The following is a 72,089-nucleotide window of genomic DNA, read 5'->3' as shown; positions in this document are numbered from 1 at the left end:
CTCCTTGCTGGAATTGTGGAGAGAGCCTTCAAGAGAGACTGCAGGAATGAAAGAAGTAGGAGGAGAACCAGGAATGGATGGAGTTTGAAAAGCCCAGGAAAGACACGATGTTGAATAACTTACCAGCTGCTAAGTTTATCATTTGCATATTGATGCAATTCTGCATAAGGAAGCAAAATTAAATCGCCATTCGTTGCTGTTGTGCATATGTTTGTTTTAAAGCTAAGTCTGCTAACATTATTAATGCTGCACAGCAGTGGTAAATCATTTCATTTTCCGATGGCAGATTTAAAAAGCAAACTTTCTATACATCTGTTGTTAAAGCTCAATTATGATCCACAACATGTTTTATATGATAGTTATGGGATTCTCCTGTGTAAAGACTGAGGGTCATATCCTTAGCTGGTGTAAATTATCTCCACTGAGGAGCACTGACACCAGCTGAGCATCTTGCTCTGAAAACTGTTAGTAGCTTAATATTTGCCAATGTTCTATGGTGACAGGATGAAACCACTAAATGTATTTTGCTTGTGACCTGTAACTCTTTAGAACACTACACCCTCACCCCCCTCCACACTACAATACTGAATCACATGCATCCTTGTGGTAAATTAATTTGAGCCAGTGGTGAATTTAGTCCCTTGGAACAAATTCAGTTCTCATTCACACCCATTGAACCCCATTTATTAATGGCAGATTTTGGCCCGTGAAAAGCATTCAATAAATCAAGCACCTTTGGACTAGTTAAAAAAAACCCTTATTTTTTAAAAGTTAAAAAGAAACATGGCTGGGGGTGGGGGTGGGGGTGGGCAGTTAACTTTTATTGCTAATGAATAACGCTGTTAGATATCACTAATGAGTGCCTCATTCCTATGGTGTTTGTTGTGATAGTTTGAACTGACTCCATTTAGAGAACATTGTTCAGGTAACACTCGTACAAAGTAGAGAACACTGGATCATTGAATGAAAGGGTGCAATGGAGAACCCTAAAATATATTACCCAGGGAGGAGAATAACTGAAGGCAATAAAAAATGTTCCCTTTGGCAGTCATGCTTTTCCATTCTGACCAAGAAACATGAGAACTTTTATTATACAAAACTGAGCTTTTTTGTGAACTTTTCCTTTAGGCTCGCCAATGGTAGATGATTTAATTTTTTCCAGATATGCACTTGGTTTAATACACATTTCTTTCATGTGGAGCAGAATAGGATAAATGGGCATTGGTCCTGAAATGTTTATTCCTTTTTACAACTCCTTAAGACTAAATTCAATAGAATTGCAACACATTTTTGGCACTCTATTCTTGCACTAAATTTTGTGGCATGTGATTGTAAAAGCACCTTATTTCAAATCATAATGCATTTGTTCTATATCCTTACATTTTCTCTTTGTTTTAATAGACAGTCATGTGCACTTGAATTCAAAATGCTGTTTCAAAGAGACTTGTTTGAATAACAAACCCTCCACCCCTAGCTCAAGTTTTTAGACACAGCTGTTACTATTGCAAACACAGAAGCTTTGATGTGCCCCATTCTCATTTCATTTCTGTTGGATTCTTTCCGGAGTAGCTTGTAGCATTGATTGTGGCTAAAAGATTCATTATTCTGTGAGTAAAACCAGTTCAAATGGGGCGGGGGGGAGGGGAAGTGCCTTTGTTTCATAATAGTTTGTATTCACTATTATGCCACTTCCCTCATCCCTCTGGCTTTTCAACTCCCTTTTTGCTGGATTTCCTCCAGTGCTGTTAGGAGAGATACTACAGTTCTGGTTGAAGAAGAATGCTAATTCTAACCCTTTCTTTTCAGAAACACATTTTCAACCAGTGTTAAAACTATCTTTTTGCAATGACATATTTTATGTTTGCTTTTGCTCCCTTTTATTGAAGGTGCTCCTTTTAAATGTTGAGATCTTGGGAACATTTTGGTCACCCATTTTGACTTACCTGAGTTTGAGGAAAAAGTGAGCAGCAGGTCTCCTTGCCAGTGCATGCTTCTATCACAGACATGCCTGTACACAGAACACACTTCTTCACCAATGCTGATCCTAGTCTCCCATGGCAGTCTATGATCCCTAGGCAGAAATTCCATGGGCCATTTCACACAGGACTGTCCCCTTTTTAATTGCTCTCAGACATGTAAAAATTGTCATGTTTACTAGGTTTCAGAGTAGCAGCCGTGTTAGTCTGTATCCGCAAAAAGAAAAGGAGTACTTGTGGCACCTTAGAGACCAACAAATTTATTTGAGCATAAGCTTTCGTGAGCTACAGCTCACTTTGTTGGATGCATGCAGTGGAAAATATCATGTTTACTAGGCATCCTAGGATACTTCATCATCCCTTGCCCACTGGGCTATTACACTTTAGCTAAAGAAAATTGTTCAGACTTTTTTCTCCCATGGGGTAACTTAAAATCAGTTTAATTTTCTGTGTCAAACCTGATTATATATATATATATATATATATAGATAACCACATGTATATAGTCCTTGTGAAAAAGGCATACTTTATTGGCTGAGAATTAAAGAGTGTATAATCACATGTAAATAGCCTATCAGTACTATGCATGGGTAGTATGTTCTTTTCATGCATCACACATGCACATAATTGGATGGTGGTACATTGAAATAAACACACACAGGGCCTTATCTCATACTATCTACACAAGGAAGAATCCTAGTGAATGTTAAGGGCATGAATGCCTTCAAATCTGCTTTTGTTTTGTTTTGTTTTTTGGCTAGTGTAAGGAGCATGCGATCTTCTGCAACGTGCAATACAATAGTTTTTTTCTTTTCTAAACTATACCACACATTGGAATAAACACAAAATGGTATTGTGATCATATTGAAGGAGATAGTATTGTAGGCACTGGAGCTCAGCACAAGAGCTTCTTCACTCCCATTCTTCTTAACATCTCTCCTAACATCACGAAACCATCTGTCTATCATTCTCACCTGCCGTTGAACCTTCAGGCCCTAAATACCATCTCTGGTACCACTTCCCCAGGTATTGTTACTCCAGAAGGGGAGAGGAAAATATTATCCATATTTCCCACAATTTTCTTCTTTCTTCATTTCTGGATAGGAGCCCACATATGTCACAGGGTTTGAGATGAAATCCAGACCAGTGAGGGGTTGTCACTATTTGTCCTGTAACCCTGGGTGCCCTGCAATGAATGCTTTGCTGCTGGTACTCCTAGCCTGGGATGTTCACAAGCATGCAAGTATACCTTGGTGTGTGTGTGAGTGCCCACACATGTGCTAGACAGTCCCGGCTTAGGAGCTCTGACCAAAGCAACTTGTGTACAGCTCTACTCTGGCTTCCACCAGCCTGGGTTACAATCAACAAGGTGACCCCAACACACTCCCAATCCCAAATTTCCCTAAAAGCATGTGCTCTGCAAAGTCCAGCCCTCTCCTGGACAGTTGAGAGAGAAAATAAGGTTTATTTTGCTCCTCTAAAGTCACAAGAGCACCACAGTTTATTAACTTAACTGGGGGTTAATACAACCTTCCATTTAAACACAGCACTGAATTGGTTTACTAGTAAAGAAATTATTAACAATATGACATAGGTTAAGTGATATCAAGTAAAAGGAATAAAGTTAGAAAGGGATACAAGCAAATAAAAGTGAAAACATGCATCTAAAAGTCTAAAACTTAATCTAGCAAGGTACAGACTTTGTTCCAGATGGTTTCCTCTCAGTCACTCTTCTTCCCAACCATGGCTGATTTTTCCTCAGTCAGGACCTTCTACAGAAGTACAAGATGCTGGCTTCCCTTGTCTTCCTCAGTGGAAGATCTTTGATTAAGTGGGGGTTTCACCTATATTCAGTTTTCAGAGTCTTTAACCCGTGGTTGAAGGACTCATCTTTCTCAGCTTGCAAGAGCTCTGGCCTCTTGTCTACTGATGGAAGCCAAATATGACTTCTGTTTTTGCTTATATCTTCCAAAGTTCAATGACTTTATTTCAAGAGGCAGGATGACCTCATGATGTTTTTTCTCTTCAAGTGGTCTTCTCATCCTCTGCTGATTTCTAGGTGACAGTTGTCCAATAATGAATTTATGATGCAAATGAGATCACCTGATCTCACCCAAGATATCGAAGACAGAAGTAATACACACCAATGTGTCTTAAAGACCCAAATTTATGTTTGCCCTCCCTAAATGAAATGGATTTGATGGGACATCCCATATGTGAGACCTGCAGGGTCATGAGGATTAAGGTTACCCATTTGTTGGACTGCACCATAGAGGTCTATACTGAGGACTCAATCTGAAAATATTCTTTCTGTAGCCACCCAACTTAGACTTTCAGCTAGGACACTGACACCCTTTTCTCTTCTGCCAGTCTTAAAAATAAAGACTTTTCATTTTCAGTTGTTAACTGGACACCCTCAAAAACCAAAAGTCAACAGGGCCTGGAACTTAAAGTACCTACAGTGCTTGCTTCTGAGCTTGTGGGTATGCCTGTCTCATGACCAGGCATCTGCAAGGATCTGATGTACCACATTACTCCATGACAAACTCCAAGTGAGAGTGTCACTCAAAGATAATGGATTGGATCACTTGATGATTACCTGTTCTGTTCATTCCTTCTGAAGCACCTGGCATTGGCCACTGTCGGAAGACAGGATACTGGGCTAGATGGACCTTTGGTCTGACCCAGTATGGCCATTCTTATGTTCTTTTGTTCTTATAACAGGCCACTGACCTTAGATCATCCACTGTCCAATGTCTCTGCCAATAAAATTAAGTACACAGCAGATTGCTTAGTTTTACAAGATGCACGTTAAGAGTCAGAGCATTACAGAGCTGATTTGCAAACTGACATTGCCTTCTCATGTGGTTTCTAACAAATTATTAATAAAATTAATTACTGTGACCCATTACTAAATTCTTCCTGGAACTTATTCTGAAAGGCTATTCCACATCATCATGCAATAGTGCACAGAAAATAGTAATGAATGATTTGAAGAATGCTCAGTGGTGGTATTTTCACATGGGCACAGATCCTGCATGCTTTACCATGCCAAACTGTTGGATTACATATTAATCACAATATCACTAAACCATATTCCAGACAATAGATAATGTTCCCGACTATGATCACTCCCCTGCCAGTTCCCAAGCAAGTAATACTAGACTAGTTTGAGGTGTTGTGAATTTCTGGTTTTGTAAAAGAACATGACCTACTACAGGAGGCAGTTTAGAGTCATGGTTCCCAACCTTCTGGACTTGCAGACCTTTATTAACAAAAGAGCTTCACCTGAGGTACTCATGCTCCCAGCTCCCCCTACTTTCTTTCTCACCCCAAGCTCCTCTTTGTCCCACTTTCACAAAGTTCTCTCTTCCAGATCAACCTCAGTCTCTTTGCTTCCATTCTCTTTTCCTCTTCCTTGTTGTCTTTTTCCAGTTCCTCATTAACCCATGCCTTGTCACTTCCAGGGTTTAGCTCTCCTATTTCTCTTCCTCTCTTGCCCCAATGTGTAGCTGGAAATTTGAAAAAAAAAATAGCCCTTCTGCTAGGTACTGTCAGCAGCAATAAGGGCTGGGTTCAAAGAGCCAGTTTGTTAAAACTAACAAACACCACCAGCTCAAGTCCCCTCCCAGTACTTCTGGGATCATTAACTACATTTCCTGGAAGCCCTTCAAGGGCAATATTTCCCCGACTCACAAACACTGAGACTGTAAAAAACAAGGGCCATTTTTGTAGGGGTAAAAAGCATCAGACTGGGAAAATGCATTAACAATATATTTACATGACTGATAATAAAGCACGGCCCCATTATAACATTGACAGTAGTCTGTTAACTCAGTTCTCCACCCACTGGTGTGAACATCCAGTAAGCAAACATACCTTTATCATACCACTTCTCCCCGCCCCATGAGTGAAAATATTTCAACAGTTAACCAAACTGTCTGACAATTATATAGTTTAGGCTGTGCAATAGCCTTATAATCTCCATTGCTTGACACATCTAAAACTAATGTATGTTGCACTACAAAATATACTTTAGGGAACAATCAAACCTGACAGAAGGGCAAAGACAAGTATGTCTTTTCCATCTCTAAATCCTATGGTTTACTGCATGGGTCCAACATGCCAGCCAGTCTCTCCTGGACTGTGGCTGCGTGGCGCGGTTTACAGACTCCACACTAAACCAAAGCAAGGCCTGGAGCAGTACTGGGTCAGGGAGGCCCCACTCCTCAACAGCTGTAGGGCATGTTCCAGGTGGAGGGACAATTTAAAAAGGGAAGCCCACAGTTTGCACCAGGAAATGAGGCTGATCTCTGGAGCAGTGGGTGGAGAGACTGCAGCCTTGGTATGGCCATTTTGGGAGCCATGATCCATATTTCCCTCTGGTAAGGAGCGGAGAACCTATGGGGGCCCTAAATAATGGGATATTGAGCCCCCAGCAGACAAAGCAGACACGACTAAGTCTGTGACATGCCCCAAACAGAGGAGTCACAGCCTGGCAGGAAGTGATCTGGGGTGAGTGTAACTTGGGGTGGACCAATGAGTAGTCTAGACACTGCAACAATCCTGTAGGGCTCTGGGTTGGAACCAGATCATCCCTCCACAGGCCCAGATCATCCCTCCCCCACACTTCTCCTACTGTCCTTCATGACTGAACCCCAAGGTGGGAAGAGGAGGCGTACAGGCGAGACTGAGACCTGCTGTATATGACCTGTCAGGGCCCCCTCCAGGACAGGCAGACTGAAACGAACTGTGAAGCCACTGCCTGACCACTAAGCCAGCTGGCTATCGGACTGACCAACTACCCGCTCCCATTTGGACATACAGATAGTGAAATCAATGATAATTGTAGTGAGATGGTTTAGATAATACCTAATGCACACTTCTTGCAAAGCACTGCTGGTTAGGAAGTTTAATTAGTAATTGACAGTTACTGCTGGATGCCCTGGAGATGTCCCCACACTCCTCCAGAAAACTGCTGAGAACTGCTTTGTCCGCAAGTTCTCAGACTCCTCATAAATATACTTACTTTTGCAGTGGCACTGGAACAATTTGTGTAGTGGGTGTGCTGAAAGCCATTGAACCAAACTGTAAACCCCGTATATGATGGAAACCACTTCAAGCCAGGGGGTGCAGAAGCACCCCTAGTTCCAGCACCTAAATATTTTTGTGACAATATGTAATATTTACGGCTAAGATTTTGTCATGGTTGTTTTGAGTAAAAGTTATGGACAGGTCACGAACAATAACCAAAAATTCATGGAAGCCTGTGACCTGTCCCTGACTTTTATTAAAAATAACTATGACAAAATGGGGAAGGAGGAAGGTCCAGCACACACTGCTGCTGGGGCTCCAAGATTCCCCCCCACCCACAGTGGCTGAGAGTATGGACTTCTCCCTTACCCCCAGCAGCAGCTTAGAGCTGTGGGGTCTGCCTGTGGCAGATAGGAGCTCCAGGGTCTCCCCCGCACCCCGCAGGACTGGGAACTGCGGGGGTCCCCCCAACACCTGCGGTGGTGGCTTGGGGTTGTGGGGGGTCCCCCTGATGCCCGTGGTGGCTCAGCATTGTGGGGGTCTCCTGGACACCCACGGCAGCAGCTTGGGGCTGCGGGGTCCCATGACACCCACGGAGGTGGATTGGGACTGCAGGATCTCACAGCTGGGAGTTGTAGGGGGGGTCCTGCTGACTGAAAGCTCCAACTGCACTGCCCTACGTCTGAAGCAAAAATGTCATGGAGGTTTCTGAAAGTCATGGATTCCGTGACTTCCATGATCTCCATGATAAAATCTTAGCCTCAGTAATATTCCAATCAGAGCAGTTTGAGAAGACCAGAAATAATCATGTAAAATAGATGTCAAGTCTCCCTGGGGAGGAAATGAGAGCTGTTGAACTGATGCCATGGACAGCAGGCTGGATGAGCGCACACACACCTCAGGGACAATTCCAGGCCTGTCATATAATAATGTTGTCACTCTGTCCTCCCTGAAGCATTCCTTAGCAAGCTAGCCTTTCCTCACATGTAGAGTCAGACAGATGTGGAATCTGACTCTCCAGGGAGTGCTGCATGTGAGTACCATTGCACTGACACCATATGCTGGCAGCTGTTGAAACAGGCTTTGGGGGCATTCAAAGTTCTATTCCTCCCTGGCTTGTAGTAGAGTATTGTGGGGGGACTACATTTTTTTTCTGGACCACAACATGTCTATGAGGGGACTGTGAATAGCCTGTTACCTTTTTGGGGACCTTTTCAGCTTGGAAAAGAGATGACTAAGTGCTGGGGGGGCTTATGATAGAGGTCTATAAAATCATGGCTGGTGTAGAGAAAGTAAATAAGGAAGTGTTGTTTACTTCTTCTCATAACACAAGAACTAGGGGTCACTAAATGAAATTAATAGGCAGCAGGTTTGAAACAAACAAAAGGAAGTATTTTTTCACACAACGCACAGTCAACCTGTGGAACTCCTTGCCAGAGGATATTATGAAGGCCAAGACTATAACAGGGTTAACTAGATAAGTTCATGGAGGATAGGCCCATCAATGGCTATTAGCCCAGATGGGCAGGGATGGTGTCCCTAGCCTCTGTTTGCCAGAAGCTGGAAATGGGCAACAGGGAATGGAACACTTGATGATTACCTGTTCTGTTCATTCCCTCTGGGGCACCTGGCACTGGCCACTGTCAGAAGACAGGATACTGGGCTAGATGGACCTTTGGTCTCACCCAGTATGGCTATTCTTATGTTCTTATATGTTCTTTACGAAGAATCACTTGCAACCTTTTAACCTTAGTTATGATTTTGGACTGTTTTAGAGGCCATCTTTGCAATAAAAAAAGCTAAAACGTTACTTTTATTTTTTAAATTAAAGATTAGATTCTCCTCTATATTGGCTAGCCTGACTAACTGAGTGAATGGTTTGTGCTTTGAGAGCCTGCAAAGGTTAGTAATATACAATCTCCTTCTCAGCAGTTATCTCATCCATGATTTCAGATATTCCAAGCCTGAATGTAGTTCTATAACTCTGAAGGCAGATGGAGTTTGTTCTGCTAACTACAGGTTGGAAGAAAATTCCTTGCTTTCGCTGATTTATTCAGAACATCAATGGTTTTGTAAATAGAGATGGGAGAACAGGATTGTTTACAATAGGGCCCATCCCCAAGTTAGAACTGAACCAGTCTCTCAGGTTTAAATGCTGTGACAAAACGATTTTCCATCATATGCCTCTGCTTTTCCTGGTTCTAGCCTGGGTTAGAATCAGAATGGAGCAAAATATCCTAAGAGGCTGTTTCAAGGAGCCCAGCTGTTCATTCAGCTGCTCTGCCTGCTATGCTCCTTTGGCATAATGGTTCTCTCAGTTGTCTGTGCGGGAGACAGAATATTCTCAGGGGCTTGTGTAAGACTGTAGAATTAATTCCCCCAGCAATGAAAGGCCATCACAAATCTTCTCCAATTGCAAGGTGCATTTCTCTGACTTTGCCTTGTCTAACATAAACACATAGCAAAAAAAACCTAACCAAAACAAGACACTCCACTGAACGCACTCCTCCCCTTGGGGAGAGGATGAGAAAACACATGTGACAGATGTATAGTCATGTTGCTTAATGTGCTACAGGAAGGTGTTCTGATACAAAGGTGATGACTGAGGTATAAGAAACTATACAGAATAGAATGGAAGCCAGATTGTGTGCTTTGGGGATGTGGAACACAGAAAGGACAGCAACAGTAACTCCTTGAGGCCCAGGAAGGAAATGTGCACCATGGAACCTTCTTCATGGATGTACCATGGTCCTTCTGCCTTTATAGAATGGAAGGGGACAAGGCCAAGAATGGCCACTGTCCATAGGATCAGCCAATGAAGGTTATGCAATAAATGCTGACTCCAGAAGCATTATTTTATGTAGTCACCCCCCTCACCCACACAATTAAACCTCCTTAGTTGGGGCTTTGGAAAAGTCATCGATGATAACCACATGGGTGGAAATCAAGTGATAAGACTAATGCCATTTGAAAATTTACAGTGCTGTTATAAATACAGTCATGTTCCCTCACAATCTAGGATCCCTATGTATTTTATCTATTTATTGTTCTCTGTCATATACTAGATAGACCCTGCCTCTGAAAGGCAACAATCTTTTTGTTATGTGCCTACCACAGTGGGGTCTCAGTCCTTGACTGGGCTTCTAGATACTACTGAAATACAAATATTTACCACTACTGATAGGGTGGATGGGTGCACACTATATGTATGTATATAGATATAGATATAGATAATTTGTCTTCTAAAGCAATTAAGAATTATTTTCCAAATAAAGCCACATAATCATATCTTAATTTAATTCGTATTAATATCATAATAGCTTTTGTAAAAAATAAATTACTATACGCTACCATTAGTAAAGTTAAGAACATAATTAAACATGCATATGTACCGTATAGCTACTTTTTTTTAAGCCTCTGTGTTTGTTTTTTCTCCCTATTTGTGAACACCTAAGTCCAGAAAATATTTAGTTATAAAGGCAGGATAATATCCAACCAGTGCATTGGATTAACCATGAAAGCAAAATCTTTTGCAGTAGGGTTTATGAAAGAACTAATTGCATTATGGTGAAGTTTTAAGTTAAAAACTGATTTCTGCTATATACAGTGTTTATTTGGCAAGCTGAAGTGAATTCAGACATTGACCACGGTTTCAATTCCAACTTGCTGGTTGAAAAATAATACATTTTAGGCAAAATTGCAACTGGAAAAGTCAATATGGTATCTCGTTACATCAACATACCATCAGTATCATTACCAGTATGTTAGAGCAGAATAAAAACTTTACAGGCCTGATTTTTGGAAATATTGAGAACCTGCAACTTAAGAGTTTCACATTCTCAGCCCTTCTAAAACAGTTAAGAAAATGTTTCATTTTGAAGGGGAAAATTAGAATTTACGTACATCATGCATAGTCCTTATATACTTGTCATTGAGGTCAATCTTAAGATATCAGAATTAGATGCAGGCCATCAAACATCAACTATTTGCTTCTACTTAAGATAAAAAGAGACTAAAACAATGTGATTGGTGGGTAATTAATACAAAATATCAGGAATAACTAAAATCTTCATATTTTCCCCCAGTGACCAGTTCGCTCTAATATTCAGGTTGTGTACTGAACCTCTGCTATTGACATAACTTACTATAAAAAAAGGAAAGAAAGACTTTATAGAAAGATATCCCAATAGTACTGCCATTACTAATGGATTTTGTATGTGCCATGTTTAAGTACCTGGACTTCGCTAAAATCCAGTCTCTTTGCATGGGTCAGTAGAATATTAAATATTGCACTGAGCTGATTACATTTGCCTTAAAAATTACATTTCTTTCAATGAAAACGTTTGCATATTTTGACACATCCTTGTCATGTATCTGCAGGACATATTTTGGGGCTTTTGTGTGCTATCATATTTTTTCGGACATTAACTATTTCCCCACAACATTCCTGTGAAGTTGGTAAACAGTATTATCCCCATTTTACCTATATGGAAACTAAAACACATTAGTTAAATGACTTACTCAAGGCCACAGAAGGAAACAGAATTAGAACATTGGGGATGGAATCCTAGCTCTACTGAAGTCAATGGCAAAAGGTTCAATGGAGTCAGGGATTTCAGCCTGGATTTCCTTATCCATGGTTTTGAGTTCAGAACACTGCATTTCACATCTCATATTTTTGTAGTCCAGTTCTACATATGCATAGTTCAATGTATGTGGTATCCCTAGAAGTGCTATGGTACCCAGAGTCTAATAAATGTCATACCTATGTAGCTAAGGAAGTATCACTAGAAGACTTCAATCTGTAAAGAAAACAAACAAAAAAGAAATTGGTGTAGTTTATTCATACTATGAAAGGCTGTTCACTGTCACTTACAGCAGTGCCAATTTTAAGAAAGGAGAGTGTAAGGTATGATAACTAATAGCAGTATAGTACCTGATTATTTTATAATACAAATCAGACCAAGTGTACCTGAATTAATAAATCTGTGCATTATAATAGAGTGTAAGGAAACTATAATTTGACCTAAAAATGCCCTTAGTGGAATTCATACTTAATGTAGAATTTAACAAGATAGGCGAAGAGTAGACGAACTTGCACTGGGACTGTAGGAACATTAAAAATACATTATTTGCATTAGGAATTTTAAAAAAACACATTGCATATAGATTTGGGAACCTCTTTTCTGAAGGAAGAGAAATATTTGCAAATATAAAATGATACAAGCAAGTAGGAATTTAGAGTAAAAAGAAAAATTATTGATTGACTTATGAATTAGAACAAGTTTTATGCCAGCAAAACTTGCATCTTAAACTCTCAAAATCCAAATGCGATAGTGAGATATTTTCAAATAACAACAGCTTGAAGAAGCCGGAAACATGTCATGATGTCCAATGGGATAGGAGGCTGAATTTCATTTCCGTCCAGGCGGAGATAACGGAGATGTGGCATATTGCCATAGGAACTGTGATCTTCTATGGCAATGGAGGTGGGACACATAAGAGTGACATTGACACCTATAAATACAAATAAACTGTGTTATTTAATTTGTATGAAAAAGGTGCAAGGAGATTAACTTTTTAAAGTGCATTTTAACAATATTTATACAGTGTTTAGCTGTTCTTTTCAATACTGTAAAGTATTGAATTAGTCATAATTTCAGTTCAAAAAGAGTAAGTGTGCTAACATAGTATAATCAAATTCATTCTGTAAATGACTTGTCATGATTACTATCAATCTACCTTCTAGAGAGGTACCAGAATGTATGAATATATTTTGGACAGCTGGAAGAGTAAGACATTTAACTGCTAAAGTGAAATTTTCAAAAATACTCAGTGTTGGCCTAACTTTGCTCGCATAGGACTTCAATGAGCGCAGAGTTAGGCTAATACTGAGCGCCGCTGAAAATCCCAATTTGAGTGTCTGCACATTAGCAGCAGTAAAAAAAAGCATTGTCCAATTATTGCTATTTGACATTCAAAGGCTAAGAATATTGATCAGAGGAACTCCTTTTACAAGTGTCCTTTCTAGAATGTTACTATATAAGTTCCCCAGTTCTCCTATCCTGCTGAACAATGACTTCATCAAATTTCACATCACTGATGCACTGGGGTGCTACCATTCCTATTTTACATGGAATAACTGCAGTTATATATAAGCAATAGATACAGTATCTCATTTTATTTCAGACAAAGATTTGAAATTGTGGCTCAAATCACATTATTTTCATTAAAATTAGGGGTGTTATCTTCTTTAAATCTTCCCTGTTAAATTCTCATTGGGCCAAATTGTGGCAGTCAGTTACTAGCCTGAGTACCTGAGGCTGCTGCTGGCTACTGTACGCCCCTCAAAAAGAGCTTGAGGAAGCCTCTTGTAGCAGGGAAATACGTACACTCTCTAAGTAGCCCAGGGCAACATTTTTCTGTTTAAATCTTTTTTTAAAGTTTCTGATTTTTGGCAACAAAAAACCTGAAATATTTTTGATTTGAGGCATTTCTGATTTTTGATGAAAGCCTCAAAATTGTCAATGAAATTTTTTATGAAAATAAGTTTTGATGAAAACAACTTTAGTTTTTGTCAGTATTTTTAAAGGGGAAAAAATGATTTCCTGAACAGCTGTATCCAAAATGCCATCTGTAACATCAGCTGGTATTCGGACTTTATCTTCACAACACAAAGGGCCAGAAACCTTTTTTTTTTATGAAGGTTTTTATCTTGAAGAATATGAATCTCTCATTAGAGCTAGATAAATACATTAAGTTGGCCAAGATCTGATTCCTTTACTATATACACCAATACCGGCCTACCTCATAGGAATGTTATGAAGTTTCTTTAATGCCCATAAAGCTCTCAGTATTCATGGAAGAAAAGTGCTACAGATGTGAAAAATCTATTCATATTTATTTATTTACAATTATATTCAGAAAAGTGGGTATTGAAAGCCAACCCTTACCTATAAGAATTATATATGATAATATATATTATTGCTCTGTGTATGTCTTGCAATCAATTTACTTCATTTGTATAAAAAGCTGTTGACTTTCTATAAAGCTTATTTATGTGTCAGGCTAAGAAACTGGAAGACCTAGAGTGATATTTCATTATGAAAGCCTTTACTAAGAGGCGTGATGTTGAATGAGCTCTGTCAAGCAGAAAATATCTGTCCTTTCAGGCCAGTGACACAGGGCAGTCTAGATATAAGACAGAGTGGTTGCAAAATAAGAAACAAAAAATGCTCCACCATGCCTTCAAAGTTTATCTTTCTTCATTGAGCTTCAAAGACCATATTAACTACTCAAACCCTAGGACACGGCAACAAAAGAACAAAAAATGCCAGACTACAGACCACGTAAAAAGAACTGATTGCTGCATGGTTTGAGGGCATCTTTCATACCTCCCCTACTAGGATCTCCGAGTCCCATCTCTAATCCACCTGCCCCTGGATACCAATAAGGTGAAGATGTCTTCCCACTTTCCCTCATGCTGTTGTAGGGACTCCCATCCTCACTGAGTTTTTGGAGTGGGATAAAAGAGTGAAATCTTTATGCTCATATACCCCTTCCTCTTTCCTGGCAGAGCTCTGGAATAAAGTTTTCAGCCCAGGAGAAGCAACATCAATGAGTTTGAAAAGTAATGTCTTCAGTCTACTTGACCCCTTTAAAATTCTGACCTTGCTGAAGAATTCTTAAGGAAAAGCCAGTCCCTGGTGCTCGTATTGACATTTTCCTGATTGTCATACATGGCCATCTGCCTATGTGGATGGTAGCCTTGAGAAACTGTGTAATGTCTAAACTGGGAATATGGAGCCAGTACCCTGGGAGAAGTGTTCCCTTGGAATAGGAAATAGCCTCCACTGATGCATAAAACGGCCGGCCTGCTGAACACTCATAGGCCAGCAGCTGCAGAGGATCTTGTTTTTGTTTTTTGTGAGAGAGATTTTCCCTCACCTCTCCAAGCACTCTTCCTGGCCACTGTCATTCTCTTCTGTGTTTCTATCCCTCGACCCCCCTCCTCTCTTATTCCAATACTGACTTCTCCAATTTAACCCCAATTTAACCCCAATTTCACCCTATGTCATCCTGTGTTTATACAGTTCTTAGCAAATGGGCTCAGACGGTGTCTGGGGCATTTGGGTGTAACAATAAAGTAAATAAACAATAAGCAAGCAAATTCCATAAAAAGTGATATTGGAGTCTGAGCACCTACAGATCCTATTGCTTTTATTGTAAGCCATCTACCTAAGACACCTACAGTACTGGCAAGCATGTGAGGATATTCAATTATCATCTCTTGAGTAAAGAAGAGGAATAATTCTCTCCATGAAAAAGCTAACTTACTTTGGAACCTCTTGCTACAAAACTATATCCAAGCTTTAGAACTTATTTTTCTGTCAGCACCTCTTTAAACTAATCACTTATCTTCTGTAAGTGGGAAAACTGATCTGTAGCCTGATCTGATGTCAATTCCCATCACTTCTGCCAGACAAAATTACATTCTTTTGTCTTTTGACCTTTGATCCTAAAAGTCTTCTGAGATGTTAGATAGCGAACGAGTGTCTAGTGTAGTAGAATGTTTGTGTCACTTGCATCTTGAGCAGCAGTAGTAAAATGTTCACATGTTTGTCTCATGTATTAACTGCTTTTGATTGGTCTTCTGGTACTGGTCTTCTATTGTAATTAATGTTACTGTTTATAATCTTAATGGTGAAGTAACATTGGATTAGGATATATTTAACTGATTAATCTTCCAAACTTCAATAACATGAAGGTTAAGTGTAAAAATTTCAAACTGAATACAAAAATTTTATAACTGAATTAGGAGCCTGTCTCATTACAAGTTACAAGTTATTGGGATTTAGGTTCCTAAAGCCCAGATCCTCAAAGTTATTTAGGTGATTAACTCTAATGAGAGTAAGGCACCTAAATACCTTTGATCTGGGCCCTCAGGGGGTATGTCTCTTTTGTAAGTGGTTCTTAAGCTCTTAAATCACTTAGGCACTCTTGAAATTTAACCTTTTGATCTTTTTTGCTTTTAAATAAAAGATAACATGGCTGCTATTTAAAGACTTCACTGCTACCTATTACACCAGATACATAACTGCTCACATTCTACTTATTTCAATTGTGTCCATTTAAAGTGACAGCAGATAAAGTGTGCACCTGAAGTCCGGCAGTGGAAAGATTAAGATAAATCCCTTTGCAAACAGTGAGCAGTGAATCTGATTAGTAATGACACATGACATGAGCACTTAATTAAATTTCACTTTTCTTATAGTCCACTTAAATGGCATCAAACTATGCAAAACTAACACACTCATATAAAAGTTTATACATTTGACTTTGTACGTACAGGCAGTGAAATAGTATTTAATTAATCAGATTGTTAATAATCAGATTAATCTTAAGTTAAATGTGCACCGGTTACTAAATCCTCTCATTCCCAGAAATCAAGCTGTTAATTTTAATACACTTGTGAGATGTGACATCACATAGTAATAAGGACTAATTCATTTGCTATGTTAGAAAATTTCAGTGGTGACAGGAAGGTTAGAAAATGAATTGGATAATATGTCAGATCAAAGTATGAATGAGTCAACATGTGTTGGCTTTTATTTGTTTAGTTTCTTTTGTGAAGAGCTATTACTAAGTGATCACTTTTTGGTTTTCATAGCAGAAATGGTGCAAAAAAGTTAATTGCATGATATTAAGTGAGATAATTTTAGTTTTGCATGACTTTTTGGTTGGGAAACCTTGATGGCATAACTGCTCCTCAGATCCTAAGTATGTCTGAATGGATGCTGGAAGTAGGTTGTTGCAACCAGCATGATGATATGATGATAAACTTAAATTGTCTTGGGAATGAAATATGGTGTTAATTATTTATACAATATGAAAACATTAAATAGATCAAGGGAGCAAAATCCTAAAATCTTGACTCAGACAAAACTTTTGTGAAGTCAGTGGAAGTTTTTAATGAAAAAGGATGGAGTCAAGATCTCAGGATTTAGCTCACATAATCCAAAATCTGGAGAAGACCAAATCAGATTTTCAAAATTCAGCTCCTAATATGTCATTATTCACATAAACAGTGATCAGGGCCACAGTTACTAAACAATTGGTGCCTGAAGCTAGACTCCTGATTGCATATTCAGGTATCTGAATAAGTGGGCAGATTTTCAGAAGTGCTGGGCACCCAGCAGCTTTCATTAATCTTCGTGGGAGCTATTGGATGCTCAGCAACTCATTTATTTTGAAAATCTTAACCCTTGTATGTAAACTTCTGCATTTGATTGCATAAAATGGCTAATTACCTGCTTACCTGGGAAAGTGAGTGCCCAGGTACACTTTAATGCGTTCATTTATATGATTTGCATGTCAAATGCTCTGTGTGTACAAATGCAGATTTTGTACATGGAATATCATGTGTGTGCACATATTCTGTCGGCATATCTTCGAGTCTAAATCTTAGGAATTGGCCCAATGGATCATCTTACTCATTATTCTTGCAAGAATGTTCTTTATAGCATATTCTTGAGTCTTTTTACTTTAAAGAAGTATTTTTTCTTGTTTTCTTTGCATGTTGATTATAATACTGTCAAGACTGATGATATAAAATATGTTTTAAACCTCTCAGGAAATTAAAGGAATTAACCAGTTCAAAGACTCCTGAATTTAAGAAAATAGCCATTCTTGTGCATAACCAGACAGCGAAGTGCTTTTTTTTTGGTGAAGAGATATTTAATAGGATTGTAATCCTTGGTGTGATCCCACACTGACAATATACACTTACTTTTGATCCTGTTGTGATCAAGGTGAAGATGCTCAAGATGAGCATTGAAAGGTGGAATTTTAGTGAGTTGGTTGTGGGACAGCTGTAGGTCTAGAATAGATGAAACATTAAACACATTTGGGGGGATGCCATCATCAGATAATTTATTGTAGTTCAGTCTAAGGAAAGTCACTTTGGGTATTGCACTAAAGTAGTTCTCTGGGATCACTTCAATAGAGTTGTTGTCTAAAAACAGCTGCATTGTATTAGCTGGAATGCTTAGTGGCATTTTCTTGAGGGAGTTTTTTGCTATGTTGAGTTGCATGAGATTGTTGAGCCCCTGGAAAGTGTCACTCTGGAGAGCACTATCCAACAGCTTGTTATGATGCAGATCTAGCATCGTAAGGTTTTCCAAGTTGCTAAAGACCCCTTCAGGGATCCTGGAGATTTTGTTTCTAGCCAGTCTCAGTTGCTCTAAGCTTGTCGGTAATGGAGCAGGCACCTCTTCCAACTCGTTATCTTCAAGAAACAAGTAAAGCAGACGCTTCAGTTTGCTGAGCACACCTTCTTCAATGCCATTGCTGGTGATTTTATTCTTGTTTAAATTTACCCATTTCAGATGAGTGGCATTCACAAAAGGCTTCTCAGAAATTGTTTCAATCAGGTTGTTCTGCAGATAGAGATACCAGATTCTTGCTGGGATTGCAGGTATTTCTTTAAGTCCCTTGTTATCACAGTATAAAGCATTGGGGAAGCTGGGAGGACAGAAGCATTCTTGTGGACACTCAAAGGTGAAGAGAGACCAATCCTCTGGATCCATCACATCATAGACTTGTCTCACATTCCGAGTCCACACAGTATTGGTCAGGAATAATACCAGAAGGCTGGGATAGACTTTTACAGTCATTGTTTGCCTTACAAAGGAAGAAAAGCAATTAGCTATCTCTATCAAAAGAATAGCCTATACCAAAATCATATATTTCAGCCAAATATAAATAAATGTACTCTTTAGCTATTTTAAACTTATTTCTGAAACAATATTATTTTTTCTTTATAAAGGGCCAAATTCTGTGCTTTATGAGATCACTATGTATACGAGGGAAAAATTGGCAGTAATATTAAAGATGTCAAATAGTACAGATTTTCACCTTGGCACAATATATTCCTGATTCAAGTTAGATTTCACATTGGGTGCTCATTCCAAGAACCTAGAAAATACTACTCATTAAAACAATGATTCCTATAGATCTTAAAATAGTTATTTGTAGCATCACATAATGTTTCCTATGTAGAACCACTTCATATAAACTAAAGGTTACACACGGCATCACAGTAAAGACAGCTACAAATGAGCTGTACTCTACTGTGAGCCTCCTTGAAAGTAGCCATATGTTCCTACTTCTTTCACTCCTAAATTATAAAAGGCATCTGGATCATATTTTCTCATCACACACAAAAGAAAGATCAAAGTATTTTAACAGCTGTTTGGCATGTTCCAAAAAAGCCTGAAGAAATCTTTTTGAATAACCCATTCCCCTCCCTCTCCCCTACCCCAAGTTACAGTTTTTCTTCTTTAACTCCCCTTTCCGCCCTTCACCTCCTGGTAAATTACTTAAAGAATAAGTCCATTATAAGGATTTATCCTGTTCCATGCAATATACAAATTCACTTGTTTTGTATCCAATTCCATTCTGAGTTTGACGCTTTCCACTATTAGACAATGAAAGAGACATAATCACTGATAATTTGTTCCTACAGATAATGTTTGGGTAGCATAGTAACAATGCCTCATAGGATCTGCTGTATTTTCTGATTTTTGACAATGATTGGATAGCATTTTTGGAATATAAGGACAAAAGATCAGCAGCACAAATTTGTGGTGAAATACAAAAAGTTACTTTGGCAAAAATATAATTTAGATTGAAAGAATATCCCTGTCACTGATGCAAGAGTAAACTTAAGGGTTCTATTATTTGTGTGTAAAAGGTGATCATTTATGGCTATTCCATTATTATTATTATTTATTTTATTTTGTTTTATTTTATTATTTATTATTTATTATTGCTGGAAGCAGCAAGTGCAGTATTCCCACAGATCTGCTAGCCTCAGAAATTGCTGGATATTTGGAAGAATTCCAAAGAGGACAAACAAAAGATTTCTAGGGAATGTCATAGTTGATTTACACATTGAAATGTTATCCCTCTATTACGAAAATATCTATAGCCTTAAAATATTTTAAAAAGTAATTAAAATAATTTACCTTGTTAGTCAAGTTACTGCAGATATCTGAAGCCTGTTAGAAATCACTCTACAGTGCAAAGCTTTGGCTGCTAGCAATTTGTTGGATCCTGTCCTCCGGACAATTATTAGCACATAAATCCTAAAATACACACCAACATCCCCTGATACATTACCATTTACACCTTATCTATTCTTTCTAACTTGACAATGCTTCAGAATCTAGCTTACCTCAGCTTTCTTGGCTCTTCTCTTTCTATTGGTCACTGTGGTTAGACTGTAATAGTTTGACTCAGGCTACACGCTGTGTTTTATGAATACAGCCTAATATATATGCATCAGTGCCTACAACTTTTAACCCCTAAAATAACTCAGGGACCTCAGCACCTAGATACAAAAAGACAGGAAATCCTGACTCTAACATCAGGCAGTAGCAGCACTAAGGACACTTTCACTCAGTCTGTGCTCAGATTTTTAAAACTGAACAGGTTTAATCTAGATGAAATGGGTAATATAAAATGCATCTTTGTTCACAATATTATGTGAAGTGATACTTTATATATAAAGTTTGCTTACATCATACTTCATTTTCAGAATACCTAAATTAGGGCAAAAAGAATTAAAACCAGTGCCATCTGGTCCTACGGAAGTCTTTTATTTGATTCTGATGAAAACCAGATGCACAAATGCCATTTAAAGCTATGAATACTTGTTTAGGAGAAACAGATAGTAAAACCACTTGATAAGAACTTTTAAATCAAATATATTTTTAATTCTATAAGAATTAGATGATATATTTGACCTCTTCTTTAACAAAGGTATTTTACATGCTCTTCTACAGAGATTATGTAGTCTGCTAGACTAGACTTTGTGCCTCCTGCTGTGAGCTCTTTTTTAAATAATTATTGGACCAATAAAGTGTTTTGTTTCTAATTTGCTTTAAACAAGTGTTTTCCATCCATTATGCTATCCAGAGCACAGATACATGCTTCTCACATTGTCTTCCTTTTTAAGTGCAAACTCAAAGTAACCATTTGATTTCAGGAATATTAGCCACGTTCAAAGATAATGTAATGACAAAAATATTTTAAGAGAAAAGCTAATGTGAAATACTGCCAACATAAAATACATTCTGCCATCTTTATAAAGCTTTGTTTTATAGAAGTCTCACTGATATAATACCACTTTAGTTTTACTTTTATCTGATTTGGTTTAATAAAACATAATGTTTTTATAACACTAAATATTTGTGTCTCATAAATAGAATGAAATAGAAAGAAACCTAGTAGTAAAATAGACAAAAAGGTTCATAATTAAATTTTAACCCTCATTTTTTCACTTCATCTTGCAAACACAGGAAGGACAACCTGATTTAGCAAAATATTAAACATGTGCTTAACTTCAGTGAGACTTACGTGCATCCCTAAAGTTAAGAACGTGCTCAAGGCCTTGATTCAGGTAAACATTAAAGTAAATGCTTCAATCCTATTTTTTTCACTGTGACTTAAGCATATACTTCATTTTAAGCACAAGCTTAAGTGATTTGCTTAATCAGGGCTCAGATTTCTTCAAGGTATTTCAGTTATTCACAGAAAATTAATCTTTGCTAAGGCTACTATGAGCTAGGGTATGATTTCCCCTGCTCTTGTACACATACGTGTCCTTGATCTCATTGAACTAATGCCAGCGTAAATAGGGGTATTGCTGAGGCAGCAAAGGTAGCGGTGGTGGAAACAGCTGGGCTGTGCCGAGTTCATTCCTACCTATTTCAGGTGGGTGTGTACGCTGCACGGCTCAGACACGCCTTTGCTCCTGCTGCCTATGCTACTTCAGCTATAGTGTTGTTTATACTCGCACTAGCTTAATGAGAGCTAGTGCATGCACGTGTACATGAGCAGGGGAATCGCTCCCCTAGCTCGTAATGTAGATGTAGCCTAAATTGAGTCTCATACCTATACGTATTCTTTCATGTACACCATGCTGTATATTCAGATCTACCATTAAAATTCTTTTAAATATCTAGCAAGGAGGAGGATGTATAAGGTTACAGTAACTGAATACACCATGTTATTCCCGTCACCATGAATGGTACTTGAAATATCTAGGCCTTACAATGTTTAGTCTGATCTCCGTGAACAGCCATAATATTGCCATGGATTCCTCTGAAAGAGAAGAAATATAGGAGTTGTTTGGCCATTGCAATGAATGGGAGAAAGGCACTGAGGAGTCGGAAATATAGTTGTATGTATTGTATTTTATTACCAGGGTTTTTTTCATGTTTGGGGGCTATTTGCTGTGAAAGGTATGTTCATGGGCATTGTAAAAGCTAGCCAATGCAATGTAAATCTGTTTTGACTTTGTAGAAAGCTTTTGCATAATGTATGGAAGGATATTGTGTTGTTAGAGGTCTGTTCTCTACTGAACTGAGAACATCAAAATCTCTTTACTATGGAGACACAAACTAGAGAGTCCTGGAGGCAAATATCTATTGTGATAGCCAGTAACCTGCCAGATGTGGTACATTTTAGAAGAAAAGAAAGATTGACTATTGTATTATGCTTTCCATGGGGTCTGCCTGAAAGTAACCTTTAGCTTGCTAATCATTTGCAGGCTTCTATTATGTATTGTTGCAAAATTTTATAACAGCAGTGAGACTGTTAGGGCCTGTACTGGTTCTCATTCGGGGGTTGGTTGGGAAGCGTGGCTTAGTGGTCAGCCTGCATTCTGTGACCAGCAGGTGGGGTTGATGGTAGGGGAGGCCGGGCCCTCCCACTCCACCAGGCTCCAATTCAGAGCCCTTTGGGCTAACAGTGGTCTGGCAACTAAGGCTGCCCTCCCTGGGCTACTTCCTGTCTCCCCCCTACCTGCCTCAGAATGGTCCAAGGCTTTCTTGTGCTGGGGGAGTCCAATCAATAAAATAAGAGGGGATTACCAATCTCCAGTCTACATGCGGGAGAGAGGGGAATACTTCCTCCTTTGAGTGTTTCTGGGTCCTCCCTTCCCCTTTGGGGCAGTTATGTCAGAGACTTCAGCCTCCCCTCTGCTTTGTGCTGCTGGAGCAGTGGGATGCAGGTCTACTGTCTTCCAGGTCTGCCCGCAAATGAGCTGTCTCCCTGCCTTTTAATTCCTCCACCACATGGAGCATTTGCTGTAGGTGTGGTGGGGCAGGGCCGACTGGGCCCAAAATAATCCCTTAATTCCAAACTGGGTAACTAGGGGTTTATACACCCATCACAGGGCCAAGTTGTAATAGAAAGCGTGACCAGTTGTGTGAATAACTGCCCATCAGTGCGAGAAGGAGGGCACAATCTGGCCCTTAGCAGTTTGTAGCCAGACATTCCCCTCTACTGTATAACTCAGGAGCATAAAAATTGATAGAAAAGCCTTCAGAATCACGAATGGACTGAGTGGTGAATATATTCCATGTTGATGTAGGCACTCAGTATTACAGAAACCGCCGTGTGACCACCATGTGCTTGGGATACTACAAGGATTTGGGCGGTGGCCAGGCTGAGTCCCCTACAAAAGAGACAAATTTTCATGAAGCCCTCAAGGTTAGAAAGGTAGGATAGTTCAGTCCCTAGCCTGAAATTTGGGAGACTCTTGTTCAATTTTCTGCTCTATCACAGATCTCCTGAGTGACTTTGAGTCACTTAGTCTCTCTGTGCCTCTGTTCCCCATCTGTAACATGGAGATAATAATACTTCTCTACCTTGCAGAGGTCCTGTAAAGACGTATATATTAATGATCACAAGGTGCTTAGATAATATGGTAATGGGGGCTATGTAAGCATCTGAGATAGGTAGAAGGCCAGTGTTGAACCTTATCACCATTATCTCCTGCTCTGTATAATTAACCTTTCCATGGGAGGGGTAGTAACATGCACTCACAATGGAGGATCCAACAGTAGCATGGCATGTAACATGGCCATGTACTCAGGGGTAAAGCTGGAATGTGTTGTGATGGGGCTCAGCTCAGTAGCCATCACTTGAAGTAAATCCCCAGGCATTACAGCCCTGCTCCTTGTCTTTTCCATCAGTTTGATATCTTGGCTTCAATGAGGGGGTGATGCAGGGGCTATGATGTGGCTGTGAAAACCTCAAGTTTTCAGCATACAGTTTCTAACTTGCCAGAATTTCCCCTTGTGAGAAAAATCCTAACTTTGATAGTTTTCCAATCATCTATTGCACCGGACTTGGTTTTAGTGTTTCAAATAAGCTGTTAACAAATTATTGGTGACTTGTGAAAATTAGATGAAGCAGATACTGAAAGCTGTACAAATACAAATCTACAATATATTGAATAGTTTCCTTACTCTAAAATTCCCCATCATGTACATGTTTTTCTTGTCCCCCCTCATGTGTTACTGTTTCTTGTTTAAACAGTATAATAAATGGGCATAGATAATTACAGACCAATAAAAAACAACGGCCAAAGTTGCAAAAATGACAAGTGATTTGAGGTGCCTTCAATTTTGAGTGGCCAACTTGAGACCCTGTATAAAAGGGCTTGATTTTCAGAGTGTGGGTGCTCAGTACTTTCTGAAACTTGGGCCCCTTTAACACATCTGAGATTGGGCAAGCAAACAACAAAGAACTCAAAATCACAGTCACTTCTGAAAATCTTGGCCACTGTTCCTGCTCCTAAGCACTTAAATTAAGATACAAAGATGGGAAGCAGTAACAAACACAAGGGGCTCACGGGGCAGTAAAGGGAAGAGAACCAAATATAAACATCTGGTGAATGCATTTATTAGCCATAAGCCCATTCCAAGGGCTTTATTTTAAAAAAGGTGCTGTTGACAGTATTTTAACAATTAATACTGTTAAAGACTATTAAATACTCACATTAGGGTTTTACTCCAGGGCCTAGCTTTAGCATTTCATTATCCAGTATATCATAATCCATGCCTAATCAAATAAATAAGTTAAGAAAAGTGATGTCAACAGAGAAGAGCAACATCTCTTTGAGCTCAGAGTTGGGTAAGCTCAAGACCCAAAATGCACATGCATTTGAGCAGCTAGAAGATCTGATTTCAGAGTAACAGCCGTGTTAGTCTGTATTCGCAAAAAGAAAAGGAGTACTTGTGGCACCTTAGAGACTAACCAATTTATTTGAGCATGAGCTTTCGTGAGCTACAGCATCCGATGAAGTGAGCTGTAGCTCACGAAAGCTCATGCTCAAATAAATTGGTTAGTCTCTAAGGTGCCACAAGTACTCCTTTTCTTTTTAGAAGATCTGAAGAACTGGGAGTGCCTTAAGAACCTCTGCTCAGAGGGAAAAATGGCTTACTTTGACATTTCTGCTTGAGTAGGGGCCTGATCAGCATCAAACATGTTACAAAGCTCATTACTAGCAAAACCAGGAGCTAGCTCACTATCCTCATGGATCACAACACAGTTAAGCATATGCATAGTGTGACAGGGTCGGGCCAGATGGCTACAGGAGAGTGATTTTTTTGAAGCAGAAAATAATTTTGTTTGTGTAACACTTACAAAGAATCACCAAAAAGGATAAAACAAAACTATGCAACAAAACAAAAGCAAACACAAGGTATAACACAGCAGCCTTCAGGAGGGAGAAGTGTTCAGGCTAGCCTGGGCCCAGAGCGGGGGGGCTTCCTCGACACTCATGGTCTTCCACGCCCTCGAGTTACCTAGTGCCACGCCCGGTGTCACTGATTATTCCTCTCCTGAGAGTGCCCGACAAGATGGGCACGGCTGTGCGGTGGGCAGTTTGGGGGTGGAGGGGACGTACACCCACGTGTGATAGGACTCATCCTAGGTGACAGTGATGATGGTATCCACAGCGGCAACTACTGGGGCTGGGGTCTCTCGCTCTTCCCCTCAATCAAAAGGTCAGACGGAGGGAACCGGACGGGGTCACCGAGCAGAGAACCCCGGTCAGCGCCCACCGCTCCTCAAAGGCGTCAAGGGAGTCGGTGGACGCCGCCCAGAGGAACTCCGCCCGGATACGTGAATGTACTGAGGATCGGAAAATGGCCCTAGAATCGTAGGACGCTTCATTAGCCAACCTCCCCTCTCTGGTTTTATAAATGGCTGTTTCAGCTAGGGCTAGGAGGAGGTTAACCAGGAGATCTTGCGATTTTGTGGGGCCACGGATGGGGAGTGTGTAAATAAAAAGATGAGGGGAAAAGTGTAGCCAAAAGCGTAATAAAATATTCGTGAGGAGCCGGAAAAGGGGCTGCAGCCTGGCAAACTCTAAGTATACGTGCGCCAGGGTTTCCCTCACGTTGCAAAAAGGGCAAGTATCCGGGATGGGGGTGAACCGCATCAAAAACACGCCCGTGCTCACAGCTCTGTGAAGGAGCCGCCAACTAATGTCCCCGACGGGCCTCGGGACCAAGGTGGAATACAGGCTGGCCCACCGGGGTTGCTCACCCTCCAAAGGTGGCAGGAGGTCCCGCCACTTTGTATTGGGGCGGGACACCAGGGTGTGGGCATGAAGGGTGTGAAGCATGAGTGTGTATAGATATTTCCGTGGCGCGATTTGAAAACTGACCAGCTGCAGTTCATGCAGCCGGCTCGCAGTGAATGGGTGAGGGGTTTGTTGGGATCTACGGGGTAGGGGCCCAATTGAAAGGTCTGGCGGGCCTGGGGTAGAGGATGGGCAGGGTGCGCCCTCGCGCAGGGCTCGGTTGAGATAAGTCCAAGCAGCGGGCGTCAAGGTGGCCTTCACCTCCTGAAGTACGCGTCGGGGAGTACGAGGTCTGGAGAGCCCCATGCGCCGAGCGAGCATCAGGGGATCCAGCCAGTCTCCCCGGTCGTAGTCCAGGAGGTCTCCGACTCTCGTGGCTTCCTCCAGGACCAAACTCTGGCGCACCAAGCGGGACTCCGCCACATGCACACGGAACTGGGGGTTGTGTAGCAGGGGCTCCACGAGGAGATCTGCTCCCACGGCGGCCGCCATGGACTTGGTCATTGAAAACAGTTTCCAGGTCCGGAGGAGGTCGTGGTAGAAGACCGGCAGCCCGGAGAGGTCTCGCGGAAAACCTCTCGGACAAAGATAAAAGAGCTGCCGGTCGTATCGGAGCCCTTGGAAGCGGCGCAGGAAGGCATGCGCCGATATGCTCCACATCGAACTACCTGCACTATAAAGGAGCCTCTGCAGGGCCTGGAAGCGGAAAACGCGGACCTGAGTGTGCAGACACTTCAGGCCCTGCCCTCCTTCCTTCAGGGGTAGATGAAGAACCCCAACAGGGGCCCAGTGCATTCCTGACCAAAAGAACTCTAGAATCAATGTCCGGAGGTTGGTCAGGAAACCCGGGACCAGGGTGTTGAGCCGGTACCAGAGCGTGGACAGGACTAGTTGGTTAAGCACCAGTGCTCTCCCTCGGAGGGAGAGACATCGGAGTAGTCTCGTCCATTTCCGAAGCCACTCTATCACCCCGCCTTCTAAATTTTGCCAGTTCTCTGGCAGAGAAGGGTGCGTGGCAGAAAGGTAAATGCCTAGGTAGAGCAGTAGACCCGCGCTCCACCGGATGGTCTGAAGTGCGGGTGGGAGGGAGCTCACCTGCTGCCAGTCCCCCACCGCCAAGCCAGAGCTCTTGACCCAGTTGACTTGGGCGGAGGAGGCTGCCGAATAGATGGCCTGGCAAGCCTCCACCCACGCCAAGTCGCCCGGGTCCTGGACCATGAGGAGCACGTCATCGTCGTACGCCAACAGGACCAGCTGCAGCTCTGGCTCCCGCAGCACCAACCCTGTCAACCTCCTTCAGAGGAGACAGAGGAAGGGCTAGATCGCCAGACCGTACAGCTGGCCCGAGAGGGGGCACCCCTGCCGTACTCCTCGCCCGAAGCTGACCGGTTCAGTCAGGGTCCAGTTAAGCCTAACCAAACACTCCGCAGAAGCGTACAGCACCTGGAGAAAACTCACAAACTGAGGTCTGAATCCAAACGCCTGCAGAGTGCGCAGGAGGTACCCATGGTCCACTCTAATGAACGCCTTCTCCTGATCAAGAGACAGGAGGGCGAACGACAGACCGTCTCTACTCCCAAGTTCCAAAAGGTCTTGGACTAGAAATAGGTTGTCAAAAATGCTGCGGCCCGGGACAGTGTAGGTCTGGTCTGGGTGGATCACGTCCGCCATCACGGACCCTAGCCGCAGCGAGATTGCTTTCGCTACAGTTTTGTAGTCTGTGCTAAGGAGCGAGACGGGACGCCAGTTTCGTAAATCGTGGAGGTCCCCCTTCTTCGGCAACAAGGCGAGCACCGCTCACCTGCACAAAAGAGGGAGGACCCCGCCCTGCAAAGACTTAGCCCAGACAGTGGCTAGGTCTGGGCCAAGAATGTCCCAGAACGCGTGGTAGAACTCCACGGTCAGCCCATCCATGCCCGGAGATTTATTGGTGGACATGAGATGGAGGGCTTCCGAGAACTCGGCCAGGGTGAGAGGCAGCTCTAGCCGGTCTCGGTCGCCCACGCTGACCGTGGGGAGTTCCTCCCAGAGCACCCTGCAAGCGCCAGGATCGGTCGGATCTGGGGAGAAAAGGCTTGTGTAGAAGTCACGGGCCCTCCCACACATCTCCACCGGATCTGTGAAGGGGGTGCAGCCTTCTGCTAGAAGGCAGGTGATGTGTTTCTTGGCTCCCCTCGTTTTCTCCAGGGCGTAGAAGAAATGGGAGCTGCGATCCATCTCCCGAAGGAGGCGGATGCGGGATTGAACAAAGGCACCTCGGGCCCGATGGTCCTCGAGGGCCTGGAGCTCCTCCCGCTTCTCCCGGCACGCTCCGCAGAGGAACGGGTCCTCGGGGCTGGCAGCCAGACACCTCTCCATCTCTAAGACCTCCCGTTCCAACTGCTCTATCGCTGCATTTCTCTGTCGGCTGGTGCCCCGGGTGCAGTCACGGCAGAAGAGCTTGGCGTGCACCTTCCCTAGATCCCACCATCGCCGCGCCGAGGGAAAGGCACGCCGCTCCTCTCGCCAGGCCAGCCAATACTCCCGGAAGGATGTCACGAAGCCCTCATCCTCCAACAGGCTGTTGTTAAAGTGCCAATAGGCCGGCCCCGGCCTCTCTGCATGGAGGGAGGCTGTTATGGTGGCTAGATGATGGTCGGAAAATGGGGCCAGCCGAATGTTGGAGGAGTGGGCTTGTGAAAGATGGAAACGGGATAAATAAATATGGTCCAACCGAGAGTGGTGTGACCGATGGGCCTCCACCCGGACAAAGGTGAATGTGGAAGTGTCATCTGGGTGGTGGTCATGCCAGACGTCCACTAGGGAGTGATGTTCGACTATTTCTCGGAGAATGTACGCAGTGGCCGGGCTCAGCTCGGCCCCTGAGCGGTCCCGTTCCTCGAGGGTGGTGTTAAAGTCCCCTCCCAGGACTAGGACTAAAGTCCCCACCCGCTGATAGAATTGCAGCCGCTTCGGGCTCATTGTCGGGGCATAGATGTTAACGAGGTTGACCACGAGCCCCTCCATACGGACCTGGAGATGCAGCAGATGGCCTGGCACGGCCTCAGTGACCCCTAGCACCTCGGGCCGTAGGTTGGGGGAGAACAGGGTCGCCACTCCAGCTTGTCGATTCGTGAAGTGGCTAAAGGAGACCCCGTCCCCCAACTCCAGCCGCCAGCTGTCCTCGGCGGTCAGATCCGTATGGGTATCCTGCAGGAAAACCACAGAGTACCCCCCTTCCTGAAGGTAAGAGAGTACCTGGGACCTGCGGAGAGCCATCCTACAGCCCCTGGTGTTCAAAGTTGCAATAATGAGAGGCATCATGCGGAGGGCTAAGGGGGTGGGGGTTCCTTGTTGGCGGGGGTGTTTGCGGCCCCCGGCAGGTCGCGCAGCAATCCGTGACCCATCCCGTAAGTGAGTAAATCGTCACGGAAGCTGCGGGCCCGCCCGTAGGCCACGGCACCATGCCTTCCTTTCCCTCTACCCTCCTTTATAAGGGCCCTTGTGGCCTGGAGGATTTGATCAAAGTCCCCCCATAGCTGGAGAGCTAGCTGTACCCTGTTGCGGGAGCCACGGATGTCTTCTAAAAACTCCCACAGCGCTTTTCGCAGCTCGTGGGGGGGTTGTGAGTTCCCTGTTATTCCCTGGTGGGGCTCTTGGTGCAGCCTCATGGTCCGCTGAGGCGGGCAGGCAGCGTGCAGACCACCGACGGGGCATCTGACAGGCTAAAGTTATTAGGTCCGTCTCAAGCCTTGGGGTAGAAGGGGACAGCGGAGGGAAAATTGCAGCTCCTAATGGGTCGCGGCAGGAAAATGCAAAGGCTGCTCCTTGGGGGGAATTCGCAAAAAACGGGAAAGAAATAACCCCAGGAGCGGCAATAGCATTGCAGGAGGAGGTGGATTGGGCAGGGACAGGGGTGGGGGCAGGAGCAGAGGCGGGGCTCTGGGCTTCGGGAGGCAAGCAGCTGAAAGGTGGCGCCTCCTGAGCAGATTCAAGGGTTGGGGCGGGGAGGGGGCTCCCAGTGATGCTAGGCGCAGGCTCTGTGGTGGATTTGGCAGCCACGGCATCAGGTGGTGGACCACCTTCTGTAGGGTGCCCGCCCGGGAAGGCGGTTAGGGGGAGGGAGCATGGGGAAAGGGGGACTGGGGTGAGGTTGCCCAGATCGAGGCTGGCCGGCAGTAGGTCATCCTCTCCCTGGGTGACTGGGGTCAAACCTAGGGCCTCGATCTCCTCATACATGGAGGAGAGGTCGCCTTCCACCACCCCGGGGGTCTCCCCTCTGGCGCCCGCTCTGTCGGTCACTTCGGGGTTCGCGGGGGGGTTGGGTGATATTCGGGCAGAAGGGGCTTCCTCAGGGGTCTCGGAGGGGAGGGTCTCCCATGGAGGGGAGATCCTACCTTCCAATGCTATTGTGTCTTCCTCTCCTGACACTGGCGGATGGATCTCACTCGTGGGCATAGCAGAAGGCTCAGTGTCAGTGCCTCCCTTCCTGGTCTTCCGAGGGGCCTCTGCATCGGATGGGTGCAGCGGAGCTGAAGCCTTCCGCTTGCCTTGCTTTCCCTGGACTAGGGTCCAGCCCTCCATAGCATCGTCTGGGGGCTGGTTAGCAGGGGTCGTGTCAGGGGGTGGAATCAATGGTTCAGGGGTTCGGGGGGGTAACGGTGAGGCAATATGAGTGGGGGGGGTTCTCCTTGGGGCGGGCCCTCTCCTATGCCCAGTAATATCTTTGCTGCACCCTCCTCCATAGGCTCTGCTGGATTGTTAACAGCAAGGGTGGGGCTCCCTCGCTCGTCTGGGCATTGTAGGGGAGGTGTCTCTTGGGCCCGGGTGGGAGCAGCGGTGGATCGAGCAGGAGGAGAGGTGGTTTCAGGTGCCGGGTGGCCAGGGGCGTCGGCAACGACGGAGCCGATGTCCTGCCGGGTCTCGGGGGTCTCGGGTGCCCCTCCCCACCAGGCCAAGGGGCACTCTCTTCAGACATGCCCCGCTGATCGGCAGAGGTAGCACCGGGCCTCTCCTGTGGAATAGTAGACCCGATAGCGGGCTCCCTCGTAGGGAACTAGGAAGGACCCCTCGAATGCCTCTCCATCACACACCGCCGGCGGCAGTAGAAGCTGCACTTGCTGGCGGAACGAAAGGACATGACGGAGGGTGGGGTCCTTGCAGCCCAATGGGAGAGGGCTGATGACAGAAACAGGTTTCCCCAGGGTGGAGAGAGCAGGTAACAGGGCGGCATTGGGTAGAAAAGGAGGGACGGAGGTCAGGACTAGGTGGATGCCCAGGTCCTCTAGCGGTTCCAGGGGAACGAACACCCCCCACACCGCCAGGCCCTTCTCCACCGCCTCCTAGGTGGCAGCCTCTGATGCTAAGAAAAAGACAACCTTCCCATACATTTTGGAGGCCGCCACAATAGCCGTGGGTCCTACCACCCTCGCCAACGCCTGCACGTATGTCTCCACGTGGGGCGAGGCGGGCACCAGGAGGCAACGGACGCCGTGCTTCCTGGTCATGGTGGGAAAGGGGCCCCGGCCACTATTGATGGTAGTGGAGGCGGTGGGTGCGCGAGATGATGAGGCGGCAGGTGGGGGGGGGCTGCTACCCCCCGGGCATACGCCCTGTGGGCCGGGGGAGGGACGCTCGCAGAGCTGGTGGAGGGAACAGCGGGGAGGGACGCCATGGTCGATGACGAGGCCACAGCGGTGGGGGCGGCCCCTGCCATGGAGGGCCTGGTGGTTGTAGTGGGGCCCTTTCCCTTCTTCACACCCTGGCCTTTTCGGCCAACTGTGGGGGCTCTCCTAGAATCTGGAGGGCGGTGGGCGTAGCAGCGGCAGCAGTCACCCCGGTGCCTCCTGCTGCCGATGCCCCAGCGGGAGCGGTGGCAGGTGTTTTGGCAGCAGTGGGGGGGGGGTCTTGGGGGTTGGGCAGGGGGGTAGGTGGGGGAGGGGCAGCTGAGGTTGTTAGAGGGGCCTCACCCCTCTTATTCTCCATCATTGTGAGCAGGGAGAGATGGGGAGGCACCAGAAGGAGGAGGGGGGAGGGGGAAGCAGATTAACCACTTCTCCCTGCTGGGCTGCAGGTGGCGGTGGGGGGGGCAAATGTGTCGGACTGGACGGGGGAGGAAACAGGAGTTGGGGTCAGGTAATGGGGCAAACTGTGGGGTGAACAATCCGGGGGAGGGGGCGGACGTGGACCCACGCACGATTGTCCAAAGAGTCTCGTTTGGTCGGCTGTTGGTCCGGAAGGCGGAATTCAGAGCAAGTAGCTAAATCCAGAGGCAGATGGCAGGTTGCCAGCAGGGACGGATGGTGGGGGGGCTGTGACGGTTGTAGTAGTGTTGGGGGGGGCACCGATGGATCGGGGGGCAGCTCTGTGCCACACCCCCTGTGCCCCTACAAACACAGTTAAGACACAGTCAAACTCCCCCCAGACGAGAGTACAGTTCAAAAGTTACTCAGTCTTACGGCCCCCTCCACAATGATTTGTAGCTTCCCTGGGCGATTCCTCTGTTGGCTGTCTTCTCTCCTGGGCGTTGTGGAGCATTCCAAAAATGCCAAGTAAATAAGAAGAAAAAAAATAACTTGTTGGTTAATTACAGGTCCACAAACAAACAGCAAAAAGGTTGGGTCTGGGGGCGTCCACTCCTCTCCTCCGGGAAGCGGGTCGGCAGTCCTCCCCCCCTCCTCCGGGGGTTGCAGCTGGATCAGTAGCAGCGTCCGAGGGCAGGCGTGGGGTGCTGGCAGCTAGCTGGCAGCCGACCAGCACTTGAACGGCAGCAAAAAAACAGCAAAAAAACCCCCAACAAAACGAAGAAAAAGCATCTGGCCCAGTCGGGGGGGAAGCTGAGACGGGGCAAAAAGTAAGAAAAGCCCAGGCCAGGGGGCTTTAGGAGAGAATAGAAAGCAGATAGCTGAGCAGCAAGTGAAGGAGGTCCCTTTTCCCTGGGTAAGGGAACAGGGAAGGTTCCAGAATAATCAGGAACTTTCCGGAAACAATTAAGGCAGAAAGGCTGATTAGAACACCTTCAGCCAATCAAGATACTGCTAGAAACAATTAAGGCAGGCTAATCAGGGCACCTGGGTTTAAAAAGGAGGTCACTTCAGTTTGTGGTGCGTGTGTGAGGACAAGGGAGCAAGAGGCACTAGGAGCTGAGAGTGAGAAGGCATACTGTTGGAAGACTGAGAAGTACAAGCATTATCAGACACCAGGAGGAAGGTCCTCTGGTGAGAATAAAGAAGGTGTTGGGAGGAGGCCATGGGGAGGTGGCCCAGGGAGTTGTAGCTGTCACACAGCTGTTACAGGAGCCACTGTAGACAGCTGCATTCCACAGGGCCCTGGGCTGGAACCCAGAGCAGAGGGCGGGCCCAGGTTCCCCCCATCCCTCCATCCCCCCAAACCTCCCAACTCCTGATCAGACACAGGAGGAGTTGACATGGACTGCGGGTTCATGAAAACGGCCAAACTGAGGGCTGCCATGAATCTCTGAGGCGAGCAAATCCGCCAATATGTGCAAGACCCACCAAGGTAGAGGAGGAACTTGGTCACAATAGGTACAAAATCTTCAAGGCATACCATTTATTCCTACCCCTGCTCCGCACAAATGGAACTGGAACTTTCTACAGTAGGACATTCTTCTGGGTTAGCACAGTACAGAAGAGAAAAAGTCAGTGTATACCTAGCCACTGTGGAGAAAGTGCTTGCCCTCTACATGAAGTATTCAGCATGGCAGAATGTGCTTCATTATGGAAATAATTGGCTGTCCATCCGCCTTCTCTGTTCTGTGCTCTTCACCATGGTGACTTCACAAAAGTTCCATGATCCTGGGCCAGGGACTGAGAATGGAATTTGTCTTGGCTGGCTAGTTTTAACTAAGTTGCTACGTGAATCTTGTTATAAATCTGTTACCTCAATTTGCCTTCATGCTTTAAGCAATCAGCACTTGGTTGCTTTGTCAATGTTGTCAATATTGAAGAGAGTCTGTCCATGGTAAATTCTTGGGGCCTGCTTATTAAAATGTCAGGTATATAACTTTACATGCAAATATTGATGTAATAATTATTTTTATTAGCACAATAGTGTCTGGGATCCCTGATCATTGACCAGGAACCTATTGTGCTAGGCACAGTGTAAACACATAGCAAAAAGACAGCCCTTGTCTCTCCTCAAGAGACATACAATCTAAGATTAAGACAAGAGACAACAGATTGACACAGACAGATAGGAGAGTACAAGTGATAGAGGAAGGAACACGAGCCAGAAAAGGGAAAGAATAAGTTAAAGAACTTTTAGGTAAATTAGATGTACTCAAGTCAGCAGGGCCTAATGAAATTCACCCTTGGGTACTTAAGGAATCTTGGAACTTTTAGTGATTGCCTTTGAGAACGTATGGAGGACAGCAAGCTCTCGGAACTGGATAAGAACAAACATAGCACCTACGTTCAACAAAGGGAACAAAGAAAACCCGGGGGACTATGGACCTGTCAGCTTAACTCTGATACATGGAAAGATACTGGAACAAAATATTAAATAATCAATTTGCAAGCCTCTGGAGGATAATAAGTAATAGCCAATATGGATTGCTCAAGAACAAATCATAACAAACCAATCTAATTTCATTCTGTGACAGGGAGACTGGCTTAGTGGATGGGGAAAGCAGTAGGTGTGATATATCTTGATTTTTAGTAGGCTTTTGAGACAGTCCCACATGACATTGTTCATAAGCAAACTAGGGAAAGATGGTCTAGATGAAATTATTATGAGATACATGCACAAATGATTGAAAGACGATATTCAAAAAGTAACAATGGCTCTTTTTCAAACTGGGAGGACACAGCTAGTGGGTTCCCATGGGGGTCTGTCCTGGGTCTGGTAACAGGTCAATATTCTCATTAACAATGGGTTAATGGAATGGAGAATATGCTTATACAATTTGTTTATAATGCTAAGCTGGGAGGAGTTGCAAGTAGTTTGGAGGACAGGATTAGAATTCAAAACAATCATGACAAAGCAAGAAATTGGATTGAAATCACCCAGATGAAATTCAATAAAGACAAGTGCAAAGTACTACGCTTAGAAAGGAAAAATCAAATAAACTAATACAAAATGGGGAATAACCCATACTGCTGAAATGGATGTGGAGTTATAGTGGATCGCAAATTGAACAAGAGCCAACAATGTGATGCAGCTATAAAAAAGAAAATATAATTAGAGGAGTATTAACAGGAGTGTCATATGGAAGATCCAGGAGGAAATAGTTCCACTCCACTTAGCAATGGTGAGACTCAGCTGAAGTATTGGGCCCAGTTTTGGGTGTCACACTTTAAGAACAATGTGGGCAATTTGGAGAGATTCCAGAGGACAGCAACAAAAATAAGTGGCTTAGAAAATATTACCTATGAGGAAAGGTTAAAAACCACTGGACATGTTTAGACTTGAGGGAAAAACGGTTTAATGGGATACCTGATAAGTTAAGGACAGTTCTGAAAAGGATGGTGATCACGTGTTCTGTATGACCACTGAAGGTAGGACAAGAAGTAATCAACTTAATCTGCAGGAAGAGAGATTTAGGTTAGATATCAGGAAAAACTTTCCAACTATAAGCATAGTTAAGTACTGGAAAATGTTACCAGTGGAGGTTGAGGAACCTCCATTACTGGAGGTTTTAAGAACAGGTTAGACAAACGCCTGTCAGGGATGATCTATGTATACTTGGTCCTGCTCCAGCACAGGTGATCCACTACATGACTTCTTAAGGTCTCTTCCACTCTACATTTCTGTGGTTCTATGAGACCCTAATGGTCAGTGTGATGCAGAGTGGTCTCTGCACACCAGCAGCCTAACAGTTGTCAGGTTCTTTTGTAGAACTCATGGCCTGGAACACTTTGAGGAAGGCTTGGAAGATGGATGAGCAGGCAGTTTTGCAGATAATTATGAGGAGAACCCCTCAAGCATGAGGGGCAGCATGGGTACTTGTCTGCAAATTTAACAAGTGGGCAATGGAGGCTGGCATCATGGGCCCATTGGAGATGAGCACCTGTTGTTTGAAAGTGAATGATAGATGATGGTTATGATGTGGAATGATTATAAATACTAGCTGCTTATGTTTTATGTGATAGAAAAGGGAAAGCTAGGGGAGGGATGCAAAGAGAGTGGTGACGTGGCCAAAATGATAGGCTAGGAAAGTGATCTTTGGGGCAGTATGCTGAATGCATATAAGCAGGTCAAGATTGCATTTATCAAGGCCAGAGAGGAGAATGTTGCAGTAATTGAGACACAAGATGATAAAAGCCTGGATAAGAACATAATAGATAAGAATGGTCATACTGGGTCAGACCAATGATCCATCTAGCCCAGTATCCTGTCTTCCAGTAGTAGCCCATGCCAGGTGCCTCAGAGGGAATGAACAGAACAGGCAAACATTGAGTGATCCATCCCATGTCATCCACTCCTAGCTTCTGGCAATCAGAGGCTAGAGACATCCAGAACATGGGTTTGGATACCTGAGCATCTTGGCTAATAGCCATTGATGGACCTATCCTCCATGAACATATCTAATTCTTTTTTTGAACCTAGTAATACTTTTGGCCTTAACAACATCCCCTGACAATGAGTTCCCGAGGTTGACTGTGCATTATGTGAAGAAGTACTTTCTTCTGTTTGTTTTAAACCAGCTGCCTATTAATTTCAGTGTGAGACCCCGGTTCTTGTGTTATGTGAAGGAGTAAATAACACTTCCTTATTTACTTTCTCCACATGGTTCACAACTGTATAGACCTTTATCATATGCCCCCTTAGTCATCTCTTTTTCAAGCAGGACAGTCCCAGTCTTTTTAATCACTGCTCATACAGAAACAGTTCCACACCCTTAATAATTTTTGTTGCCCTTCTCTGTATCTTTTCCAATTCTAATATATCTCTTTTGAGATGGGGCGACCAGAATTGCACACACTATTCAAGGTGTGGGAGTACCATGGATTTATATAGCGGCATTATGATACGTTCTTTCTTATTATCTACCCCTTTCCTAATTGTTCCTAACATTCTGTTAGCTTTTTTGATTGCCACTGCGCATTGAGTGGATGTTTTCAGAGAACTATCCCCCATGAATCCAAGATCTCTTTCTTGAGTGATAGCAGCTAATTTAGACCCCAACATTTTGTGTGTATAGTTAGAATTATTTTTCCAACATGTGTTACTTTGCATTTACCAACACTGAATTTCATTAGCCATTTTGTTGCCCAATCACCTAGTTTTGTGAGATCCCTTTGTAGCTCTTCTCAGTCTTCTTTGGACTTAACTATCTTGAGTAAATGAGAACTTTTAGTGTGGATGGATAATAAAGTTCTAATCTTAGAGATGTTAGGCAGAAGGAATTGGCAAGATTTAGACATAGCCTGGATGTGAAGACCAATAGAGAGAAATTAGTACCTTCATTTCCCATGACTGCACATACACATTGGGTATTGGTACATACAAGTGGATAGTGTGATACATAATTTCATCACAAATATAAATGAATGCCTTAGGGTCCATCTGGACGTTAAAAAAAAAAAAGAAAAAGACAAGACATAGATCATGTAAATCCAGTCCTTCCTCTATCTTCTTCTCTACTGCTTTTGTTATAGTTTACATAGGACTGATAATAAAAATCCTTTTGCAGGAAACTAATATTTAGCAAAATCATACTGCATAATATAGGATTAAAAACCTTAGCCACAGTTTTCAAAAGATTGGCTCCTATGTGACTTAAGAGCAGAAGTCCTACTGAAAGTCAGTGGTCTGGTGCTCCTAGGTCACTTAGGTGCTTTTCAAAATCCCAGTCTGAGGTACTTTTAAAATCCCTATTTAGGTGCCTAAATAAAACTGGCTTTATTTTCAGATGTGCTGAATAAACACAAATTCCTATTAAAGTTAATGGGTGTTGCTGCTACTTTTAGGATTTAGGATCCTAACTTTAGGCATGTTGATTTGAAAATGCTGGTCCTTAAATTTATTTTGTTGGCGTTAAAAATATTTATGAGCCCATGGGGCTTTATTACATCATCCCACAAAATGGTCCCAATAATATGAATATGAAGTCCAGTAAACATTGCTTATCAAATCTGGAAAGCAGCCAGTAGAGCTAGATGGGTGACAGATGTGCAGGATGTTAGAATGGAAAATTCATGAAGGAGGCATGATTTCAAAAGTTTGCATTTGGTCTTCCTTATCTTGATGAGAACTCAATACAGACATTGCTTGTAAGATATAAAACTTCCAAAAATTCTATCTGCAGTCTTATTAGCTTTCCAGCTAAAGCATTATCTTCAATAAAGAAGAGTTTCTGCATGCAGTATTCAATATAATAGAAAAATGCCACTGTTATTTTGGGGTAGCCAAGACTGGACATGTGCGGGCTGATAAGTATAATGCTGCCTCCATTTCCATCTTTGCTTACCCTTGCACTCCTTCAAATTCAAGGAAACATCAGAGTTGTTCTTCTGCCTCGTGTAACTATCTACCTGTATATTTGAAAATTCCATTTTCAGAAACCTTGTCTTACAAAAGAACATGGCTTGTCTGACTCAGCTTGACGTGTATTTGACTGAATATAATGTTGTGATCCATTGTTATTTTAATTGTCCCCCTGCCATGGTTCCCCCCAAAAAAGTGTTTTTGTATTTATATTGTGTATCTGAGAGTCCATGGTTTTCCTCACATTTGAGTCTCAACTTTGCAGTCACCTTCTTTTCAGGTAAAAAAGACTGAATGGTGCTGTTGTTGGAGCATATCAGTATCACTTCTCCATATAATACGTCCTTCTGGGCAAGGGAGTTGTCTTCTGGGCAGAGGTCCTCAGGCTTTAAGAGATTGGGGTCAAGAGAGACTTTTGGGGGTGCAGGGACTATCCAGGAGGATACGTACAGATTGAAGGATGTTCAATGACTTCACTCAGGAAACAGTCTGCACTCCCAGAGTGCAGACATTAATTGCTCCAGAAAACTTCACAGGGAAAGTCAGAGTAATGAACTTATCTTAATGGGTGCAATGTTAGCAATCTAAAGAGCCAATACAGGACACACAGTAAACACTCAGAATCTGGGCAGATCACCCTAAATGGTTTTATTTAAACTAATTATGGGTAAGAACCTGAAAGTGGAAATCTGTAGATAAGAAAGGGCTGGATAAACAATTCAACTGCACACAAAGTAACATGTCAAACCCTGCAGTCCAGCTATCCTCCCTCATCCAAAACACCCCCACCAAAGCTGTCCCTCTCATGTTAAGACGAAATCCAAACACCAAACACACATTCTATGTTAGGATGCTGAGAAATGAGTTGCAAATGCCTAGGTCCCCTTTGTGAAGCTAGCCGCTTAAGCCCAGATTTTTAAAAGGTATGTAGGCATTGCTGTGCTCAGCACTGAAATGGCTAACTGATTTAGGAGTGACACTGCAGGCGCCATTCCCAGCCAATGAGAGCTGCGGAGCCAATGCTCAGGGCAGGGCGGGGGCAGCATGCAGAGCTGCCTACCCATGCCTCCGCCTATGAGCAGCAGGGACAGATCGCCTCTTGTGGGGAGCCGCCTGAGGTGAGCGCCCCCTGGATCCGGCACCCCATAGCCCATCCCGCGCCCCTGCCCCAAACCCCCACCCACACCCAAACTCCCTCCCTCTTAGTTAACCAGAATTTTTTCACTTACCAGCACCCCCCCATTCCCCCAACATGCTGGATAAAAATGCTTTTACTGTACCTTTAAAAATCTGGGCCTAAGGAGTTAGGTCATGTTTTTGAAAATGGTACTTAAGGCCAGATTTTTAAAGGTATTTAGGTGCCTAAAGATGCAGAGGGGCTCTTTTGACAATCCCATTAAGTGCCTCTTTTCACCTTAGGCATTTAAATACCTTTACAAATTTGACCTTTGAGCTCTTTTGAAAACATTACCCAAGCCTGGAAAATGTACCATAGGGAATAACTGAATTAGCATGTACTTTTGCCTAACACAATGTCTTTGTGGTATAGTATCTGTATTCTGAAATCTTTTCTATCCTTTCTCTCAAACAAAACCAGCAAATAAAAATCCATAGCAAACTCAGAATCTACTGGAGATCATTCGCAGTAACAACCAGGCAGCCCTGGGGAAGTTCCCGTTACAGTCTTGTTCTCCAATATAGCAAGGAGATGGATTTCTGGAGAGGTCGTGTACTCAATTTCAGTGAGAGAAGAAAATGCATGTGCTACTCAGTAACAACAAGCCCTTTGGCTAAGTGTGCTGGAAGAGATCATTTCATGCTTGCAGCATCATACTTGAAATATTTAGACTCCCTCAAACCACAAGCTTCTAAATCCTGCCAGCACAGACCCGCCCCTTCAACCTTCTGAGCTAAAGTTGTCTACAGTTTTCTGCATACAGGTCTTCTGAAAGCTTAAAAAGCAAGATCCTATCTGGCATGCATGGGTATTAAAGAACTCACCAAATTGATCATACAAGCATCAGTAGCCCTCTTTCCCCACTGCTCTGCAGTGTGATGTGTACTGACTAGCTGCTGTCCACAGAGGACAAATACAGGAAATGGGGATGCCCACTCCATAGGGCACACTCTTATGGCATGATATCATGATTCTGTGGGTGCAATGGAGCAAATAAAGGAGAATTCTGCTAGGGGCCAAGGAGTCAATGTGGAGACAGAGACATGGTGCTAATACCCCTGGCTTCTGGCTCTCAGGAGAGCTTCATGCTCTGGGGATCTAATACCCTTCCCTTTCTGGAGAGGTGGAGAGGAAAAACCCACATTCCCATAAAGAATAATGTCCACACTGATGAGTTCCATGAGTTCCATAAGTTTAGCTTATCTAAAGTGATCACTCTCCTTACAATGTGTATGATAATCAAGTTGGGCCATTTCCAGCACAAATCCAGGTTTTCTCACCCTCCGCCCCCCCCCCCACAAACTCACTCTCCTGCTGGTAATAGCTATTACCAGCAGGAGAGTGGGGTGGGAGGAGGTATTGTTTCATGGTCTCTGTGTATATAATGTTTTCTGCAGTTTCCACAGTATGCATCCGATGAAGTGAGCTGTAGCTCACGAAAGCTTATGCTCAAATAAATTGGTTAGTCTCTAAGGTGCCACAAGTACTCCTTTTCTTTTTTCTAGGAAAAAGAACTGTCCCTAAAGCCTTCTGAGTTGATTATTGGTTTTGTCTCCAATTGTTATAACAAAAAGAGCTCCCCTCTTCTAAAAATGGCTAATGGAGGTTGGCAAAAAATCACCCGAGTCTTTTGAATGAAAGAAAATCTAGTGATTTTTCCCCAAGGGAGGGAGAGAGTACAATGAAGTTTGGGAGGTCAGAGGGAACTACAGCATACTTTTTGAACATCAGGCCACTTATGGAGCTGCCTAAATATGGCTTTTGCTAACTTTAGATGCCTGTTTTTGAAAATCTTGGCCAGAGACTCAGTGGTTCCTGTGAGACCTCCAACAGCTTGCATCCTTTGGGGGAGCCTCTCTCTTACCCCATTACTGAAGCCCCTTCTCCAGCACAACAGGCCATATGACCTACAAGGCAGCCAACATTTGTGCACTTAAGACTGAGGGGGTTTTGCAACTCATTTCTCAGCATCCGAACATAGAATGTATGTTTGGTGTTTGGATTTTATCTTTACATAAGAGAGACAGCTTTGGTGGGGGTGTTTTGGACGAGGGAGGATAGCTGGGCTGCAGGGTTTGACATGTTACTTTGTGTGCACTTGAATTGTTTATATTGCAGCACTTTTCATCCTGCTTCAGGACGATATCAAATTTCAAAATCTCAGAATTGCCCACAGAGTGAAAATCAAACGTTTTGATTATCTCTGCTAAAACTACACACTGAGGTTACAAACCATGGACCATATTTGAGATCCTTATTCAGATTTTATTCAGTCCTGAAGCAAACTTTTGTTCACTTCAGGGATTTGCTTAAATGAAAATTGCGTAAGGACCTCAGGATTTGGTCCCACACATTAAATAAATAAATAATCAATAAAGCTGTTACGAATAACACCCTATGCGATGACAGACATTTAAAAAGTAAATGTAAAATATTCTTAATTATTTATAAAGGGCCAGATCCTCAGCTTGTATTTAATCAGTGTCACTCCATTTATTTCAAATGAGACACACTGGTTTACACCAGTTCACATCTTGCCTGCTGTCTGTATACTTGCTGCTGCATTTCTCTCAGCTTGAACCATTGATGCTATAAAGCTCAATACAGAGATTGAAGCTATAAAACTATTGTATGTGGCAAAGCTTTGCTCATAAAGAAAAAGTAACATCCTGGGACTTTTCCTTGCTTTTTTATAAAAATACTTTGACAGGTTTCTTTCATTTTTATCCTGCGATAAAGCAGCTTTAGTTCATGGGAATGAAAAAGCAACCCTTTTCAGGATGTCAAGGAAAATAAAAAGAAAAGGAGGACTTGTGACACCTTAGAGACTAACAAATATATTTGAGCATAAGCTTTCGTGAGCTACAGCTCACTTCATCGGATGCATTCAGGAAAATAAAGAGTAAATTCCTTGTGATGCTACTAGGGTTTTTTGGGGGTGGTGGTGGCAGGGTGAAGGAGGATTAATCTGTTCTGCTGAGATTCATGAAGAGGAGAGTTCTAATGGAGGTTGAGTTGGTTTCATCTCAGTAACACCTCTGAGATTACACATCAAAAATTCATTACTTTTTCACTGAAAAACAAACGTGATGTTTTAACTTTGTATCTCTCTAAGCATGGCTGGAGAGGAAATGTGGGTGGGGGAAAATTAGTTGTTCTCTTGTTTCCTTGGAGGAGTGATAGAACCTACACCAGAAGAAAAAAAGAGGTCAGGGAGCACTTTCTGAATATCAAATCCCTTTAAGGTGTCCTAAATTGGATACCCCAAAATCGAAACTCAGAATGGGTTTAATGTAATTTAACATGGAATTTAATGTAGTTTCAGGTTTCCTTTGAAAAGTTTGCACTGCTCTAATCAGTGTTATGACTAAATGTGCTAAAGGGTTTTTCCTATTGCACTAACCAGTTCCTGTGCGCTATATGCTGACACGTCTACTTCAGTGCTGCTGTGTACCATGTTAAATTACCAGCTGGCTTTAAAAAATAGCGGTTTCCTGTAAGACTCAAAAGTTTGTTTCACTTTCAATAACAGATGGTGTGATTAAACCACCATCAGTTTTTGTCTTCTAGTTAAATGTGCTCTGTACATTTTCAACCAGACCATTTTCTCCAGTACCAAAGGCCCCACAGCAAATTTGATTAAATGAGCAGTTTTGTTCAGTATTGGACTCATACAAGCTTTCTGTACTGCATACAGAATTATGCTAAGTGGCGACAAAGATTAATGACGGAGCTGTAGATAAACCCTTGAGTGATACATGGCAAAATATTTATAGCTATATTATCAACCTCTTCAATTTTCCATCATCGCCACAACAATTGTTGCCAGCTGGAGTGTCTTTGCTTAAGCATTTTATACTCAGGTATAAATCTGTGCTGAGTACATTCTAAACACTCCTTTCCCAAAGGATTTGGGTTACATTGGGCAGTAAACTATTCCGTTCTCTTTGGGTAAAACTGAGCAGGTAAGCACTGGACCTGAAAAAGTGTAGATGAAATGTTAGACTGCTTTGGATTTGAGGGGCTCTATAACATTTTGCAATATAGTTTCCAAAAAATCAGGCAGAGTAGGTAGATTCATCTCCTTCTTCCATTCTCTTTGAGGTAAAGGTAAACAGACAACACTGAGATATCTAAGACATATATTTCCCACAAAAAGTATTGTGTTGACATAAATATCCTATGGATATGGTTTTCCAATGGAAAACCTGCCACAGATGACTATAAATTGGTCAACACCCCACAAAACTACAAACAAAAGTTACATTCTCACTGTAGAGTCAAAAAGGTATCAGATGTCAAGAATTATAACATTCATAAACCAGTCGGAGAACACTTCAATTTCTCTGGTCACTCGATTTCTAACCTAAAAGTGGCAATTCTTCAACAAAAAGACTTCAAAAACAGACTCCAACGAGAGACTGCTGAATTGGAATTAATTTGCAAATTGGATACAATTAACTTAGGCTTGAATAGAGACTGGGAGTGGTTGAGTCATTACACAAAGTAAAACTATTTCCCCTTGTTTATTCCCCTCCCCCCCCCCACTGTTCCTCAGACGTTCTTGTTAACTGCTGGAAATGGCCCACCTTGATTATTACTACAAAAGGTTTTCTCCCCCTCCCCCGCTCTCCTGCTGGTAATAGCTCATCTTAAGTGATCACTCTCCTTACAGTGTGCATGATAAACACCCATTTTTTCATGTTCTGTGTGTATATAAATCTCCTCACTGTATTTTCCACTGAATGCATCCGATGAAGTGAGCTGTAGCTCACAAAAGCTTATGCTCAGATAAATTGGTTAGTCTCTAAGGTGCCACAAGTCCTCCTTTTCTTTTTGCGAATACAGACTAACACGGCTGCTACTCTGAAACCGAACAAGAAAGGTAATTCCAAAATAACACTATATGTGCCCCAACCTAAGCCTTTTTCATAGGTTTGACTGATGATACAGTTCTTTTCCCCAGCCTAACTCTTCTCTCCAGACATCTGCTCCCTCCACCAGAAGACTATTCTCACTTCTCTAATATTCAGAGTGGAGTCCAAAGAACCCTGCTGGCTAAAGTGAATCAGCAGAAGTTAACCGGCAGCTCCCTGCACAATTCCAAACCCCACTGAGATGGTGAAGTGAAAGGAAAATGTTGACATCTTTGTAAAATGGCTTAATCCAAAGTTCACTGAGGTCAGCTGAAAGACCCTGTGTTGACTCTGGTGGTCTTTGGATTTGGTCCATAATGATCAAAATATCTGTGTGGATCTTTGTGCATATCTGATGGAAGAATACGTGGCATGATGATAACTATCTGAGATGCACAATGTCTCATGGAACTTCCAGGGAACACAGCCATTGAACCACCCTTAGAGAGTGTAGACATGATCTCCCATCATCATCTGACCAGTTCCTCTGGTTAGTGCCATGGCCCCTCCTGCTCTCCTCTCCCTTTGAATGGCTAATCCTTGTAGTTGGTGCTAGCTCTGGGTACTCCGATTGTCCCACTAAGCCTTTTTCCTTACTTTGCACCTGCTGTGCATGGACTGGATAAATCTGGCCTGTACTGTGTCTTTATTCCTATATAATATAAATAACAAGAGTATCTGTCCTTAACGCCAAAGGGAATCTGTTTTATTAAACAGAAGTAGAAACAAGCTGTGCATTTGGAGCTTTGCCTCATTGAAATGATTCCATTCTCTTAATGCTGCCCTCTTGAAGGGAGCATCAAAAAAGTGCAAATTGATCAAAAATATGTGTATCTTTAAATGTGATCCATTTTCAATGACTGAAAATATTTATATAGGTCTATTTACATAGGAAATGAATTTCTGGACTGAGGCCAGGCTTGCCAACATTTGTCTATGGAGCTATTACAATGCACTGAATATACAAGTTGGTAATGGAAATGTTATTTCAGTCTTGACTATTACTACTGGGAAGAATGGCAGTGGTTGCTGATAACATTCTTTATCTTTAAAACAACTGTGGGTAATTCTTCCTAATCCACAAGTATCTGGAAAGCTAGAGAAAGCTACTGTGTACCAATTGTGTGATAACTGCTGATCTTTTACAGCAAGTATCACAGGCCAGTTTGCTACACTTATGGCTCCTTAAATAGGAAAATCCATTGGATAGAGAGAGAACCTGTGTGATAGCCTGGCCTTATGCTCTATTCAGTCCTACCTCTAACAAAAGCAGGACAGAAAGGAGAACTGCCAATTCTGATGATGTGGCTTGGCCATTTAATATCAAGCTTTTATGTAATAAGATCCAGAGAGAAACTGAGTTTTATTCAGATATGGACTGCCCAGTACATCTTTTGCCTTATAAACACTTTATTATGATGGGGGGAAAGCAATTTATTTAGGGACTGTAAGCTCTCCACTGAGAACTTAAACAGAACCTGTGCACTCTAGAGGCAGATCCCACATATTGTCATATTTCTTTTTAGAAGAAGTTTAGCGGTAAATGCTGGCATTTGAAAATCAGTGGGAATTGAACCCCTTCCTCCCTCCCTCCCTCCCTCCGAAAATCACAACCTAATAGACACATGCCAATTTAGATCCAAAATTGAGCTTCTGTAAAAACAGGTTTTAACAACTAATATCAATAGAAATATTCCTTAAACAACCACATTTCAATTGAAACCGTTTAATTTTTAATGAATTATATTCCCCTTCATTGTGCATCACTGAAGCACTGCACATTACGAAACCTGCCATTACCTTGTGCTCTCCTGCCTGTTTCAGGTATCCACCTCTTGTCTCTCATCGTATACTTTGATTGTAAGCTCACTGATTTAGGGACTATCTTTGTGCTGTGTCTGCCAGCTGCATAGGGGAAGATAACATTGGTGGAGAGCATGAAAGCTTTTTGCTCCCAGTGTGCCCTTGGGTTTGTCATGGCTCCACATATCCTCTTACTGGGTAGTGTCTATAAAGTAAATCTAGTCCTATATGAAAATATGTTTTATATTCAGAAATACATTTGTTTTAAACAATAGCTTGATGGTCAATCACATTTCCCGCTGTGAAAGCCTGGATAAAACTGGTGAAAATCAGTTCCTGAAATTCCATATGCAACTTTTCACCAGTTAATTTTGTGTATTTCCTGAACGCTTGTAATGTTGCTCTTCATGAAATTGAGTGCCCACATTTTTTGCATATCAGCTTTCAAAATCCACATCAAATCAAAATGTCTTGATTGTACAAATTCACACACATGAAATTCCACCTTAAAATGTGATAGCACACATCGTTGGCAATTTTGACAGGTGAAGAGAAGACAGGGACAGAAATAGTAAGCAACATACAAACAGCCACACGTACATCTATCATATATTTTATTCAGTCACATATACACACACATCACAGCAGATCAGGTGGAGACAGGGAGGTATGTACTGTGGGTAAGCATTCAGAAGTAGCATGAAGGTCGGTCTTGCGTCCTCAAGTTCAACAAACCCATCATCCAGTCACAGTGGATGGGCCAAGCTCAAGTGACAAGTTTTCGAAGGTTTTCATCAGCTATTAAATGTTCCCAAACACAGTCATTTTAGCTCAATGTCTGGAAAGTATTGACTTATATGGAAGGCCTAGTTTTTGTAAAATGAAGCCCAGGGTCAGTACAAATTTCCATTTGCCTGCTTTTGCATCATGTGTGCAATTTGGGCAGTTATATGTGCAAAATGGGTATTTAGATCTGTTTGCATATGCAAAAGGCAGCACAAAAATGCACATGGACCTTGGCTCCTCACTCTGTGAAAATCAGGACCAGAATGTGAAAACAAGGAGGCTTTCACTAGCTGCAGGAACCCTGATTGTGGCAGATCTTCTGAGTGAGAGGTGATTACTGGTTCTGCATCATCAACTTCACCCCCTTGGGGCCCCACGGGAACCTTTGTGTTGGAGATCTGCAGGACAGTGCTCTATGAAGCGTAGAGAGTAAACAGTATGGTGCGTACCTGTTGTCCACAGCCACCTTCTCTGCTGTGAAGGTGGTTGTCCATTTCTCATTTCAAAGGAGGAAAGGAGGCTTTCTCCAGTGGTTGTGGGAATTCATCAGTGCTATATTGTTTTTGTTTCATGGAGGGGTGCCCTCTACCCCTCAGTACCCTGTAATGATGCCAGACAGTCACAGTGGTAGATAACTAATGAAATATGGAAAATAATAATAGGAGAAAGAGCCAGTGTAACCCACTGTTCAGTGTATGTTACAGGTCCTTCTCAGTGCCCAGTCCACAGAGGATATGAGTCTTACATCTCTGACCTACAGGGAATTGTCATTTAACTTAAGCTGTAAAGCCTCATGCTTTTAGCCCTGGAGGTCCCTGTGTCAATCAAGATGGTGGTCATCACAAAAGTATAGCAGAAATAGTTTAAGTTATCAGCCAACACCGGAGGCATCAAAGCAATAATATACACCAGTTCAAATCCTACACAAAGGAGCTATGTTGTCAACTCTCAAAATTTTGTTGTGTGTCCTGCAATATTTGGTGTTTTTGTAAAGTCCCAGCTGCTGGAGTCCTGTGATTACATGAGAAATACAGCTTTAATTTTTTTTTTAAAGTAAGTTTCTAGCCCTCAGTGTTGTGGAGAAAAGCTTGACATCATAAACATCAAAGGCTCTAAAAAAAAGAAGGCAAATAGAAAAAAAAACATTATTTTGTAATTCATGGTTTTGAGTACCTGTTGCATGGTTTTTGAAGTTTAGGATTGGCAGTACTCAAGGGATACCTCTTTGGGTGGTGGTGGTCGTGGAGTGAATGATTCTACCATAAAAAATAGGATAGTTCTTATTTAAGGTTTTCATAATCAAGGAGTCAAAAGGCAGATAGTATCCATGGGACAGTACTTGTTTACAAGCAAGCTATCATAATGGCTTTTATTTAATGCCAAGTCTATTTTAGTGTGTGTTCCAAGACACACAGTACTTTGACTTCCCATTCCCATGTAGCATGCACTAGTTTCTTTGTATCAGAAGGGATAAACATTGCCTTACACTTACTGCCTGGGACATCTGATACATTTCATTTTCATGTTCACAAAATTCAAAAATAAATGTCAAATTATTACTTAACAGTTCATTATAGCAGAGATGCTTCACCTGGCAGTTCTCAGTGCACAAGGCCTGGACAAAATGGTAAACACAAGTGCTAGTGGATATAATTAGATGATATGTTTGAAAACATTTTGAAACTACAAAGTACAGAAAACAGTTTATTTAACCTTACAATAAATTCAGCAAAATATAATACCTTAGAATTTTTTGTTTTAACCTGAACTTCCTTTTCAAGTTTATAAAAGACTGCAACATATTTGACAATGATATGGACACAACAGAGCTATTTACTATGTTTTATTTTCTACAGTCTGGTTAAACGTAGCATGCAAGTAATTGAATAAAAATACTTGTATATGTGATTTACTGTGAAATAACAATTCTACTGGTAGCAGACAACAACCTCTCCATGAAAGTATATAGGTAAGTATGACAAAAACAACAACAAACAATTTAAAAATCCTGAAAAAGTTCTTGTTTCTTCATAATCTTTCATGTCTCATTAATATTGAAATGGGCTCTGAAAATGTATTTTGTATGTATTTTCATACAAATTTGATCATATTTATATTGCTAAATTGTGTTATGCTATTCTTTTGCAATTTCTAAAAATATATCAAAGGCATGAATAATTTAGAATATTAATGTTGACCAGGGTGAATATTGTACAAACACAGTTCAGCCCTAAATTACCATTCAGCACTCTACCAAAAACACACCTGACTTCCATGAGAACCTGAGCAAAAATGCATACACCAATGTTTGTGGGCATGTGTGTGAATGCACACAGATTTCTACAATCATGATCATATTCCTCCAACTTGGAAGCCAGATTTGGTGGTCGGGAGGGGAAGGGGGCTAAATAGGGTCCTTTTTTGTTTCCTAAAACAAACAATTGAAATTACTTGTAAAACTATGCACAAGCATGTTTTGTTAGGATCACCGGGTTCATGCTAAATATTAACAAACAGAATAGATAATATGCAAATTGACTTTGGTTAAGACATCCTAATTGTAAAGAGTTATGTTGGTGTAAATCTGCAGTATAGTTATGGCCCTTATAAGGAAATCAGAGGCACCTCACTCCAGTGAGATATCAGCAGCTACACGAAGACAGTTGTACATTTCCTGTGGCAGGTCAGCTCGAGTGAGATTATTTCCATCCAAACGCAAATGTTTGATCTTGGAATAGGCTAGTGATCCAACAACCTTACAAAAGCTGCTCAGTGGGAACTCTGAAACACAAAATAATGATGATAATTAATCATAATAATAGTTTACTTGACACAAGAATCTGAAACTATGACTAATGCCAGGAAGTATCTGTGGCCTTGTACATAATGGGCTATATATTTAGCTGGAGTAAAGTGATAGCTCCCATGACTTTAGCTTTTCATGCTTTGTGTGTATAAAAAGATCTTCTATACTTTCCACAGTATGCATCCGATGAAGTGAGCTGTAGCTCACGAAAGCTTATGCTCAAATAAATTGTCTCTAAGGTGCCACAAGTACTCCTTTTCTTTTCATGACTTTAGCGGAGCTCCATGGATTTACATTAGATGAGGAGCTCACACTTAGTTGCTGGATTTTCAAAGGAGCTCAGAGCTAGATTTCTCAAGTACTCAGCACCTACGATTGGTACCAGATTTTAAAAAGAGTCCAGCTCCGATTTGGCCAGATTTTCAAAAGAGCTCAGCACCCAGTTGGCAGGTGTGTTGGGAGGAAGGCATGGTTGTACTGAATAAATTGTGAGAGAGGTGTAAAGCAAATGCTACATGGCATACATATGAAGAGAGACAGAAATGTACTGGTGAAAACAGACAAGGGGTATGCTGGCAGATGCATGCAGGACAATGGGCCTTTGTGTTAGGGATTATCTTTTAAATATCTTATTTTTGTTTATTATATCTCAAAGTGAAATTCATTTCTTTTGAAAATTCCACTCTAACCCTTATTTCAGGCTGACTAACGCTGTCCTCCCTGAAGTCACCTAGGAAAATTGCTGCACCTTGTAGATAAAAAAGAAACAACTTTTTCCTGGAGGAGTATTAAAGAAGACAGAAAGAGATCTGAAAAATATGGTAGGTGATATCCCCATTTGGACTTCAAGGAGACTCCTTGAGCCTGCTCATTAGAATCTTCCATTGTCATTGGCAAAATATGGCCTGTATGAACCAAACATATGAGCACTGCACCTACATGATTTAGGAGTCTCTTCAAAATATGGAAGCTTAGGTCATTTATAAGGAATGGAGACATAAAACTGTGGAATTCACAGACTAAAAAGGTTGGTTTGGTTTTTTTAGGAAATTAGAGTTTACTATAGAAAGTGGGACCTACCTCAGCAGTTCCGTTTCATTCTGCCTTAATCTGCCACTGGCCATTTCCCTATTGTTACATATTGTACAGCCTTCTCTTTGAAGGGGGAGAGATAATGGATACTCTTATGTGGCTAAAGGTGCCCCATATTGCAGTGTAGAGTAATATATAAACTATAGTGGAAAAAAGTGGAAAGTAGGTCAAATTATGAAGGATGAATATCAGAAAACAACTCAAGTATGTAGGGACATAATTAGAAAGGCCAACCACAAAATGAGACATAAAAGGTAAGAAGAAACCATTCTACAAATACATTAGAAGCAAGAGGAAGACCAAGGACAGGGTGGACCCATTATTCAATGAGGAGGGAAAAACAATAACAGAAAATGTGGAAATGGTGGAAGTGCTAATTTCCTTTTTTTTTTCCTTCCAGTTTTTACTGAAAAGGTTAGTAGCAATTGGACGTCTAACATAGTGAATGCCAGTGAAAATGAGGTAGCATCTCAGGCTAAAATATGGAAAGAACAAGTTAAAAATTACTTAGACAAGTTAAATGTCTTCAAGTCACCAGGGCCTAATGAAATGCATCCTAGAATATACAAGGAGCTGACTGAGGAGATATCTGAGACATTAGCGATTATCTTTGAAAACTCATGGCAGATGGGACAGATTCTAGAGGACTGGAAGAGGGCAAATATAGTGCCCGTCTATAAAAAGGGAAATAAGGACAACCTAGGGAATTACAAATCAGTCAGCTTAACTTCAGTACTCGAAAAGATAATGGAGCAAATAATCAAGCAATCAGTTTGTCAACACCTAGAAGATAAGTAACAGTCAACATGGATTTGTCAAGAGCAAATCAATTAAACCAACCTTTCATCTTTCTTTGACTGGGTAACAAGCCTTGTGGATATGGGGGGAAGTGGTAGATGTGGCAGATCTTGACTTTAGTAGGGCTTTTGATACTGTCTCACGTGACTTTCTCATAAACAAACTAGAAAATATAACCTAGATAGAGCTAGTATAAGGTGGGTGTATAACTGGTTGGAGAGTAGTTATCAGTGATTCATGCTTAAGCTTGAAGGGCATATTGAATGGGTCCAGCAGGGATCGGTTCTGGATCTGGTTCTGTTCAATATCTTCATCAATGATATAGATAATGGCATAGAGAGTACACTTATAAAGTTTGTGGATGATACCAAGCTGGAGGGGTTGCAATTGCTTTGGAGAGTAGGATTAAAATGGAGAAACTGAAGAAATAATCTGAAGTAAATAGGATCAAATGTTGATGAGGCCTCAACTGGAGTATTGTGTCCAGTTCTGAGCACCACATTTCAGGAAAGATGTTGAAAAATTGGAGAAGGTCCAGAGGAGAGCAGCAAAAATTATTAAAGGTCTAAAAAACATGTCCTGTGAGGAGAGATTGGAAAAAATTGGGTTTGTTTAGTCTGGGGAAGAAAAGTCTGAGGTGGTGACATAACATTTTTCAAATACATAAGAGGTTGTTACAAGGAGGATGGTCAAAAATTGTTGTCCTTAAACTCTGAGTAAAGGACAAGCAGCAATGGGCTTAAATTACAGCAAGGGAGGTTTAGACTGGACATTAGGAAAAATAAAACTTCTTAATCGTTAGGGTAGTTAAGTACTAGATTGCCTAGGGATACTATAGAATCTCTGTCATTGGAGGTTTTTAAGAACAAGTTAGACACCTGTCAGGATTGGTCCAGTTATTACTTAGTCCTGCCTTGAGTTCAGGGGACTGGACTGCTCTATTGAGGTACCTTCCAGTCCTACGCTTCTATGATTCTACAGGCTGATTCTGATATTCTTCCAGATATGAGCTACTGACTGATGTCAATAGGCCTATTTGCATAAGTAACAATCATTTGCATGAGTGATACTTGTAGGATTGGGTCTATGTAGATTGTTACTAAATTTGACACTAAATAAACTATGGAAACAGTAGGTATCACTTTGATCTTTCATACTGTTGTGACTGCAGTTAAATACACGTCAGGGCAATCGAAACCATGGGGCAAATCCAGCCACTTCCTCCATAGCTAAGAAGGAACCTTTGGAAGTGGAATCAGTGCAGTTTACTGTGCACGGAAGGGATTGGATGTGTTATGTTATGCAGGGAGTCTGCCCCACTTCCTACCCAAAAGGAGTCAGGGACCAGGAAAGGACCCTCAATCTATTACAGACAGGGAGCAATCCAAGGTCATTTCATGGCTTGTGGGAGAGGATTCCTTCCTGCATCTGTCCAGAACCTTGCCTGGTTACTGAATTTGCACCTATTAGTAGAATACACAAAACCGCCCAAGAGTTCTTATTCCTTCACTTAGTCTAAAATTTCTACAATATGTTCTAATGATTAGGTCTGCTGAACTGCAGACAATTTGGCTGTAGTTTGTAAACTTAACAGCTAAACACATACTAGAATTTAAAGGCTAATCTTTTCATTTTTTCTTGTTTAGGGAAGCAAAATTAACGGCAGTCAATGATTTTAAGGGTCAAATTTTAAAAAATGGCTTTTAAATTTGAACATAGAATTGTCAACATTATCGTTTGTGAACACAAAGACTGCCACTTGGTTGTAATATAAGATTTGCATGTATTAGTGCATAGGTATTTAACTACCTGATTGCATATTCAAACCCCAGGTGTGCTTGTAAACTGTATCATATGTACATTCATGCTGTATTATTTGCATGTGTGAATGACTGCATACAAAATGGTGTATGTAGTATTGGGACAAGACTGAAGTCACTTTGAAAATTGGGGCCCAAGCCAGTCCTCACTGAGGTCAAAAGAAAGGCTCCTGTTGACTTCCATCAGGCTCCTGGACCACAGCTTCTACATTTTTAGATGTCCTATACAGTACACATAAATGTCAAATTGTGGGAGGGTTTTTCAGTGTGTTCACTTTTCCGTTGTCGTTATACGACTGAGGGTTTTCTGAATGCACCTGCCTCCCTTACTTATGAAACATCTATGACAATTAGTCACTCTTTAGTATAAGACCACTCTAATGTAGTCATGTGCATTAACAATATCACAAAGACTAATACTGCAAAAACTTCTCCAATAACGTTCCAATGTGTTTTGTTTCTGGAAATCCCCCAAATATTCTGAAGTTGCCCAGACAAACATCAAAACATCTGTATATTGTAACTACTGGAAAAAGTTGTGACTGTTACATGAGCATAGCTCTCCTTGACTTTCTTGAATCCCTGTGCATGGAGATGTGCCTGGAATTTTGCCAGTAAGGTGAAATTCACCTCCTTAGCACCGAAGCCCTACATAGAGATAGTGACTTGGACAGGCTGAACATTTTCCATCAAAACTGTGTGTTGACAGAAAGTTGGATTTTCAACTAAATGAAATTATTCACAAAAGTGTCTGTTATCCATGGAAAAATTAGCTATTTCATCCAAATACCTGTTGTCTGAAAATCTATTTTTTTCAGTTTTTGTCAGAAAGCCAAAATATTTTGATTTGACATGGCACTGCAGTGTCTGGAGGTTGTATTTTAGGTGACATATGCTCCCAGTCTTCCCTATGGACTGGGCTCTCTGGCCAAACTACATCTCCCATCATACATCATGACCAGGTACTTCTATGGCATACGCTCTGTACTCACCACCCCAAAATGGGGAATGGGAGTATAAAAAACTATTTTCTGATCAGCCATAGTTGTGATGGGTTTTGGCTGGCCAAGTTGCCAGGCAGGATTGCCTCTGCATTCCATTGAAATGGTGTCTGAACCAATCTTGCATAGGCCTCTGTGCAAAATCATTTTGGGGGAAGGCCTGGAATGGACCATGGGAAGACCAGTGTTTACACAAAATGAAGTGGCCCCAGAACTCACTCCATGCAGAACCAGCACAAAGAGGCTGTAGTTATTAATTCAGCCCATAGGGTTAATAGACTGGTGCAGAGGTTGATTTTTCTGCACTGCACATATAGTCTGATCACTAGGGCTTTAGTTAATCTCAGTTAGTGTTTTGCAAATGAAAAATGACATATAGAAATTTTGTCTATGGGCTAGATTATTGTACCACTGAACTGCTTTGGCTGCAGCAGAGATGGAGTCTCAAAGACACTTTGGCATATGAGAATCCACAGTGATTTGGGTCCAGCATTTTCAGCTCTACATCACCACCCTTTGTGGCCCCCAAGTGATGGGAGGTATATTGGGGGCCTGGCCGGCGAAAAAGAGGCTGAAAAAAGAGGTTGATCTCAGGGCTGATGTTGATCTCAGGGCTGTTCTACCATGTGTCAGGGGCTGGAATGGCCCTGGCCAGCTGTAACACTGGGGAGAGTTGGGAGGGGCCGTAAAGGTGAAAAATAGTCATGTCTCCCCACTTCTTGCTTTCCAAGGTATTGCACCAAGTTGAAGTGGGCTGCAGCCAAGGATCTAGCCCTATGATTGCAGTTAACTCGATTTAATTGATTTATTATATTTTGTTTACTGAATACATTTTGTATTTTTAAAAAATTACATTTCTTTTTCTATGTTAACACAAAGAAATGTGAAATGCTCCCAGGTTTTTTCTACCCAAACTGCAGGTCCAGTGACTAACTCAAAAACCTGATGGCATAGCAAAGACTGGGTACAAACTGTGACCTAGGTTAAACAGGAATATCCACACTGGAGCAACCTTGCTAAAAATAGGATATTTATACTAAGGAGGCTCAATCCTCAGCTGCACTGAGTTTAAGAACCGGAGGGGACAAAGGTGCCTATAAGCCTCCAATGATCCTATGTTAGCTGGAAGCCCTAGCCATTAATTTAGACCAGCTAAAATGGCCACGTAGGACTTTTTCCATTGTCCTGGGATCAGTGGAATTCATTGCACTCAATTGTCATCTCAGAATGCCTCACTCCTGGCCTACAGATGGCCACAGCATGTTCCATGCAGTGGGATGGGGACAGGATTAGCTAGTGTAAAGCTGTCTATGTTACAGAATTGCTGTGTGTCTATATATGTCCACATCAGCTCTTAACAGGCTACTCTATTTTGATACCAATTTAGGATTCCCTCATACCAGGGGAATTCTGATATGCTTTCAGACAATTTTATGTGGCTGCCAGTGCAAAGTGACCTAAGAAAGGCTTGAAGACACTAATGTTGAGAAATGTCTTGTTTTCTTTCTGGTAACGTAGCAAGAATTTGCATTCAAAATGATTCTCTCTCACACACACTCTCTAGCAGCTCTCTTGCCATGTCTAATCTTGGTATCAAATCACAATCATTTAGTGGAAATTATTATTCAGTGTTTAGAAGGTAAAAAGCACTGTTTAATTGTTACATATCATTAATATTATTTTTACTCTGTCACATCCAGTATTACGGTTTCACATTAGGGCTAAGGCCAATTGCATGAAACAGATGAACTCTGAGACAAAGCAACATTCAATACAAACATTGTCTGATTGCTAAATATGACTCAGAAAATGGAGGACACAAGAAAGAGTGCCTTAACATAAATAGTTTTATGTTGGGTCTCAATATAAGTGACATTTTTTAAAAACATAAGTATAGTTTGAAATGTAGTCCATAAGTTTTCAAATATTGTTTTTCTATCTAATACTTAGGATCATCAGTAGCCTGTGCAAGGCTCTCTTACACTATCTACCTGTATCATGGGCTGCAGGGTGGAAGGGAAGCTGGCTCTGAAAGGCCCAAGTTATCAAGGTGAATACACAACTCTCATTGTCTTCAGTGGGAGCTGTGAGTGCTCAGCATTCCTGAAAATCAGGCCCCTTTAACTTGGATGCCTAAACTCTGTAGGCCCAACTTTCTGAAGAACTAAACACTTTCAGCTCTAGGTCAGGCTTCATGGATTGAGAAGTACAGGTGCTTAGCACATCTGAAAGCTGGTCCTGCTTGGATTTACGGGCTCAACTACAGATGCAAATCTCTGAAAATGTTGGCCTTAATCTTTTAATTAGTAATTCATAGTAAATGCACAATGGAGACCTGATTATGAAAATTATACACAGAGATGTCTACATGAAACTGAAGAGAGCCTACAGCAGTCGCTCTGAGCAGTGTAAACTCAATGAGGTGTTAACTCAGATACCCAATAATGACAATTTAAATGTCAACATTTGTTAACTATTTCACATAAGAAAGGAGAGAGAAAATCACTGATCTCCAGAATTTACTGTGAGTGAGATTTCATTTTGGTGTCACAAGAGGATGGTATCTGGATGAGTTCCATTGTTCATTTTCCCCCCACCCACCCCCCAATTAAGAAAGAGCCAAGCCCAAGAAACTAAGTAGAGTCTGAGGACATACTGAAGCCCCAGTGAGGGGAGCCAAGCTCTAGGAACACACTGAAGCCCAGGGAGCACAATCCAGTATGAGTGGTGTCCATTTCGGTGACTCAAATGGACGGAGTCTATTTTGTAAGTTGCCCACAGGAGAGTATCACTACCTTCCTCCCTTCCCCATCTGACCCCTTCTTTCAGTGCTTAAAATGACTGTTGGCATGATACATTAATTTCAGCTCAGTTCAAAACAAGGTAAACCTACCCCTCCCCAGATCCCCCCCCAAATAATTTGGGTTTCAAAATGGAAAAATACAAAAACTGATAAAGAATATATCTATATAAACTGATAAAGAATATATATATATATATATATATATATATAGTCTTCTCCATCTTATTTTATATATATATATAAACTGCTCAGAGCGACTGCTGTAGGCTCTCTCTCTATATAAAATAAGATGGAGGAGACTGAAGGGGGGGGAATAATCAAAGAGGAGAAACCTTTTTGTTATTGTTATGGCTTTCTCTCTTTTACCTAGACCAGTAAAAGCTGGTAAACATGGGGAGAGAACATGCCCAGCTTTGATAGAAGTGTCACTATCTATGGACCTCCTGTGGCCTAGGCAGGGAGTGGCATTAATTGTATTATTCATTACATTAAAATATGCAAACGTGACTCACTGTTAATTTGGTTGACTTGGAGGTAGAAATTTTCTAGGTTCTCACTGACTGTTGGGATGCTCTTCAGCATGTTAAAGGAGAGATCCAACTCAACGAGGGAGGAGATATTGAAAACGTTGCCTGGTATTCCACCATCTGTCAACCGATTGTGAGACAGATGTAAATATTGCAGGACCTTAAAACCTTGGAAGTATTCATCAGGAATGTTGGTGATCTGGTTGTTGTTAAAATACAGCATGAGTAAAGCATGCGGCAGTCCTTTCGGTAGCTTTGTAAGTTGATTGAAGCTCAAGTCAAGATATAAAAGTGACTTCAGGCCTTTCATAGCCCCAGAAACAGAGTCTGTTTTCAGCTGGTTATTCTGTAGGTGAAGGACAGTCAGGTTCACCAGCCCTTCCAGTGCATTGGCGCTGACTTTTGTGATCTTGTTGTGACTAAGTTGCAGGTCATCCATGGTACTGGCAAGTGGTCCAACAGCTTCAGTCAAATTGTTAAAATTGATATGCAATTTCTTTAAATTCTTCAGTTTGGAGAAGACTCTTCCCTTAATTTTTGAATTTTCCAAATGGTTGTGATCTAAGATCAGCCACTCCAGGTCTGTTACATTATCAAATGCATTTTCTTCAATGCCCTCAATCATATTGTTTCGGAGATAAAGGTATTTTATTCCAGAAGGTACAAATGGGATGCTTTTCAATTTGAGGTCATCACAATACATTGCAGATGGATAGGTTTCAGGACAATTACATTCTGGGGCACAGACCGCTGTAGATGGCCCCATCATTGAATGAACATAAGGGTAATCTGGGTCTGGAAAATATCCCACATCATAGTATTGGCAGAAAATGCCACTGATCAATACCAGTAAGAAAGGTAGAGAGCTTAGATGCATCTTTGAAATGTCTTGTCCCTATATGGTGGGGGGGAAACAGTTATAATTTTGTATTTGTTCTCCTTGATATTACTTTTGATTTTACAATATAACATTATGCACAAAAACTGAAAAGGAAGATTGAGTTAATTAAAGTTAATTTTACAAAAGTGCCAATTAGGTTTGTGAATAGGAAACTTATATACAAATCCACGTCATATTTGGAAGGCCTAGGAGAACAGCTGGCACTGAAAATCTATCTATCTATACACTGAATAAATTGGTCATGGACTAATGTAAATGACCTTGCAGATTCCCATTTTTCACACTTAGATAAAAATGAATATTGTACACAGTAAAACTTGTTTTAAGCAACCATTCAAGGATCCAATAAGCCACTTGCTTAACACAGGTGGTCTTCTAATCCAGGTGAAGCAAAATTGTTCCCAGTGCACTTGGGATGGGGTCTTGAGGTAGGAAACTGCTAAAAAAGGGTGGTCTCTTTTAACTGGCTAGTGTTTTAAAATATTTAGATAAGCATGTATCTACACATACAATCCCACTACCAATTCACACAGTGGGTCAGACCCACATCTGATGTAAATTAGTGTAGCACCACTGAAGTCAGCAAAACTAGGCTGAGTCACACCACCTGAAGACCTGTGCCAGTGTGTTTTAACTACAGTTCAGAATGTGATGAAAAGCATGAAATGTGATGAAAAGCAATAAAAAACCATTCAAATTCAAATTCAACCTTAAATTGTCCTCTTGTTCCCAAGTAATTTCAGAGAATATCCATATGCAACTTGGTATGTATAGTAGCATCAGACATGGATCTGAGATCCAGCAGAATAAAATGAGTTGTTATGGTTATTTTTATTATTTATCTGGTGACAATATGCTCAGAGCTACACAAACAATTGAGAACTCCTGTGGTGCTTTCAATTTAGTTAAGAACAGCACATATGACTTAAGTTTGTTTCCTTGCTTTTGTTGGCTCCCTAAAAGCCATGTTATATTCTTGTGGGCAAATAATCCTTGAATTAAAATATCTCCAAGCAGCTCTTGTTAATCTACCCTCCAACAGAATGTGAGAGTTTTTAAGGTGGTGTTTTGGTGTCTCCGATAAACGAATTTAAGTTTCTCTGCTCTGCCTTAGCATGCTAAGCTTTTGATCGAGGAGATCTATTAAATATCTTTAATTAGGCACTTATACAATCAATATTACCTAATTAGATACAGTAGGATAGACATGCCATTTGGGGAGATTTTCAAATGTGAGTTACAAGTATGGTTTTATTTGTCTGTTAGCCACTATTGTCTGAGAACATACTAAATCAAATGCAAAATATGGCTCAGGTTCCCAGCCAGTGTAAACAGGCACAGTTTCACTGAAGTCAATGGAACTTCACTGATTTACATCAGCTGAAAATTTGGCTGATCCCCCCTGTGTAAACCCATTCAAGATGGGAGGTCTTACTATTTCCCTGCAAGCATGGAAAGTCAGAGCTATTGCCAACAATTTGGACTGGCACTCTTTGGCCTTACAGTAATATTTTCTGACATGTTTGCATTGTTTTTGGCAAAAGTAAAGGCCTATTAATATAGGAGAATGAATAATCTGCTTTAACTGTATATTTCATTGCTTTTCTGGTTTTAATTTGTACTTTTAATGGTTCTTAGTTGTTTTTTCCCCCTTAATTTCATATACAGAACACTTGCTTCAAAGAACATGCAATATTCAATATGATGCAAAACACTAGAAAAAATGTCAAGATTTAAACTAAATGTATATGGATTAATGTCATCAACTAAATGTTAAAAATGGGGGGTGGCATATGATTCATATGAATGTGTGTGTATATCTGTATAAAATATTATATAGTGAGTGTGTGTGTGTGTGTGTGTGTGTGTGCGTGCGCGTGCATGTGTATACACACACACACACATATATGGCTTCCACAATAAAGTAAATATTATGTAGAACAATTATCTTGCTTATTGCCAGATTCTTAATAAGCGGATCTAAAAAAGTGTCTGTCAAAAATGTAAAAAATGTGATCATTATATATATTCAAAATGTTACCCTGGACCATATGATTGTGAATTATTAGGTCAGAGTGTGTTCAGACATGCTAGTCTTGTTCTGGAAACATTTTCTGAACAAATTATTGTTCGTTATTTTACAAGTTTCACTGTAAAATACCTGAGCCCACAGTAGGAAAGCTGCACAGCAAATGCAGGCAATGATAAATTGCATCTCCACAAACTTCAGAAAAACCTCATCAGGGTGGAATAGAGATAGTGACAAAAACTCTTTAAAATATTTTGAAAATTGGCTACCTTAATTATATTGTTTAATTGTCATGAAAACAATTAAATATCTTCAATATTAAAAATACCGTGATTCGGCAATATCAGTGTCACTCTGCTAGCTATGGTGTATAAAAGGAAATTAAAATATTTAATTGGGTATTCAACAATTTAAATGACAACTTAATTAAAATTTCAAACTATCTAGCATTTTACCTTTCATCAACAGCCAAACTAATGATTTAAATGTTCCTATTCTGCATCCTCCTGTTTAAATAGTACAATAATCATTTAACACATCAAGAGGACTGATAAGGCGTTGTTACTAACAGACCGCTGGAGGGCTAATTGAAATGAGTGGTATTTTTAAATTTTCCTTTTACTGTGTATGAAGTTTGCTTTCCCAAATATTGTACAAAAAGTTCACCACTAATGCATGCAACACGAGGTTATTGTAAGCAAACTCTGAAATTAAATACACCAAAACTGCTGATTTGTGTTCAATTTACAAATTGGCAAACTTGTTCTGACATTTTTCATGTCCCCATTAGAGCTACAGTTAAATAGCTGAGCATTATAGTTAAAACATGCAACAGCACTTACCTTACTGCCTTGAAGCTGCTTTCTTTAATTCCCAGAGCAGATGCAATAAAGGACTGAATCAACCAATATATGCTGTAAACAGTGTCAGGAGGTAACTGGTTGCCAGATCCTCTGTGATACAAGAGCTAAAAAAAACAAAACAAAAAACAACCCCCCAAAAAACCCCAAACCAAAAAAACCCTAGTCACGCTGTTCTCTGAAGCTGCTATGTCATCATGATGATCTTGTGGTGTGGCATGTACAAATGCTGCTCTCTAATGAAGTGCAGGTGGATACTGTATACTGTACAAGGACAACCCATCTGCAGTCCTTATGGAATAGGGAAAAGATAAGTGTTTCACAAACCTGAGAAAGTTCAGACTATGAACCACAGCCTTACACAAGGAATTTTAGTATTCTAGAGGAAAAAATGCTTTAAATAAAATACAAATTACACACAGACCTTTCCTGTTTCCCAGTTTATTTTATACCACTAGGCATGATCTAACAAAAAACATTCAAACCTCAATGTAGTTTTATATATTTTAAGCCAAGTCATTCACTCATTTATGTCTTGTTTTCTTTCTATCACATTATTTACATAATAATGTAATAAAAAATTTAACCGAGGAGAAGAATCAAAGATGAAAACACACTAGGAGTTTTGCTAGAGTGCTATACTATAAAACTTTCTCCAGCACATTTTAAGTGAATATTCACTCCAATGTTTTTTTCCCCCTTATACAGACAGTAATTTACTAGGTTTGGAAATTTTCTTTGGTGATCCAATTGATCTAATACATGTATGTTTCATAATAAAAATGTCTCATAAAGACTTTTCTGCAGTTGTAAACTCACTTTAGACATTTGTTCCTTTTTAGTTCTCAAAACACTCTTCTACCCTTCAGAATCTGGAACCACTCAGCTATGCTTTCTGTTTCTTATTTCATGGATATCGTTCAAGAATGCATCCTAAAGCTTGGATGAGAATGTTGGTTTTAGTTGGACATTCCCAAAACATAATATAATAAAGAACCATAACTGTTCATTCTGGGTCTTAATATTTCCATAAGAAAACTCGCAGACACCTAAATTGTGAATGTCTTGATGTGTTTATGGGATACAAATCCTTTTCAAAGAGTTGTGTGAGGGAGGGAAAAAACCAAATGTGTCTATGGATAGTATAGACAAGGCATCTTGAAAGATTCTGTGATAGAAGGTTTCATGCTGGTCAGATATGAAGCAATAAATACACTTGAATTTTATTCCAGAAGCGGTGATTATGTTGCTTGCTATCGCTTGTAAAGGATAAATGATTTTGTTCAGAATTTTAATCTGCCATTCATGTGTTGTACTTGGTGTCCGGTCCAAAACTGATCTACATGCCCATGCAGGGGAGTAGGGAAGCTACCCATATCACAGGTCGCAAAACAGGGTCTGGGCAGTGTGGAGCTCTACATACAAGGGCAATGGAAACTTTTGCATTGCTACATAAAATGTGTGGATTGAGTATGCATTTTTCACTCATCTTGAATTAAATACTGTGGGCTGATTTTCTGTATTTTGCTATGCAGATGCAACTTTCATTGAAGTCCATGTAACATTAATGTTGCTTGATTTGATTGCTGTGCTACTTTTTCTGAAGCAGAGAGAATTGAAATCTCCATTCAAATGCACTGGCTGTGTCACAGGCATAGGCAACTTAATGTCAGTGGCTTTTGCAGTGCATGCTGTAAGTGACTGAAAAGGCATGAGGTTTTCTTAGCTGCCGATATATGGTGAATGAAGAAAAATATGGCATTAGCTCAAGCCTTCAATAATAATTGAGTGTTTTTTCTGAAGCCTTGCAACATTTTAAAAATATTAGTTCATGCTGACTCATATCAAATCAGTTCCACTAAAAACAACTCAGCTCCAGATCCTTGGTGTTGCAGGCACTCATTATTTTTCAACTAAAAGCTTTCATCGTGTCATTTTGCTTGTCCAATATTTACCCCGCACTTACATTCAAATGGAAAATATTGGGGTGCATATTATGAGCATTACAGGGTTTGTGGTAATCCAATTCTTTTTTTTTCTTTCTCCTAAAAAGGAAATAGCATTTTGGAGATATACAAAAATGGCAGTACTGGTGGTACCCCCCTATTAACAGAGCACGAGACATTTTTTATTGGAGTCTGACTCTTTGTTTCTGAGGGTCAGAAAAATGAATCGCTGCTTTGTGTTGCTTCATACTTGACAGTATTTGGAAGTTGGTAACATTTACTTCTTCCAGCTGAAGGGAGGCAAAGTAGGATCTCCCCATTGTCTGAGTCTGTGCATACTGACTCTGCAATAGGCGTACTTTATAACTGAGCAATTCAAGAGCAATTTGAGGTCTGATTCTTAGTACTGAAAGCCTTAAATAATATAGAACTTATTTACCTGAAGGACTTCTGTGTCTCTATGGTCTATGATGGTAGGAGGGTTGAAACTTCTGACCATCCCTATGTACAGTTTTGAAAGTCTGAGAAAGCAGGGCCTTTACATATGAGAGGCAATTTAATGGTAAAGCTCAAGATTCCTTTTTTTCCTATTTATTTTGTATGCCTACACATGTCTTTTGTTGTATAATGGTGCAGGATGCTGTGTGTATTTGTGCCCGTGTTCAAATTTGTATAGGTACGTTCCTTAATTTGCCATAAATCATGTTCTTAGTTACTCTTTTCTAAGATGCTCCAAGTTCTTTGGTCATGGGTATTGAACCATCTGAATTTATTATATAGATATTGACCAGAATGGATATCAATATGGAGTCACCCATTGTCACGCTCCTAAGATGCAGCAAATAGAATACTCTCTTACCTGAAAACGGTGGAAAATTTCAGGGCTGTTTGTCATTCTGATTTTTCCTATTGGATCAACACAAATGATTTCTTACAGATGTTTGTGTTTTATAGTGGGAAAATTCACACTTCAATAGCCCTTAATTCAGCCTGCAACCTGTGTTGTGTTGCGATGATCTTGTATAAGTACACTCACAAAAGCTTATGCTCTAATAAATTTGTTAGTCTCTAAGGTGCCACAAGTACTCCTTTTCTTTTTGTTTTGTTATGTTACTTGAGCAGCAGCTCAAAAGGTATACTTTATTAGTGAATTTATAATTAGCTCTCAACAAAGGGCTTTATAAATATGTGTGTACAGTATATACCAGTATAAAATTACTCTGGAACTATGCAAAAGGAAAAAAAATGAAAATAATTTTCATACAGGAACTAAGATCCATGGCTAGATGTAGAATTATGGGATTGTGAACCAATAAACTGCAGTTTATATCACATAAGCTGACAAAATTATTCATTTCTATATTACTGTTGGTGTGCAACATGGTTTACAGACATAGGACAACAGAATCCTACCCTGAAGGTCTTATAATAGAAATTAGACAGATAAAATGACGGATACAGACAACAAGCTATGGTAGTTAGGAAGTAAGGGTGGGGTTGGAGTAAAGACAACAGTAAGTAAGTGTAAAAGGAAACTGCTTTTGAATGAGGAATTTAATATAAATCTTTCACTTATTCTTTAGTAGTAGAACCTTGTCCACAACCACAATCCATTTCATAGAGTCCAGCTCTTCTTCTCACCACTGACCCCACATGAAAGTCTTCAACTTCCCCGAGATAATTTACTGTCCATTTTGTCTAATGATCTATCAGTGGGATCTTTGTTATCCATGTTTATTACACCAACACCTTGAGGCCTCCATTGAAATCAGGGCTCATTCTGCTAAATGTGTCATAAGCACAGAATAAGAGAAAGTTCCTGCTGGAAAGAGATTATAGGCTAAAGAATCAAAGAGTGAAAGTGGACTGTGAAGGGGTGGGCTAAGCCCTGAGGCCCCTGGCTGGAGGCCTCATGGCCCTGCCATACCCTGCCTCAGAAAAGGGCAGTAGAGAGGATCCTTCAAGCTGCTAGAGTGGCTGCATAGGATGCAGCCAGTCAGGAAAGGGGCTGGAGGGAGCAGCTAATCAAGCCCCAGCAGGCTCATATAAAAGAAGCTGCAGGGTCAGAGTGAGTTCAGTCTGCTGGCAGGGACCAGGAGAGCAAGAGGTGCTCCTGGCTGGCTGCAGGGGCTGAAAGGGCTGGGCAGATCAGTTGCTTGCAGGGACCAGGGGAGCAAGAGAATAGCTTCTGATTGACTGTGGGGACTCAACTAAGACAGGCTACAGAGAAGTGGTCCAGGGAAATGTAAAGCAGCAATTAGTAAAGGAATGCAGCATGTGCTGCTATATTTAAAGGGTCTGTGGGTTGGGACACAGAGCAGGGGGTGGGATTGGGTCCCTCCAACCAGCCACTGGGAGAAGTGGCTATGCCCTAAGGAAGGGAATTAAAGTTGTCGCACTGTAAGGGAGAGGGCCGCACTGGCACTGACTCAGCAGGGAGTTGTGGTCAGCAAACTGAGTCCAAGAGGGGTGGCTTATCAGGAAGGCTGGGATCACTGATGACTCAAGTAGAGGCAAGAAGCCCTCAGGGTGCTGCTCAATTCCAGAGTAGGAACCTTGCAACCTTGCCGGACCAAGCCAGGGCATTGTGATGGGCCTTGTTGGACTGTTAAACAACCGAGCCCAGGAAGGGCTGTAAGACATTGGGGATATTTTAGATTGTGTACCCAGGAAGGTACACAATCTAAAATATCCCCAATTTGTTTCGCATATGGAGAGTGTGACTTGGCCAGAGGGCTGAGTCACCAAAGACCCGCCTGATAAACCCAGCGGCTGACAGGGGGCACAATGAGCGGAGGAAATCGAGAAAAGACAGAAAACACACCTGACCAGAAGGGGGCATTCCTGAGAGGTAGATGCTACTCTGTTACAGGGACACAAGAGGCACAGAGGTGAAGTGACTTACCCAAGGTTACACAGCAGGTTGGCAGAGCCAGAAATAGAACCCAGCAGTGATATTCTGTGCTGCTTCTCTAAGAGGAGTATTTGTAACAGTGATTGAATAGGGAGAAAGCTCCTTCTAATATATTTTACCTCTGCAGTGAGAGATCTCTTTACTGGAAGTAAGGGTCTCTTTTTGGTTTTGCATCTCATACACTGGTATAAAAAGGAAGTGATGAAGTTAACTGATAGAGTGATTAAGGACAGAACAGAAGTATGAAAATTGTTTTAGTCTTGGTTAATGTCACCAGTTGCAGTTCTGCTGAACTTAAGAGAGAAATAATTTTCAAGAAATCAAGAAGCATCACATTGAAGATCAACTTTTCAGTGCAGCCTTAACCAGGGATTAGGAGGTTTTGTCTGTAATTATTTGTAGGTACAGTTAATGTAGGCAGATAAATACCTGAGGTGTGAGTACAATCAAGTGCTTCGTTGTCCAGGAGACATTAACTGAACCCACAAATAATTGTAGGCACAAGAGCTCTCACAGTTTGTGGGCACAATGGGAGAGGCAAGCTTCTAAACTGTTTCTTGATGTCATCAGCTGCAACATTAAATATATGGGATCATATCCTCACTTTGTTTAGACTGTCTTAGCTCCAGTTACTTCAATGGAGCTATGCCAGTATATGTCAGCTGAGTGTCTAGCTCCATGTCTGAAAGGAAATAGCATAGAAACAGCACCAGACAAAATATGAAAAAACAAATACAACTAAAATTACTACTCAGTAAAATATGTTACATTTGTTCTCTTTTTATAAAAAACAAACTATAAATAGATTTTTTTAAAGGTCAGATTAAAATGTAGAGGCCAATTTTCCGCTCTCCTTGGATCAAATCCTGACATCTTCACTCTGTTTTTACACTGTACTTACTCAAGCAAAATTTCATAGTCTTCAATAGGAGTTTGTCTTCAAGAAGAATAGAGGACAATTGAAGGTCTTTGAGATTTGCATCACAAGATTTACTGGAATAACTCCATAGATGCACTGGTATACCAGAGAACACACTCAGACCCAGATTGCACTCACCCTTCACATCTGTACAAGGAGGGACAAGCTGCACACAGATCTCTCTGCCCACATGGAAAAAGGGAATCAACCACTTCTGTGGCATTGTCCTCCACCGGCCTATGGACCTCACAGCACCCTCTCTGAAGGACAGCTATCCACACGAGGTGGGAAGAATTGGGTGAGCTGGGATGGGTGTGGTAGGTCAGGGGTGGAAACAGATGGGTACACATCATTCCTCCTTTAGTCCCACAGAGATTCTCAAAAAAAGACCATGTGTCTTGTGGCTTTCCAACCAAGGACCTCATTCCAATGTCATTGAAGCCATTGAGAAGACTCCCATGACTTCAGTGTACTTTGGATCAGGTCCAGATTGTTACACACACACAGTATATATATATAAAATCTAGCAGGTCTTCCTAAAACCTGGGTGGGGATTACAAAAGGTAGAAGAGACCTTTGAGAAAACCCAACCTTTGAGCTCCTCATGTAGATCTAATTTACCTATATAATTCTTAGATACTGTGGTGATGGATACCATAGAAAATCCTAAAATAAAGACTGTACTGTGATGACATTGTCACAGGTTCATGAAATGCTCCTTATACATTCCAGCAACCAGCAGTGTTTTCACAAGAAAAATCCTTCTAGTTGCAGTATTATATTATTTTCACCCCTCTACCAACTGGTTGCAGATTTTGGAGGCTTGCAGGTTGGTTTTCCATTGGAGGAGAAATCACTGACGCTGTGTTTGGATTTTGTCTTAATGTAACTTATATTTTGCTCTATATCCACCAGGCTTCGAACAGAGGTGGTCAAACAGTGTGCCCGTAAAACCTTTGTTCAAGAATCTCAACCAAAACATCAGTCCTTAGCTGCCAGGGAGCAACTCTACCTCAAGAGTTTATTTTTTTTAGAGAGATTAAGGCAGGCAGCAAACTTTCTCCCTGCAAAAGAAAACTGCCACCCAACCCTAATAATACAGCATTTCTTCCAAGACTTTACAGTGGTTGCAAAGCGGGAAGGTCCCAGAGCCCAGGCTCTAGTCCAAGCCCAACCATCTATACAGCATTTTGTAACCCTGCAGCTCGAGCCCCGCATGCCTGAGTCAGCGGACCCAGGCCAACCTGGGGTATTTAACTGCTGTGTAGACGTGCCCTCTAATCTACCTTATTTATTGGAACTTTACATTTAAACAAATTGTTTAAGAAAGAAATCAACCTGAACTGTACCTATTCTTACTCCCTATGCTGAATTGGCATGAGTGGGAAACCCACTGTTCCCACACAAAACACTCAGAGCTCGACAACACTAGCCATACAACTTTCATTTGTCTTTTTCTTGCATCCATTTCCGTTTGCTGTGCTCCTACATATAGTGGTATATTTTCATGCTTGTTCTGCATTCTCTGTCACATTGTCCTGGTTTATTTTTTACCTCTGAACAGAACTTAGCACATTTTACTTATTTTAGAAAGTAATAAAAGAATAATTAATACAAGAGCAATGGATTTCTGCTTAAATGATTGAGACACTGATCTTACTAATTATATTTATTACAGTAGCTCCAAAAAGTCATGCTCAGGATGTGGCCCCATTGTGCCAGATGTGGTTCAAAGACACAGAAGGACACCATCCCTGCCACAAAAAGCTTAGGATCTAAGCTAAGATACTAGAGCTGGTGGTGAGAAACAGGGAGGGAGGATGAAGGTAATTAGCAATACATGGTTATATAGACTAGTACAATGTAAAACTTGAGTCACACGGTTTTTGTTGTTTTTAAGTTATAGGATATAAATAAACAAATTAATAAAATCGACTTTCCTCCAGCTCTGGACTATATTTCTAGAGCAATAACCAAGGAATTGGATTTATTTGTTGAGCCAATATCTAATATCTCTGAACTGAGATGTCATATTCCAGATTTTAACATAGGGCTAATTTTCAAATGAAAATGATGTTTTTTCAAAGAAATGCTGATAAAACCAAAGCACCATGAATGTGAAACACTATCATTTAACTCATAATTGATTGTCTATAGCGGATAATGTTAACAGGATGATCCAACTAACATTGGGTTAGCCAGTGCTGGTGTAATAAAATCCCTTATGCATATCTTACAAGAGCACATTGGTTCTTTCTCACTCTGCAGCTAGTCTTTGTATTCTTGAGATTGTTTTGCTTGTCAACCTGATTTTGTTTTATGTTTTTATTGGGAGATAACAGTTAACACTTTGCATTTACTAAGGAGTTTTTGGCATGGTGGCGATCTAATATTCCTGAGCATAGCTGATAGCACTGTTTTCTGCCATCAGTGGCCAGATTGGAATTCCCTTGGTCTCTCGGTGAAGGGGTTCCTCTGGGTATGGCTGTTCCTTTCCTGTGCCGAAGAGGCTGCTCTTCCTCTCCTCTGCAGCTTTGTTCCTCCCCCTTCCGGGGACTGGCAGAAGTCTCTCCACGAGATTGAAGTCATGCGTAGGGGGAAGGAGTGGCAGGGTGAGAATGGGGTGTGCACTTGTGAAGCCCCCTCTCATGAACACAGCACAAACATCAGAGGAAAGTTGATAGTACCAGAAACTGTACTCTTTTGCAAGGAGCCATCTCTGCACTAGAGCATCCCGGGGTGGGTCCTCGGGAGCCCCAGGGGAGTGTATGACTATGCTGCACCAGTGGAGCTATGTTGCCAGGCAGTGTGTGTGTGTAGTGGTGGGGCACATCATGGCAGTGGAGTCATTTTGACCCAAAGTTTGGTGGAGGGGGGACAAGCAGCTGGCTTCACAGATGAGTGCAATCCTCACCACCTGAAAGCCCCTGCTTTGCACCATTCCTATATTTACCTGGCAAAGTGTGTGTGCTTTCAAAAATTTTACTCCATGCCCGTGTGAGTCTGTGCATGTTTATAGAGCACTCTGTGTCCCACCCTAACCACACGTTGTGCCTTTCTCAGAAGGTTCTCTGGCCCCACTTAGCAATATCTTCTTTCCCTCCATTGGGTGGAGGAGTGGGAAGGTGTTCTCTGCCTCCTCCCACAAGCCCCAGGCCTGTGGTGAAGGGACTCATTCCTCCCCTCCCCCCAACACACACACACATTACTTTTGAGCGCTACCAGCAGGAGGAAACTTGGGTCTTCCCTCTGATTCCCCCTCCTGGCTGGGTCTGGTGCTGCCACTGCCTTTCAGGTAGTGAGTGAAGGTCTTTTCTTGTCTCATCTTTCCGGCAGCTTCACAGAAGGGGGGAGTCTCCTGCTGCTCACTGCACACACAGCAGCGCTTCTGGAGCTGCAGCTGGCCTTCCCTTTCCTCCTTGGCTCTCCGCTGCCTAGGCTCAGCGTGGGGAGGAGGAAGAAGATATTGTTGTCCCCCAGCCTGAAAGTTTGGGGGCTCTTTACTCCCTATTTGCCCATAATCAAACATAGAGGGCCAGGGTCTCAGAGTCAGTGGCCTACTGGGGTGAGTGCTTGAGCCTTAATTAAGCAGATTGTAAATAGTTGGGTTTCAGAGTAGCAGCCGTGTTAGTCTGTATTCGCAAAAAGAAAAGGAGTACTTGTGGCACCTCAGAGACTAACCAATTTATTTGAGCATAAGCTTTTGTGTAGCTTAAGCTCAAATAAATTGGTTAGTCTCTAAGGTGCCACTAGTCCTCCTTTTCTTTTTGTAAATAGTTGGTAATGTGTCTTCCTCATTAAAGAGGATGCTAGTTTATGGCAGTTGGCTGTAGAAATTGAACTGTGGAAAAAATGTAACTAATGCCAGTGTAGCCAACTCTCTCAATTTTATCAAGAGTCTCGTGATATTTGGTGTTGTTTCTTAAAGTACCAGCTTCGGAATTCCTGTGATTATGTGAGAATCTCAGCTTTTATTTATTGTATTTTTAAAGTAAGTTTCTATTCCTCATGTTTGCAGAAAAAAAGTAGGAAAAGTGAACCCTAACAGCTCAGAAGGAAAATAAAAAGACCCAAAATATATTAAAAAAACAAAACCTTCATATTTTTTAAG

The 72,089-nt window shown here is 41.8% G+C and overlaps 2 protein-coding genes across 3 annotated transcripts; both read right to left on the bottom strand.

Moving 5' to 3' along the window:
• Positions 1 to 11,921: 11,921 nt before the first annotated feature.
• On the bottom strand, positions 11,922 to 20,515 carry KERA (keratocan). Of its 2 annotated transcripts, none has more exons than XM_074951121.1 (3): positions 20,248 to 20,515; positions 17,800 to 18,692; positions 11,922 to 12,527 (listed from the first exon to the last, which is right to left on the bottom strand). In XM_074951121.1, the coding sequence occupies exons 2-3, from the start codon at positions 18,683 to 18,685 to the stop codon at positions 12,358 to 12,360; spliced, it is 1,056 nt and encodes a 351-aa protein (XP_074807222.1). In that variant the 5' UTR covers positions 18,686 to 18,692; positions 20,248 to 20,515; the 3' UTR covers positions 11,922 to 12,357. The 2 variants fall into 2 exon arrangements, with proteins under 2 accessions (XP_074807222.1, XP_074807214.1); XM_074951113.1 differs by lacking the exon at positions 20,248 to 20,515 and adding an exon at positions 20,039 to 20,201.
• A 28,797-nt stretch (positions 20,516 to 49,312) lies between these two features.
• LUM (lumican) lies at positions 49,313 to 62,426 on the bottom strand. The gene is made up of 3 exons (XM_074951135.1): positions 62,182 to 62,426; positions 58,395 to 59,304; positions 49,313 to 50,343 (listed from the first exon to the last, which is right to left on the bottom strand). The coding sequence occupies exons 2-3, from the start codon at positions 59,284 to 59,286 to the stop codon at positions 50,189 to 50,191; spliced, it is 1,047 nt and encodes a 348-aa protein (XP_074807236.1). The 5' UTR covers positions 59,287 to 59,304; positions 62,182 to 62,426; the 3' UTR covers positions 49,313 to 50,188.
• Between the last annotated feature and the right edge of the window lie 9,663 nt (positions 62,427 to 72,089).

The sequence above is a fragment of the Natator depressus genome, chromosome 1 (assembly GCF_965152275.1).
Source record: "Natator depressus isolate rNatDep1 chromosome 1, rNatDep2.hap1, whole genome shotgun sequence".
Classification (NCBI taxonomy): domain Eukaryota; kingdom Metazoa; phylum Chordata; order Testudines; family Cheloniidae; genus Natator; species Natator depressus.
This window is presented reverse-complemented; position numbering and strand designations above follow the sequence as displayed.

Bases quoted from the DNA above. Each gene is read 5' to 3' on its own strand.
- KERA (XM_074951121.1), bottom strand. From the start codon at position 18,685: ATGACTGTAAAAGTCTATCCCAGCCTTCTGGTATTATTCCTGACCAAT. The intron at 12,528-17,799 runs GTAAGTGTATAT...TTGTATTTATAG, and splicing joins TGATCACAACAGGATCAAAA to GTGTCAATGTCACTCTTATG.
- LUM (XM_074951135.1), bottom strand. From the start codon at position 59,286: ATGCATCTAAGCTCTCTACCTTTCTTACTGGTATTGATCAGTGGCATT. The intron at 50,344-58,394 runs GTGAGTCACGTT...TTTGTGTTTCAG, and splicing joins CCAAGTCAACCAAATTAACA to AGTTCCCACTGAGCAGCTTT.